At 33.7% G+C, this 72,089-nt stretch overlaps 4 protein-coding genes across 4 annotated transcripts in view; all 4 read right to left on the bottom strand.

Annotated features, from left to right (window-relative positions):
• Positions 1-19,305: 19,305 nt before the first annotated feature.
• Positions 19,306-30,652, bottom strand: LOC113771441 (pyrophosphate--fructose 6-phosphate 1-phosphotransferase subunit beta-like). The gene is made up of 17 exons (XM_027316020.1): positions 30,644-30,652; positions 28,379-28,610; positions 27,475-27,639; positions 27,216-27,337; positions 26,837-26,890; positions 26,628-26,734; positions 26,441-26,546; positions 26,120-26,183; positions 23,151-23,239; positions 21,621-21,752; positions 21,230-21,400; positions 21,027-21,142; positions 20,769-20,880; positions 20,512-20,596; positions 20,071-20,115; positions 19,865-19,933; positions 19,306-19,382 (listed from the first exon to the last, which is right to left on the bottom strand). The coding sequence occupies exons 1-17, from the start codon at positions 30,650-30,652 to the stop codon at positions 19,306-19,308; spliced, it is 1,755 nt and encodes a 584-aa protein (XP_027171821.1).
• A 1,922-nt stretch (positions 30,653-32,574) lies between these two features.
• LOC113770691 (protein NRT1/ PTR FAMILY 6.4) lies at positions 32,575-37,565 on the bottom strand. The gene is made up of 5 exons (XM_027315239.1): positions 37,478-37,565; positions 37,217-37,337; positions 36,808-37,025; positions 34,109-34,650; positions 32,575-33,791 (listed from the first exon to the last, which is right to left on the bottom strand). Exons 1-5 carry the CDS (start codon positions 37,478-37,480, stop codon positions 32,900-32,902), a joined length of 1,776 nt encoding a protein of 591 aa, XP_027171040.1. The 5' UTR covers positions 37,481-37,565; the 3' UTR covers positions 32,575-32,899.
• Positions 37,566-57,266: 19,701 nt separating this feature from the next.
• LOC113770491 (endoglucanase 11-like) lies at positions 57,267-64,144 on the bottom strand. The gene is made up of 5 exons (XM_027314960.1): positions 63,693-64,144; positions 63,363-63,575; positions 63,056-63,256; positions 62,643-62,897; positions 57,267-58,049 (listed from the first exon to the last, which is right to left on the bottom strand). The coding sequence occupies exons 1-5, from the start codon at positions 64,137-64,139 to the stop codon at positions 57,405-57,407; spliced, it is 1,761 nt and encodes a 586-aa protein (XP_027170761.1). The 5' UTR covers positions 64,140-64,144; the 3' UTR covers positions 57,267-57,404.
• A 7,746-nt stretch (positions 64,145-71,890) lies between these two features.
• LOC113770610 (xylulose 5-phosphate/phosphate translocator, chloroplastic) overlaps positions 71,891-72,089 on the bottom strand; it is a 1,888-nt gene continuing 1,689 nt past the window's right edge. Inside the window, exon 1 of the mRNA XM_027315123.1 lies at positions 71,891-72,089. This exon is cut by the window's right edge and continues 1,689 nt beyond it. The gene's annotated coding sequence lies outside the window, so the exon portion shown is untranslated.

The raw sequence follows: 72,089 nt of genomic DNA, 5'->3' as shown, positions 1-72,089 counted from the left end.
ATGAACTACTGCCATGAGCACTAACATATGCAAATAATCAAGACCGAATAGCATTTGACCAAGAAAGTCTTATGAAGACTTGTTCTTTACATTCGTGGAACCCACGAATTCATGGTCTGAGTTGACCAAACCTGTGAAGATAACATGATTGATACAAGAAGCATTCAGGTGGACTACAAGAACTCACGTGGCCAGAAAAGTGATGGCCATTCAAGTGCGTGTTAGCTAATACCAAACAAACCAAAGCTTTGTTACCATGGGGCCCGAAGTCATAAGAAGGCAACATATCAATTATGACCAGACAATTCATCACGGATGCTGGATTCATATTGTGATTTGGCCAGACCCACGAAACCAGAAACTAAAAACATTAACAAGTAAAAAAACTTTACCGATAACATAACTAAAGCACTGGATTCTATGTGCCGCTTCGGTTCATGTTTCAACACAAATTAAAAAATATGCATACATCCACAGCCGAATTCAAGAGGCACATATATGTGTGTGTAACCATATGTATATATATTAACATAAATTATGAAATCCAAATTATTTCCTAATAATCAACCATATAGGCTCTGATACCACTTGTTAGGGTGGTTATCTAAATTTAACCATTGGTGAAAACCATCACCTATTGAACCCAAGATCTATATGGCGATTATTAAGAAATAAATTAACAAGAAAATTGCGGAAGCGTACCTGAATCCATATTGATAAACTTGATACTTGAATCCCTAGAGATTTGGGGTGGCCTTCCAGGTCAACAGGTATTCACCGATCCTTTGAGAGAGGCCTTTAGTTTCTCTCTGGTATCTTTCCTGACGATGGGATATCAGGGAAGGGTATTTTGTGGTATTACGAAATACGACAACTAAAATGATGCCTGTGACCTGGGGACCATAACCCTATTTATAGGTAACATTCCTGTTACCTTTGGAGCCCTATTTCAGCCCATCATTGAAATAGGAGCCCATAAGTTTCTACACATAAAAGGGCCCACATCCTACTAGATACATTAAATCCAAACTATATTTGATCACTTTAATTGGGTTTAACCTTAATTGACAGTTTGCAATACATAATTATTCACATATAAGTCCAATGTTGGATTAAGGATCCAACATAAACATCATAAAATAATATTTTTCACCATTAGATGGCAGATTTATGGGTCCGCATAAATCAGAGTGAACCAACTCCAATAAGTCCTTTGCTCTCCACGATTTTTCTTTTGGAAAGCTATGCCAATGTTATTTGCCAACAACACACTTTTCACAAACTTCTGAAGGAATTGTGATTTGAGGTAGATCAGCTACATTTTTTTTTGCTGCAATGTCTTTAATTCACCAAAATTCAGGTGTCCATAATGAAAATAACATAACTATGCGACATCTTTCGATTTTGCACAGAAACATGAATAAGTCGAGTTCTGCAAATAGAGTGGGAACGTATGACTTCCCGTCATCTTAATTTGAGCAATTAAGCCAACTTTGCATCTCGAAGCCAACATACACCATCTTTAATAGAAATCTCGTACCCTTTTCTAGCAACTAATTCATACTAAGCAAATTTGTCTTTAAGTCTGGAACAAAGAAGATATCAGTGATAGTGTGAGTAGAAGAATTTTCTTTAGTTTGGATAGTTACCTTCCTTTTTTTATAACGAAAATTGTAGAGTTATCACCAAATTTGACAGTATTACGGAATGACTTGTCCAACTCAGAGAATATTTTCTTATCTCCACACATGTGATTGCTGCAACCGGTGTCTAAATATCACCTATTTTGTTGAGTTTCTTCACTCATATGATACACTATCAAAAGAGACACTTTTTCTTCTTTTTCTGCAAAATTAGTCCTTTCTTCATTTTGTCTATTTAAATTAGTTCGACATTCGAATTGATAATGGCCACTTATGACATTTGTAGCATTAACATTGGACTTGTCTACTGACTTTGGCCTTTGAGTTGTTGATGGATGGCCTCCTCGTCCTCTTCTTCTTCTTTGAAATTAATTTTCTTGGTGCTGGTATTGTTGTTGTTGGTTGTCACGGCCATTGTTTCATCTACCTTGCCTCCTCTCCATATTGAGTGACTTTCTGTTGAAACTTTCAATGCTTGCTCCTCTTTCTCTTGTTGGTTAATTTTTTGCTCATGAACCAACAAAGAGCTCTGCAACTCATCAATTGAAAGTGCATCAATATCTTTCGATTTCTCTATAAAGCATACAACAAAATTAAATTTTGTTGTCATTGATCTAAGAATCTTTTCGACAATGGTGACATCTTTCAAATTCTCTCCATGGATTCTTATCTTGTTAGCGATTGCCATCATTCTTGCAAAATAATTTGTGACCAACTCGCTTGACATAATGCGTAAAGTCTCAAATTTGGTCCGAAAAGCTTGAAGCTACACCGGGTTTGCCTTTGCATTTCCTTGATACTTCTTTTTCATGGAGTCCCAAATCTATTTGGAGGTATCTTTGCTAAGAATTATCTCCAAAATGGCTCGATCAATAGTTTGAAAAAGGTAATTTTTGGCTTTAAGATCTTTCAGTTTCAATGCTTCCAACTCCATTTTTTGCATCTCTGATAATACTACTCTGGCTGTTGGCTCTGCTACTCCAGATTTGACAACCTGCCAATACTCCTTGGATCTCAAGAATTCTCCACTAGCAAGCTTCAATGATCATAATGATCATCAAAGCGAGGAATTGCTAGTTGCACAAAATTATCGGTGGCCATCGTAATTTGCCAACACAATTTTCACAACTCACTTTTGTTTTCACTCATGAACCTGGTTTTGATGCCGCTGTTACAATTATTGAAAAAAATCATAAGAGAAGCCAAGGACAAAAGTTTATTTCTTTGTAAAGACTGACTTAACTCATAACCTGAAATTGCTCTATTTATAGAGCTCAAAACAACTCCACTAACTATCTCACTAACTCCACTAGCTACTCCACTAATTCTACTAAGTCCATTAATTAGGTAGAACAAAATAAACAAACGTGATTAATTAACGACAGTAAATATTTCTAACAACCATGACATGGCCTGGTGCATTGACTACAACCCATAACATTCTTGCAATAAAGTTTGTAGCTTCAGGTGTTTTAATGTTTGCATACTACAACCATTCGTTCATGAAACCAGGCCTTAAATTCCCTTTTCCAGCCACCTATCTATCTGATTTCGAGCAAGCCAGTATAGACAAAGATACACGAGTTGATTATCAAGAAGAAAGTTATCTTGCAGCGGATGGGCTACCAAATAGTTATTGTGACAGCGTCTTGCTCCTGAAAAGCTCAAGAGCACTCGAAAGGAAATATATAGATTATCTATCCAATTTATGAAATTGAAAGTTGTGCCTGTAGGTATGATGTTTGAGGAAACTATTCATGATGATCGAGATGATAGCGATAACGAGTTAATCTAATGGCTAGGGACAAAAGCGAGCTGTCCAACGTTTTCGTTCCACTGAGTATTTCTTGAGTTGAAGCTTAGCAATGCCAATTTCATATGGGATGTAAGATTTTCTTTGGATGAGAAAAATAGGCTTGAACAAGCTTTTCCTAAAGGTTCTTGGAGAGAATGGGAGATAGGGGAAGAATTGTGGAAGGATAGGCCCCACAGGCAAAAGTATTGGCACATCAAAGTATTGGAGGTTTTGTTTGTCATTGTGGTTGGAATTTGATTTTGGAAAGTGTATAGTTTGGTGTTCCAATTATAGCCATACCAATGCATATTGATATGCCATTGAATAGTGGAGACTAGTGTAGGCTTGGAGGTTGTGAGGGATGAGAATGACAACTCAAGATGCCAAGGTAATCCAAGATGCGGTGGTGAAGAAGATGGGGGAAAATGAGAGATACGAGTGAAAATGTAAAATTGAAGGAAACTCGGGAGTTTGATGAAAGCATGGAAGTGCTAAGTCAGCTTGTGAAGAAAAATAGTAGTCATCCTTCGAATTAATTTGGCTACATTTCTAGAATTATTTGAACTACTCTATAGACGTGCTTCGATGATAGATATAGTTTGATGGCCAACCTTCTTGATTTTAAGAATTCTTCCATTTGTATCTATCACTTGGACATACTATGATTTTTCAGTTACTTTCAGTCACTTAGACATATCATGTTGCTCGAGCTTCTTTTTTCTTTCTTTCTTTCTTTTTTTAATTTTCCTTGGGGGAGTGGGAAAAAAATTTAAAGCTAAGAACTATGATTGATCATTCCTAACTCTGTGAATTTGTGCTACATTTGTTTGCTATACAGTTTCATCTTGTGACAAATGCATATAATTTGCTTCAAATTCTTTTTCTTATAGATACTATGGTAATTTATTGGAGCTATAGTGATCTGTCAAGAGCTCTGTTTGGATTAGTGAGTATTTTCAAATATAAGTTTTTCATAGACAACAATATACTCCCAAAACACCCCTAAAAGTATTTTAAATAATCTCAAATACACCTAACAAAAATACAAAAAAAAAACATAAATCTTATTTCCTCTTGCTTCTTCCAACCACCACCTAGCACATGCCACTGCTCGCGACCGCCACCATCCCTCCCCTCCTCCCTTTACCATCGTCACTATCATTTCTTCCCCCTTCCTCCTCTTCTCTCCTTCTCCTTCCTCCCCCAACCCTTTTTCCTTTTTCCTCCCTCTTCCTTGTCTTTTTTTTCCCTGCAACCTCCCTCCCATCCCTTCTTCCTCCTTTGAGGGGTGACAAGGGGAAAAGGGAGGAGGAGAAAGGACATGAGGGGGAGAAAGAGAAAGTGGGAGAAGGGAGGAAGAAGGAGATAGGAGAAGAAGATGAGTGAGGATAAGGAAGGAGAATGGAGGGGGACGAAGAGAAAGAGGAAAGAGAGAAGGGAATGGAGAGTGGTGATGGAAGGTAGTTATGGTAAAAATTTTAAAAAATACCTCAATAAAATTTTAAATTTTAAAACACCTTCAAAATACATTTTCAACGAATGTTTTTTAAATACAACATTATAGTAGAATTTTTTAAAAAAAAAACATTTCTAAGAGCACCTAATCCACATAGACCCAAGATTTTAGTGATATAAACGATATTCAAAGTGGAGAACATCAACTCACACCTCCCAAAAAAGAAAAAAGACAATCTTTTTTGTTAGTAATATTTCTTTTGTTTTGTCTATAAGAAAGTTTTTGAATAATTCAACTGGAAATTGTTGATAGGAAGTGTGAACTAAGATTAAACCAATATTATTTGGTTTTTGGTCTTTCAAAGTTCCCATGTAAGTTTCTGTAAATGGAAAAAATTAGATTTTGTCCACATAACAACGTTATTACAAGGAAAAGAATAGATCGATTTCAGCATTCTACTTTTCTTTCTTGCCAAAAGGATATATAGGTCCCGTTTGGGGTTACAGTATTTTTGATAAAAAAAAAAGTAGTTTTAAGTACTAAAAGTACTTTAAAAGTATTTTGTGAATATCATTCCATAAAATTAGGAGTAGTGTTTTTGATGTTAAAAGCACTTTTAGAAAAAAAAAATCAAATTTAATGCTTTTAGAGTAGCTATTGTGATTTAAAAAATAAAACATCAAATTTAATTGTCTTATCCTATATTATGAACTAAATAAAGAGATAAACACTTTTAAAAATTTTTAAATTATACATTATCCAATATAATAAGTATTTATTGAATTATGTCTCCAAATAATATATTTAAAAGTACTTAAACAATTGATAAGTACTTTTATTAAAACCTCTATTAGAAAAGTACTTTTCAATATGCTACCGCAACTCGAAATAGTTAGTGTTGACATGGTGTCACAAAGAGGGAAAAAGAAAACGCCATACCAAATATATATGTGTGTGTGTGTATAGGAAATAGGGCCTCACAAGTTTCATTTTGCACAAGTTGATGTAAATTAACAATATATTCTCAATATTAACAATGTATTCTCAATTTACATCAAATTGTCCTTAATTTACACTAAATGATAGTAATCAATTTATATCAAAGTGTATCTAATTTACACCAAATAATAACAAATTAATATGCACTAAACTGGACTTGATTTACATCAAATTAGACGTGATTCACACCGAAATCCTATTAATTCACACCATAGGTCAACTTGTACAAAATTGTACGAAATATATATTTGGTCTAAGGGGGAGGCCCAAGGTCTTATTACATACTGACTAGTCTAGGCATAGCAACGCCTACAAGATATACTCAAACCTATTGTTTGCTTATAGAGGCATTTTGGACTGATGAGCTATCATGGCTATCTCAACATTTTCAGTGACAGTTTTTTGACTAATCAGATATGGAAGCTGGCTTTTAGGCCGGTGGTTTTCTGCCTTGAAGGGAACGTAATATGAGGATTTTTTGGTGGAAAAGTGGAGTTGTTGTGAAGTGGGGGCTGTTAAATTATCAAGTGGTTCACTTGTTTAATTAAATGAGTTGAGCTCAAATTTAAAATGAGGATTTTTCAGCAAAGGAGTGGAGCTTCTGAACTCTTAATTCATGAAGTCATTGACAACATTCTAGCTAGAGAAAAGTTCCACGTGCTAAAGCAAATTTGGATCTTTGTATTGAGTGGGGCTTTCCAATACAAGTTTTCATTTCTTGAATTTTGTGTAAAGTTTAGTTTGTAACAAGCATATAGCATAGCATAGTATTAGAACCAGTTACCAGTTGTAATGAGTTTTGTAATCCTTTTTAGTAAGTGGGAAGTTTTAGATTCGCCTCTCAGTTATCTCTCTCTCACCATGCCACCAAAACCCATCCTTTCCCTTCTCCCAAAATGAGTTTCGTAATTTTATTAAGTGTAAGTGGAAGGATTTGAACCTGAAATCTCTCACTTACACTCCCTTTTCTAAAACTATCTAACCCATCTCCGCCTAATGAGTTTTGTAATTCATTAGCAGTTTTGCTGCATGTGATCTTATTTCGCTTATTCAATGGAATATTACTATTTTACTCATTGGTTGAGCTAGTTATGTGTAAGTGGGGTCAATTGATCCACTTAATTTTTATGAAACTCTATTTATAGTATATGCAATAATGTATTTTGTAGAATTGTCCTATTAAAAGATATGTATTTTGCAAAAGCATCTTATTTAAACTTGATTAAAAAAACATGATATATGTACTCTTCCAAATAATATCAAATATAACTATATGTAAGTGGATTTCATATCTAATATTATATTTTTGGACTCTCAAATTAGTACAAATAGCCTCAATTCTTAAACAGATTCAAGATAAATCTCATATTTTTTGAACTTTAAGTTTAATTTTACTTCAAATTTATGTTTATTTATTTGACCAATTGGTGAAAGATTTATAGAACTTATCTTTTGTAGCTTTATAATTTGTAATGGTCAAGTATTAATCAAATAGGATTTATCCCTTTTTACATGTAGTTAGTTAATAAAACAACATGTTATATGTAATTTTATAAATTCTACATTTTTATTAATGATTTCTATTTTATGTTGTTCAAAATGGTTTTCTTAAACAAAAAGCTCAAATCATTGGTATTTGATAAGAAAAATATTATTTGAAGATATTTTAAGAGTTCAAAAAATAAACCAAAAGGGATATCGTATATTCATATTTTTATATCTTTATAAAATTAGTCATTATCTTATTTGTTGCAATCACAATTTTAAAGAGGACTTTTTTCAGCTATGAAGTTTTTTAAAGGCAACTCTGTGAGCAATGGTCCAATGGATACAAGTGTGTGTGTCTTGATAGCAAGTTGGTATTAGTATTTCAATGAATATTCTTTGGGTACTCATTAAGAAAATCTCTATAAATATTGACTACAATAACATTACAACTAATTGTGATTCGAGAAACCAAATTGGAACAAAATGAAAAGATATCTTTAAATTGACAATAATTGATTTTTCCATGTTTTCAAAGAATTGGTACTCATATAAAACATACAAAATATGATAGTTCCTATTTCGTTAACTTGTATTGTGCCAAAATGTCAAGACGTAGAAATGAAATATGCAACGATGTCGTTTAGAACAAATTACTCAATAAATCATTGTATTGGATATAAGTAGGGTGACGTCGTTTTAACACAAATAACATAATTAGTTGGGCTTAGTTAGAGTCGGTTATTCATCCAATTTGTACAAAAATGATTGATGAGAAAGGTAGCTGAGGAATAACAGAATTCATCCCATTCATTTCATTTTTGCTCTCTCTCTCTCTCTCTCTTTCTCTCTCGCCCTCTCTCTCTGTCTCTCTCTCTGTCTCTCTCTCTTTTTTCTCTCTCTTTCTTCTTCCTCTGCCAACTCTGAACTCCCAATTTGAACTAATTTTTCCTTAAAATCCCAAATTTACAATCAAGATCCTGAAAAGTGGTACCAGAGCAAGGTTGAATCCTTGGAGAAACTCAGATTCTATGGCAAAAAACATCATATTTAAGACACCAGAGGAACGAATAAAAAAAAAAGAAATTAAGCTTTAGGAGGTAGTTGCAGGTCTGCAAGCCTCGCAAGTGCAACAATAGTAGATACGCAATGAGTTTCGTGTGGAACTAGAGGAAAGCAACAAAAGAATGGAAGGTCTTGTAGCCAAGATGAAACATGAGTTCAGTGCCTTCATGGGAGTAATGGTAGGTAGAGAAAAGAATGTTCCAGAAGAGGATCGGCAAAGAAGTGATCCAACACCACTTTTACCAACTCCACTGAATCAAAGATTGCAGAATGGATCTGAAACAATAGAGCAGCAAAAAAGGAAACAGGTAAATTCCTGATACCAAATCCCCCAAAAATTGATCTACCCTTGTTTAGTAGTGAAAATCCAAGAGAATGGATCAGAAAATGTAACAAATACTTTTTAAACTACCAAATTTTGGGAAAACTAAAAATTGGAAGTCATTGAGATGTACTTGGAAGGGAGGGTGGATATCTAGTTTCAAGGAGTTAAACTAGAAAAACCAAGGATGATTTGAGAAATGTTTGAGGAACTATTATATAAGAGGTTTGATAGTAGGAATGGCAAGAATGTTGTGGAAGAGTTCAACAAATTACAGTAGGTAGGAAAAATGGAAAAGTACCTGGAGAAATTTGAAGAGCTTAAAACTCTCATGAAGATCAGGAATTCGCACCTAGATGAAGAGTATTTTACATCTAGTTTCATCAGTGGACTAAAGGATGAAATCAAGAGAATAGTTAAGATGTTGAAGCCTACAACATTGTATGAAGCTTTTGAAATGGCTTTGTTGCAAGAAGATGCATTGAGGCTCCAATTCAGAACTTCTAAGGATGGCTAGAAAACAAATCTAGAAAATAGATTGGGGATCTCCAAGAGTGCTTCTCAACAACAGACCCACAGCTCATACTATAAAGTGCTTTCCACCAGCACATTTAAGAACACCTCATACAAAAGTAGGCCACTGTCTACTACAGATTCTGAACCCAAGAAAATCTCTGCTCAAGAGATACAGTATAGAAGGAATAATGGACTTTGTTTTAGGTGTGAATAAATGTTTGGACAAGGTCACCAGTGCAAACTTAGTCATTTAAATTTCCTAATCAATGAAAAAGATGATGATTCTAAATTTGAGGATGCGTTGGAGAAGCAAGATGAATCTACAGGGAATCCAGGGCAAGTCATGGAGATGTCCCTACACGTATTATCTGAAGCTATGAAGAGGAAAACAATAACACTAATAGGGAAGTTGGATGGAGAAGAAATGCTGATCTTGGTGGATACTAGTAGCTCAAATAGTTACATCAGCGGCAAAAAGGTTCTTACATTTAGTATTCCACATCAGCTGGTTAACTCTTTTTCTGTAATTGTTGGGAATGGAGCCTGTGTAATGAGTAAAACCATATGCCCTAAAGTAGTGTGGACCAACACAAGTTTTGTTATGACCTCAAGGTGATGCAATTAGGAGGTTGGTATATAATATTAGGGGTGGATTGGATGGCTCATTTCAGCCCCATTCCTTTTGATTTCCATCATTTGACTATTTCACAATCAAGGAGAAGTGATACACTTAAGAGGTCAAGTAGAGAACTGTGATTTAGATCTCATTAGAGGCAAGGATTTGAGAGATTTTATTGAATACAAGAAACAGTTATGTTTAGCCATGAGAATGGGGCACAACAGTCCATCAAGAGAGCATGTTGTGCCTGCAGGAGTGCAGGAAATCATTAAAGAGTTTGTAGATGTCTTTGAAAACCCTACTGGATTACCTCCAACTAGGGAGATAGACCATGAAATTCCATTGAAACCTGAGTCTTAACCTTTTAAAATGAAACCATATTGATACTCTCACTCCCAGAAAGAAGAAATTGAAAAGCAAGTGAAAGACATGTTGCAGCATGGGATAATCATTCATCACAACAGTCCATTTGCATCACCAGTATTATTAGTAGAGAAGAAAGAAGGAACATGGCATTTCTATATAGACTACATACGATTAAATGAGCTAACTATTAAGGATAGATATTCTATTCCAAATGTGGATGAATTGATTGATGAGCTGGTAGGGTCAAAGTATAAAACGAAATTGGATCTCATTTCAGGCTACCATCAGATCAGAGTCAAGCCCAAGGATACTTACAAAACTACTTTTCAGACTCATTGTGGTCATTATAAATTCTTAGTAATACCTTTTGGACTGACAAATGCACTAGTAACATTTCAGTCTCTTATGAACCAGGTATTTCAATCATACTTAAGGAAATTCATATTGGTTTTCTTTGATGACATATTGATTTACAGCCCCACATTAGAGTTACATTTACAACATTTGAAGACAGTGTTATCTATGCTGAGGAAACACAAACTGTTTGCAAAGAGGTCAAAATGTCTTTTGCCCAGCAGACTATAGATTATCTTGGTCGCACCATAACTGAAAATAGGGTATCTATGGATTAATCAAAGGTTGAAAGTATCAGGAACTGGCCAATTCCCAAGACAATAAAGGAGTTGAGAGGTTTTTTGGGACTAACAAGTTATTATAGAAGGTTTATCAAACATTATGGGATTGTTTGTAAGCCACTTACTAAGCTTCTCAAGAAGGATAATTTCTCCTAGAACACAGAAGCACAAGCAGCTTTTACTTCATTGAAAAATATCATGTGTATTGCTCCTGTCTTAAGGTTACCAAATTTCCAAAAACCTTTTACCATTGAGATGGATGCCAATGGAGAGGGAATTGGAGCAGTATTTATGCAAGATGGACATTCCATAGCTTCCCTAAGTAAGGCCTTATCAACTAAAAATTTGTGGTTGTCAACCTACGAAAAAGAATTACGGGCATTAGTGATGGCAGTGACCAAGTGGAGACGTTATTTGATAGGATATCACTTTATCATAAAAACTGATCATCAGTCCTTGAAGTATCTGTTGGACCAGAAGCTTACCACTGCATTGCAACATAAATGGTTGACTAAATTGTTGGGACTTGACTCGAGATCTAGTATAAAAAAGGCGTGAAAAACAAAGTAGCAGATGCATTGTCCAGACTACATAGGAATAATCAAGATCAGACAACTTAGCAAGGAGCATGTTTGCCACTAGGCCTTTGGCCTGGTGGACCCATCAAGACAATAAAGTCTTGGTGGTGTGGGAGATCAAGGGTTCAACCTTGCCTCCCACCAAAATTTGCCACAATATATGGTGGCCTTCATTGGTCTTCATGGAGTCTCTACTCACATTGAATCCCTCTCTCCCTCCATCCTAGATTATACTAGATTAAGTTATAGGAATTTTACCGTTGCGACAAAAAAAAAAGAAGCAAGGAGCATGTTTGGCTCTCTCCACTATTAAACCACTGTGGATGCAGGAACTGCAGGACAGCTACGATTCAGACACTCAATGCCAAGACATTATCTCTCAATTGGTGTTGGATCCTACATCACAACCACAATATGAATGGAATAATGGATTGCTTAAGTACAAAGGTAAACTCTATATGGGTTCAACCAATGGCTTAAGAGCAAAACTAATTCAAGCACTCCACCTATCTGCTATTGGAGGACACTCAGGATAGAGAGGATGTTGGCAAAGGATAAAAACTCTATTTTATTGGCCTACTATGAAATATGATGTCATACAATTTGTTCAAACCTGTGATACTTGCCAAAGGTTTAAAGCTAAGCATGTCCAATATCCCTAGTTTGTTACAACCATTGCCTGTACCTCGTCTGGTATGGACTCATTTAACTATGGACTTCGTAGAAGCTCTGCCAAACTCACAAGGCTATGACACCATAATGGTGGTGATTGATAAATTAACTAAGGTTGGTCATTTCCTGGCCCTAGCTCATCCTTTCACTGCCAAACGGGTGGCTCAACTCTTTCTGGATCATATCTTTAGACTACATGGGTTTCCTAAGTCCATAATAATTGATAAAGATAGAATCTTCACCAGCACCTTTTGGCAGGAGCTATTCAAGTTGGCAGGAACTGAGTTGAGTTATAGCTCTGCTTATCACCCTCAATCAGATGGGCAGAGTGAACGGCTTAATCATTGTGTTTAGTCATACTTAAGATGCATGACTAGGGGATTTCCACATCACTGGAGCAAATGGTTAGCATTAGCAGAGTGGTGGTCTAACTCCTCTTATCACTCTAGCTTACAATTGACGCCTTTTGAGGCCTTATATAGTTATAAACCTAGTCCTTTACATGGCTCTCATTTTGACACTATCATCCCAACAGTAGCTCAATTGCTTTAGGAGAGGCTAAGGATCTCCAATAGCATTAGAGGCCATTTGACAAAAGCACAAAATCGAATGAAATTTTTTGTTGATCAACGACGCACAGAGAGAACATTCGAAGTGGGCTACCGGGTGTTCCTAAAACTACAACCCTATAAATAGCAAACAGTTGTTATCAGGAAATGTCTCAAACTCTCTGCCAGGTTCTATGGTCCCTTTCAGATTGAAATGAAGATCGGACACTAGCCTATCGTTTAAAATTACTAGCAGGCGCCAAGATTCATCCGGTCTTTCATGCTTCGTTGCTCAAAAAGAAGATTGGACCATTACAACCAAATTCAGCTTCCTTACTTGAGTTTGATGATAGGGACTAGTGCCCTTTACAACCAAAATCCATATTAAAAGGCAGGTACTCATGCAAAATGGACAACTAGTAATTCAATAATTGATCAAGTGGAGTCAGCTGGATGATGAAGAATCATGGTGGGAGGATAGAGATTTCATACAAGCTTAGTTTCCTCAATTTCAGTCTTGAGGACAAGACTCTTGAATGCGAAAGGCAATGTCAGGATGCAGAAATGAAATATGCAATGATATCATTTAGAACAAATTATTCAGTAAATCATTGTATTGGATATAAGTAGGGTGGCGTCATTTTAACACAAAAAACATAATTAGTTGAGCTTAGTTAGATTCGGTTATTCATCCTATTTGTATAGAAATGATTGGTGAGAAAGTTAGCTGAGGAATAATAGAATTCATCCCATTCTCTCTCTCTCTCTCTTCCCTCTTTTGCTTCCTCCTCTGCCAACTCTGAACTCCCAATCCGAACTAATTTTCCCTTAAAATCCTACAGTCAAGACCCTGATACAAAATTTATCCTCCTCAATACAGGTCTTGGCTTCACTAATTTTACCTAAAAATAATACTAATAACACCATTTCATCAATCTATAGTTGCCACCGATTAACATAATTATCACAAATATTGTAAGGTCCCAAGCAACCTAAAAGAGGGTGAATTAGGTTGATAAACAACCAAACCTAGTTGCCACTGACTAACATAATTATTACAAATATTATATAGGTTTGTTTGGATATAGTATTATTTGAAATGTTATTTGAAATAATTATTGTAGCACTTTTTGTGATGTGATATATGTGAGATAAAAAGTAGTTAGGAATATAAAAAGATGAATTAGAAAATGTATTTATGATGCAAACGAAATATTATTTGGGATAATTTAGCAATCCAAACAACTCATTGTAAGGTTCAAAGCAACTTAAGAGAAGATGAATTAGGTTGATGAACAACCAAATCAAGTACGACAAATTTTCACCCAATTTAAAATTGGTCAAACTTTCCTAAGTGATCACAATTTGGACAAGTAGCAAACAATGGAGCTAGGAAAGATGAAACACTTTAATTTGTACAAATAAATATTAAAAAGAAAGCAATAAGAGTAGCAGAGGGAATTGCAAACCAACAAACTTCCAAGTTTCTTCTAAACTTGAAATTGATTCTTCCACTAATAGATTCTTCAATTGATGTGTAGCAAACCACCTAAGAGGGCTCACTTTTTACTCACCCTAACACCTTTTTATAGTTGAATCAAAGAGGTTTACAACTTCACTCAAGTTAACCGTCACTATGTTACATATAATTGAATGCCTCCAACTAATTAAGAACTATTACACTTTTCAACACCCTCACACGCAAGTATTTCCTTAAAATCACTATTGCAAAGATTGTAATCTTGTAGGCAAAAGTCTTTTTGATATTCAGATTTTGAGGTATTTATAAATAGTAAAATTTTGCCCTAAATGTTTCTTCAACGGTAAAAAATTTAGCTATTAAACTACTAGCCGCTAGAGTTGTTTGACGTTTGATCCAAAAGCTCTATCTCCGAACCATTATTTGATTCTACTTTGAAGACTCTTTGCTGAAACATAATGGTTGATATACTGTCCAAGAGATATATCTAAACACTTCACATAGAATTTAGCCAATTTGTCGGATGTCCAAAATGTAATGGCTAATGTAGTGGGGACAATTTTGCCAACATGTGAGATGTCTGATAGGCATGTTATGTGTCTGACCTATCGCCAGATCATCAGAGTTAGGATTTTCTTCATTCTTTGGACATTCGATCCTTCTAATCAGTGTCCGAAACTGCATTTGATCCTTCTAATCAGTGTCCGAAACTGCATTCGATCCTAAGCCATAAGTTGCATTCAAGCTTTTCCCTTCTTTCTTTCTTTGTTGAGTTTGGATCTATTCCTAGTAATTTTCTTATGAGAAGATATTAGTTCAAATCATCATTATGGCTTGTCAATCGCCAAAATTAAGGATTCATCAATTTAGATCTTCAAATATAAGCCTTTAGAACATCAAAATATGCATTCTAAGGGGGAGGCAGGAAGAAAAGGAGAGTTTTGCCATCATGAGAATTAATAATATATGATATTACGTTATGATATCTCGTTTCAAAGGCCCAAAAAAAAAAGAGAGAGACAGAGAAAGTTTAAATGGTTTTGTACAATGTCATTGTGGGCCTTGTGGCCATCGGTTGCCATGGATGCAAGCAATTGTCGTTTGAGTTCTCTTCTGTTTGGATAAGGAGAATTAGAGACGGCGGTAAAAAGAAGGGAAGAGATATTTATATTTTCTGTATAGGGCATAATGTTAATGCGTTTTTTCTATAAGGCACCTAAAAATAATACTAATAATAATCCTATGCACTAAAAATAATAAACTAACTAGTGTGGGCTGCAGATCTGCCGAGTTACAAGAAACGAAATAGAAAAGAAAACTTGTCTTCTTTTATCAAAGTTTCTCGTAGAGAAGGGGAAAAAAACTTTATAAGAATAAGTTTGGAGCCTTAAGAAAAACCTTTTTAATGGATAAAAGTTGAACATCTTCTCTTCATTTCTTCTCTTTGTGCTCCCCAATCCAATGTAAGTTGTAGTACCTTTGATTTAAAAAAAAAAAGCACTTTTGGGTGTTAAAAGTACTTTTGAAACATTTAATAAACGTTATTTCATAAAATTAGGAATTGAAATTTTGATGTTAAAAGTACTCTTAGTAAAAGTTCAAATTTGGTTTTTTTAGAATAGTTTTTGTGGTGAAAAAAATGAAATGTTAAATTTAATTATATTCTATATTGTGAACTAAATAAAGAGATAAATACAATTAAAAATTTTCAAATTACATATTATCCAATACAATAAACAATTATTGAATTATGTATCCAATACTTAAAAGTATTTAAATACTTAATAAATACTTTCATCAAAGTCTATTGGTGAAGTACTTTTCAAAAATTACCGCAACCCCAAATGGGCACCAAATGATAGTATCAAAGTATTGATTTCACCTACAAAAAGTTGATTTTGAAAATACAATGTACCAATGCAATAGACACAATTATGGGATCGTTGACTTTAAAAACACAACATGCTTATATGATAGACACAAACGTAGAATTTCTTTGAACTGAGGAGGTGAACCATCTTTAAACTCGTGTCTATTGTATAGTATATAGGGATAATTGCAGAAACCTCCCCTGAGATTTCTGACATTTGCACTGACCTCCCATCTAGGTTTTGAAATTGCATTCACCTCCCCTGAACAGTAACAATTCATTGCAGAAACCTCCCTGACAGCTTTTGTAGAAGTGAGATAAGAAATTTCTTCCAATTTTGCCCTCTTCTTGCTTGACAATTATTATTTGCTTGACAATTGCTTAACTAATTATCTAATTAGTTAATAGTTAAACTAATTAACTATTAACTAATTATCTGATTAATTATTAACTAATTAACTAATTAACTAATTAATTAATTAATTAATTAACTAATTTCTATTTATCTAATTAACTGCTTAACTAATTAACTAATTAACTAATTAACTAAAGCTGTTGTCTGTCCGAAACTAACAAACTATTTGCATGTTAAACTAATTAATTAATTAACTGCTTAACTAATCAACTAATTAACTAACTAACTAATTAGCAGACTATTTGCATGTTAAACTATATGCAGTATGTATTACCTATTTAAAGTGTCGGCTCTTTATGGGTATTTTACTTTCAAACATTTAATTTATGATAAAAACATCAATGTTTGTAAGTAAAATTTAAAAAGTGTTACAGTAATATTCTTACAAAAAAGGAGGGGCATAGGGCCGTAAATTAAATGTTTGAAAATAAGAATATTGATATTTTTTGTAACGCTTTTTGAATTTTACTCACAAACATTGATATTTTTATCATAAATTAAATGTTTGAAAGTAAAATACCTATAAAAAGCCGATATTTTAAATAGGTAATGCGTACTACATGTAGTTTAACATGCAAATAGTTTGTTAATTAGTTAGCTAATTAATTAGTTAATTAGTTAACCAGTTAATTAGTTAATTAGTTTAACATGCAAATAGTTTGTTAGTTTCAGACAGACAATAGCTTTAGTTAATTAGTTAATTAGATAAATAGAAATTAGTTAATTAGTTAATTAATTAATTAGATAATTAGTTAGTTAAGCAGTTAATTAGTTAATTAGTTTAACATGCAAATAGTTTGTTAGTTTTGGATAGACAACAGCTTTAGTTAATTAGTTAATTAGTTAATTAGATAAACAGAAATTAGTTAATTAGTTAATTGATTTAACATGCAAATAGTTGTTAGTTTCGGACAGACAACAGCTTTAGTTAATTAGTTAAGCAGTTAATTAGTTTAACATGCAAGTAGTTTGTTAGTTTCGGATAGACAACAACTTTAATTAATTAGTTAATTAGATAAACAAAAATTAGTTAATTAATTAATTGGATAATTAGTTAGTTAATTAGTTAAACAGTTAATTAGTTAATTAGTTTAGCATGCAAATAGTTTGTTAGTTTAGGATAGACAACAGTTTTAGCTAATTAGTTAAGCAGTTAATTAGTTAATTACTTTAACATGCAAATAGTTTGTTAGTTTCGGATAGACAACAACTTTAGTTAATTAGATAAACAAAAATTAGTTAATTAGTTAATTAATTAATTAGATAATTAGGTAGTTAATTAGTTAAGCAACTAATTAGTTAATTAGTTTAACATGCAAATAGTTTATTAGTTTCGGACAGACAACAGGTTTAGTTAATTAGTTAATTAGATAAATAGTGATTAGTTAATTAGATAAATAGAAATTAGTTAATTAGTTAATTAATTAATTAGATAATTAGTTAATTAGTTAATAGTTAATTAGATAATTGGTTAACAGTTAATTAGTTTAATTATGCAGAAATAGTTTGATTAGTTAATAACTATTAACAATTAGATAATTAGTTAATTAGTTAATAGTTAATTAGATAATTAGTTATTAATTAATTAGATTATTAATTATTTAGTTAATTAGTTAAACAATGCAGAAATAGTTAATTTAGTGTAATTTTTATTAACAAATGTTTTGTTGGGTTTGATGAAAGTACTCATCACATTCATTTGGTAAAATTAAATCATGGCAGGGGTACTTTAGTAAATTGACCCACTTTTGCCTATTAAATTGCCTCCAACTTTTGATAGGGGAGGTAAGTGCTATTTCAAAATTGATAGGGGAGGTCAATGCTATTACTATAAAAGTCAAGGGAGGTTTCTGCAATTATCCCTAGTACATATACATGGTATTCCTCCTGTTGGTGGTTTTCCTAATGTTCTTGTTTCCTGTTGGTGATATTTGGTTGCTTGTTCTTAGTTTTGGTTTTTTAATGGCTAAGCCTTCAACCAAGTCGACATTTTCTACTTTGTAGTTTGAGGGTGCAATTTGCTGATCACCTGTAAATCTGTATTGTTCTTAGCTGGAAAAAACGTCTTTTTCTCACTAGATGGTCGGTATGGATGTAGATTTCTTTCCAGTAGATTACATGGATTATAAGAACAAAGAGAAGAAGTTGGATTTGCCTAGTAATTTCTTAGTCTGAATTTTTTTCCCCAACCATGTAATATGCAAATGGAAACTCTCCAGTTACAAATTGCAATGGACAAAATTCATGGTCAGTTGCAAATTGCAACAGACAAAATTCATAGCTATATTTCCTAGAAGAAGATTTTTGTGAATGGTGATGTATAGTTTCTGGATGGAGTAGGTGAATAAAGCACTAGCATTGGTTAAGATACAATCGGGTGAAGTCTTACAAGCTTGCTATGAATGATCTCGTCTTACACCCAAACATTAGAGTACATATCATTATGTAATCTTATCACTTTTTTAGAGAACATAACACTGACTTATTCGAATGTATGGAGCCAAGCTTGTTATCAGCAGTCTAGAAAAATAGTAGCAGGCAGTGCAGCCGCTTTCGCTACCCACGACAGTGTAAAAGCTAGAAAACCACTATGGAGAGTAAAAACATTAAAGTATGCGTGAACCCTAAACAATTGATGCCAAGATTTTGGATATAAATGAATAAGTGACCGTCAAAATTGTGAAAGGGAAAAAACCTGCAAAGAATCTCCCAGCGTTGCAGTTAACAAGCTATCATAACAGATCCTATAATGTCTGACTATATTCGTCCTACTTAAAATCTATATTTGAAGAATGAGTTCAGTTCTATTGAAATGTGTAGAACCAGCTCAAGCCAATAGGGCTAAGCCTGCGCCTCAAGCTCCAACATAAGCGTGTAATTGATTTCGTTTGCTGTCTTTCCTGTAAACTGAAGTGGACCTGTATAGATGTTTAATCAGAAAGAAAAGCCTCAGATCACTTCGGGACATAGTATTTGCATGTTCATGCAGATTTCGTGCAACATTTGTACAGACAGTTGCATTCTCCTATTTTAGGTTACTGTCAGATTTCAGCAGCAAGATTGTTTTACCAATCCTGTCCACTTTTTAACGTGATTCATTGGAAGGGGTTTTCTGGGAAAAAGTAATGAAGTAGCTAACAGATGTTTTAGGAGACTACACAATCATATTGTTTCTTTTCCTCTGTCTCGGGTGCTGGAACTGCTGAGAACTATGATGCCAGCTCTAATGTTGGCACACATGGCAAGTAAATTGACTGGATTATCTCAACTAATTCAAAATGTCAAAATAACGTGCAGTGAACTTTTATGTTGATAGTAAAGCTGGCATGCTTCAAAGTATCTTTAACCTGAAAATAACCTAGTAAATGTAAAAGTATCGTAAGATTGTAAGAAGCTGTACCTGGACTGAAGTATCGATTCTTCAGGGCCCAATCATCTCGCAAGGATTCAAACTTCTTGAATGGAGCACCTGCAGGTTTGGAGTTTCATATTTAATATATGGTCATTTCAAAGATCAACTTAAAATTGAAACAAAGTCTGCAACAGTGCCGATGTCTTCAAATGTCATGCAATTAAAAGCACATGGATCAATTACTAGAAGTTTACCTTGAAGTTCCACCATCGCCTTCTTAATGACAGGTTTGAACTTCCCTGCAAAAGGAACACAATAACATCTTACGAAAATCTATGTTGAGAAGTTACCAGGTGATACATAAACTTGTATTCGATGTTAAGACGCAACAAAATTGTTCGTCAGTTTGGCATTAGTTATGTCATCCGACCGAAAAATTATCTTCATAGGATATCAACAATGCTGTCAAAGATTTCAACTGAAAGCGCTATGGATTCTACTACAGTCTCGGGCAAAAATCTTTGTAAGACATGAGCGAGCGTGAGAACATATCATTATGTAATCTTATCAACTTTTGGAGAACATAACACAAACTTGTATAAACTTCCAGGAAAGTTTTGTGAAACTCATTATTAACGTGGCCTTAATGAGAAGTGGCATTCAAAATTGCAAAAAGAAATAAAGGAAGAGTATACCATGTCTCCTTTCCACATCCATAAGAGAAGTTAGTGCTGTTCCACCAACAGTCCATTTTTCAACTGGAGCCCCTAAGTTGCCCACCTGCATATTTGACGGTGATGTTTAGACAAATTGTTTAGAAAAATTTGTTATGTGATCTTTGATTTTCAAAAAGAAATCATCAAAATAAACAAAGCGTAACACTTGAACATTCGAGAAAGTTTGTATTCATAAAACTGTAAACCAAAAAAAAGGGGGCAATTCAAACACAAACTGAGGAAATCAAGCCAGTTTTTCCAGAATGAAGAAGCACTCCGGCAGCGTAACCCAATGCATAGCAGTAATTTGTGTCAAAGTTTGAAGGTAAACCACATCTTCCCTCATAACTGCAAATCAAGGCATGTCAATGACAAATCAGTAACATTCATGAGTTTAAGGCAATATTAAAGGATGAAGTAGATGAGAAATTTCCATGTCTGTTGTCCATGAATGTTTTAAAAGAAATACAATAGCCCAAGCTATACTATGTTACCCAAAAAAATGATGCTGCCCCTTGAACTCTTTATTGTACAACCCCTTACTCCTCCTGTTCTCCAATTCAGCTTCCACCATTTGGATAAGCATCTTTTCAGTTTCAATTTTGGCAACCTAGAAATTAATGGAAACTCTTAAATCATAAATGCAAAGTGACTAGTAAAGAAACCCAGAACAGCAAAAGAGTAGAATAAAGAGTACCTGCACATTTCCATGAGGATCTCTTTCAAGTAAAAGTTGCTCTTGAATTGCTTGTGGAAGAAACTCAAATAGCTGGTGTGATTGGCTCCTGAGTTTCTTTTTCCAGTTTCCTTCTTCATCAACAACATCATGAGCTAGAATTTCATTAAGCTCTGCAATCAGCTGCTGCACCTGAGAATGCAGAATCCTGAGTCAGCAGCAGGGTACCACAATATCCAGTCTTTCTAAGATAGACAATGTAAATTAAAAGAAGAAAAAAAGGATATTAAACATTTTATAAAGATATGAGAAAATTCCAAAGCAAATAAACAGAAAAGGAAAAAAGGTAAATGAAACAATTGAAATGAAATGAAAAAAATAAGACATGAGACTTCTGTGATGTAGTTGTAACCTCTGGAATGAAATCAATAAGGCCTTCTGGTACAAGAATTACTCCATGGTTGAAGCCGAGTTCTGCACGTTTGCAGATAACATCTGTTATGTAATCAGTGACATTCTTCAGTGTTAATTTCTTGGCTGCAACCTGTAGCATTCCAGATCATTGTTTGTGACATTGTTGACAGCTATAGTACACTTAATATTCTTGACATCCAATAACGTTCTAAATTTTCAGTCATTAAATGCACTTACACTAATGTTGCAATATATTACAGCTAAATTCTCTAAACAAATGACATAAAAAGAAAATATGGACCACTTGAAATTGAAAGAAAAAGAATATATCCATAAAATATTCTTGGAATATATCTCACGAAATTTAATAGATACCATGTAGCTTTAGTTGAGGTAGAAACATGCTAATCCACCTAATTAATAGCTTAATGTAAACAAATAAAGATATATGAAGAGTCTATAACTGATTGTATATCCAGTCATTTCATAGTGTGAAAATTTGTTAGAAACTCATTAGCAAAGAGAATTTGTTAAACAACTAGTACAGATGAAATGAGCCGAAGCAAGAGACCAAGCTGCATCCTGCAGCAAGTTCACCAATGTACTTGATTGAAAGCAGCTCAGAGCACTAAAATCACTTCTTATGTGTGTAGAGAGAGAGAGAGAGAGAGAGAGCACATCTTGAGAACGATCCTAGAGGTTTTACTGACATGATTTCACATTGATTGCTATGCGTAGGTGTAACAAAGCATTTCTAGGCCAAATGAATTCGTAGTATGAGCCATTTGAGTAAGAGGCATAGCACTAAAATGGTCAAGTTAGTGACATACTCTACATGCACCTTATTTCCGAGCCAAAAAATTTTCTTGACCACATAGTCTGAAATTAATGCATACATTCCCCTATACAACTCAGAATTCATGGAGATTTTCATATTAGTGGATCCATGGCCCCTTCCTGGCCTATTTTTCTTCCCCTTTCGTTATCCATATGGAAAGAGGAAAGTGATACGCACTGCCTATTTGCTGTCCTCCAAAATGATTAGGAAGTAACAATAAGGCCAAATAGATATAAAACATCACCAATCAAATCTTCAGTATCATTAATATTTTGTCATACATCTATTCAATCAGGGCAAACATAACTAAATTTTTACTTGAAACTTGTTTCATGGGTGAAAATTGTAGTTTCTTTCCATTGATCACATAAGTTCATTGCAGTAAATTAACAGCATTGAAGTTAATTTCCAGGAATGAGCAGCCAAAGAACGATGGTTTTTGTGGAACCTTTCTTGGTTCAATTGAAATTTTTGTTCTAGTTAAAACCATGATATTCATAGTTCTGAACATTCTTGGTCAGAAAGTCATAATCCAAATGAGCTTCATGGTTTCAGTTTTTTCCTTGGGTTGCATAGATGGGTTTCCTGGCTCTATCCATTATATTTGCCCCTTTTAACTTGTACACAGTGTAGTACTAGCATTAGATCTAGATATAAACGATAAATCTGGATGACTAAGTATTTAATTACCTCTTCACCAATAATAGTAATATTTGGGTGAGTCTGCAAAGCGCATTCCAGAGCAATGTGTGAAGCAGCACGACCCATAAGTCTCACAACTACACAATACAGTCAGAAGAGGAAAAGCAATATTAGTGAGAGGTCACAATAATACCATCATCAGAACCTATTAATCTTAAACCATCTTCTGTAAGAAACAACGACATGAAATTAGCACAGGCACACTATCTTCTGAATAGTTTAATAAATGTTTTCCAAATGCACATAATAAAGCATTACTTACATGTGACTTAAAAAAATCCATATCAATAGCTGCATAAGTGTGCCTTTGTCTATCCTATATAATAATCAAGCATAAAATAATTGTAAGTGCAATTTACCCTAATGTTGACATTTGCATGATCAAGATACTCTACAGGGACAACAGGATTATTATCTAAACTTACATTGTCTTCAGCTTTATTCACTTTTGTTACACGGACAATAGGATTATTATCTAAAATGTACATTGTCTCTAGCTATATTTACTTTTGTCTTTATGGTAAAGTAGATAGATATCAGTGTCATGTTTTTGCTCGCGATCCTTTACTTTTTCTTCTTTAGAATCTAATAAGTTGTTAAAACATGGTTAACATGTGAATTTTAGTGGTTGATCAAAATATCGAAATATCCAAAGAAGGACAAGCCTGTTCAAGCAGTCGCTTGTCATCTGCAATTGTCCATGTTTCCTAGCTAAAGCAGCTGATCATAAAGAGCTCAAGAAACTAAGGATTAAAATTTCCAGAATTTACCAAAAGCTTCAGTTACGCACAGCATGGACAAGAAGACCATGCAGGAGGTAGGACAGTTCATTTGTAGTAGTCACTAGGTAATTTTGGTATCCTAGAATTTCTTGCAGCAACATTATTTTCATGTCCTGTCTTATAGTCAAATTAGAAATCTGTTTACAATTAGGACTACTATTAGTATTGTATTCTCATCTTTCCCATAAGAGAGATAAATCCTGGTCAAAGTAGGAAAGCCTGAACAAGTCTATATAATTTACATACAGTTAATAAGATATCCTAGAGCTATTAGAAGCTTTCTTAAGGTTGAGCCTAGCAATCTAGCCTTAGGTTAAAACATAAAGGTTTGTTCAACTGATTCGTAGGTAGGCAATGCCATTTCTTTTGCTTTCTTTAAAAGTTACTGCATTTTACCCTGTATTTGACCTTGGTTTCTTTTGATGTTGGTTGGACATTTTAATCTTCAAGAAATTCTTCTGGAAAAGTGTTATTCTACCAGAAGCTTTTGGATGCATTGCTAACTCATCGTTAGTCAATGAAGCAAATCCTATTGCATTGCCGAGAGAACACAGTAGGATTTAACAGGGATTAAAGCCTTAAATGAAGTAAACGAACTGTCAACTACTAAGGTATGACAGCCAAATCAACAAGATGTAACCAGCTGGATAGAGAGCATTGCTGGATCAAAGTACAGTAAGTTCTAATCATCATAAAAACTCTCAAAAAATTAGACGCAAATAATTTTCAAACGATATCGAAGTGTAGAAGTCAAACATCAACATGAAATATGAGTTCTGAAAATCTTTCTAACGGATTTGGTTTTCTTAAGTTGGTGTTTCAAACCAGGTGCTTTTTGATACATTGTCCATGGCTTCAACGAAAAATTTCTGCCTTTGATAGTCATAGACTGTTATGTGGAAATTTATTCCTTCTAACGTTATGGATAATGTTGTTGGACTGATTTCTGGATTTTGATATGTCAATTTTTCTGTCAATCATACACTTGGCGTAGTGTAACATCTGTAGAAGGTGTTATCTTTTCTTCATGCTAGTGGAACCTTAGAATCTTTGAAGGTGATAATATGGGTGTCCAAGGGTAGCAGTTTGAAGATATCTGATTTGAGAAATACAAGATTTCTGGCTCTATGAAATATCAACTGGTCATGCTGTCGAGAAGATCTCTATACACTGAAGCACATGCACATAAACTAGAGTACCATCAAGATTGGATACAATAGAGTGCCATTGTCTAACAATTCAACCATTTTTTGTTTTAGAAGAAGAAAAATTCATTCTTAGCCAAATTGTACTTGTTTTATCAGTAAATCTCATTTATCCTCAGTAGGATTTTTCCCCAAGTGAGGTGTGCTTCTCTTTGCTTTTACAGTTGTAAACATTTTTTACTCAAGCATATTTTATGAAAGGAAAAATTTGTTACTAAATTAAATAAAGGCTCAGAGAAAAGAGAGACCAAACCCAAGGGGCACAGATGCAGACAAGCAACATGAACATAATGTGCAGAGAACTCAAACATGTAATTTCATGGTATGGCAAGACATGTATGTGCATGTTTGGAAGCAATAAGATATGTAGCTTATACTAACAATCACCAATTACTCTCCTTTAGAATTTAGAATTGTAAATTAAAAAGTTGAACTGTGAAGGATGTTCAAAGCTCTGGTGCAAAATAGGTAAAATCACAAGATCAGCAATTTTATGTTATTAAAACTTTTTTACCCTTTGAAATTAGAAAAGGAGATAACTCCAAGAAAGTCCTAGGAGTTTTAATCTGGAGATAACCAAAGTTGTCGTAAAAGTTAACAGTATTCACTTTGTAGATAACAGTTAGACTTTGATGGCTTTAATAGATTCCTTTTTAAATTTCTTCCACTCTCTTCCATTGGTATGATGACATCTTTTTGTCTTTGCTATCATTCCTAATAGATGTCTTATGATATAAATTTTTATTTTCTCCAATGAAGTGTTCTCAGGCCTGCTTGTCACTAGTTAGAGAAAAGCACAACATTTTTCATTATGCCCAACAAGTGCCTGAACGTGTATTAATGCTCTTCAAAAATAACACATGATTGTCAGTACATTATTTAAAGGAGTCACATTTAATTAATGTATTTTGAACTGCTTCAGATCACAAGTTTTTGGATTGTTTTAGCTAACCACAATTAATATACTCACAATGATAGTATTTCCCTGTTGAGCGTGCATCTATCATAACATTTCCAATCATTTCTGCATATACCTGTGTACAAAAGAAAAAGAAACTGCTAAATACTAGAATTTAGTTGTCAAGCTCAATTGAGCAAAAATCAAATTGGTGTCAGAGAGCAGACAATGATCAAGTTTTACAGTAGCTGCTTTGCATGACAATGTTACTTCTTTTTGCAGAAATAAAAAATTTCCTGTCAACTAGATGATACATGCTTCTATGACAAATTTATGCTGCAGGAAATCAAGCTACATTATATAATTTGATTGAACTAATAAAAAAGGGATAACCTTGCAAGCAGTGTCAAATCCAAAACTTGTTGGAACTTCTTTGCATTTCAAGTCACCATCAATGGTCTTTGGGCATCCAATTACCCGAGTTTTCAAATTTTTGGCCCTTCAGAAGACAAATGAATTTAAAAAAAGCTATAAAGAATAAGTGGAGCTGCAAAACTCATCAAACAAGAAAATTACAAACCTGAAGTTTTCAGCAAGCAGACAAGCATTTGTGTTAGAGTCATCTCCTCCAATAACTACAAGACCGTCCAAATTAAGCTTCTGTGCTGTTTCTTCAGCTTGCTTGAACTGAAAGTTACACATAATCTGAGTTACTATAAGCCTACAACTTGCCAAGATGGTGAACCACTATATATGTGAATCGATATTTCCAAAAACAAGAAAATTAACCTGTTCAGGAGTTTCAATCTTGTCTCTCCCGCTGCAGATCATATCAAATCCACCCTGGCCAAAAACATTAGACAGAGAACTCAAAATCCAGAAGAATAGCCAAACTCCAATTCTCTTGCTTAGAAACATGTCCATTAAAATCGATTAAAATAAGGAAAAAACTTTTATGAAGACAAAAAGAACTTCAGTATGTGGCATCTGCACCAATTAGTCTTGGAGTACAGTGTGTGATTTCCAAATAGATGTCCGCGATGCGATTTTTGTAGCATATAAGTGTTAGTAGTTTCAAGAGTGATGTCAGTCTCATAAGGAGACATGAATATTAGCCTAATGACACCCCTGTCTTCAAGAAGCAGTACATCATGATAAAACATCTTACTTGATTTCTGTAAGGATAAATGAAGTCTGTTGTCAACTCCACGTATTTGCAGTTCATAATCCCTGCTGGACCACCCCTGAAACCATAAAGTGTGCTACCTTTTGTTCTTTCCTGCAAATAGTCTGCAATCATATCATGAAAAATGACTCTGAGCTGACATCCTCAATACGTAGTATCTAACCTTTTGCTGATGATGATAATGATATTACACTAGCAACAATTAATAGCTGTAACATCAATTAGAAGATAAAAGTATTACCAAAAATTCCACAAATAACATTATGTCCCCCAGGAGCCTGTCCTCCAGACAGCACTACACCAATCTTCAAGCTCTGGTTCGATGAAAGAGCCCCAGATGAATCACCAGGGACAAGCATGGCTGATGGCTGTCCAAACAAGTTTGGAAAGAGTTTTGCAATTTCATCTGCAGCATAAACAAGATAATATAATTCTTTCGTTGTCCTCGTAGCATTTTATTTTCTCAATATAAGCCCAACATTCATGAAAGCCATGGGAAACACTTGTTACATGTAAATTAAGTTAATCAATAGTCTATGTCCGATTATTTACTTCCCTATTAAAAACTCTATGGTTAAGGAATCCTTCTTTTTTGTCAATCATCTTCTTCTGATTCCCCAACTCACCATATATATTAGTATCCTGAATATCATGTAAAATAAACAACAAATCAAGACTCATATTTGTCAATTGACACTCGTGTTGTTATTATTATCTTCCACACATATATGCATATAAATCATCATGATCCCAAAAGAGTAAAGCCACTCTAGATGCCAGGTTCCCATTTGAACAATGAAATTTGTGACTGAAAAGAAACTTTCACATATTTCCACCAACCTAAAAACACAAAAACCAATGCTCACTAATCAAGAAGTCATGAAAATTCGAGTCTCCAACGCCTATTTCTTGCCATAATAATTCATTTTCCTTAAATTTTCACTATGAAATCTCATCTACATGAAAACCTCAATCCACAATCAACCAAGATACTAGAAATTTCAGACTAAGCATTTTTTTACACGATTTTTACGTACAAATCTTTCTTTCTTCTATTTTCATGCATGAAACTAATAAATCAGAATATATTATCGACATGGGTTTTGCAATTAACGTCAAGATCAACGAAAATAACAAAAACCCACCTGGATTTCCTGCGGCAGAACTCGGGGGTCCATCAACGACATTGAAAGAATCCTTGAGAACTGAAGGCAAGGGAAGGCTTACATCAAGACGGCTGGCTTGTAGCTCGCTGTAAAACGAAGCTAAACGTCCTGGATTCGACATTTTGGTGATTGTTATTGATAAGTAATCTATATATCTCTTTTTTAATGTACTTTGTGTGTGCTTTTTGTGTGTGTTCTTGGTGGTGGGATCCTGGAAGAGAGAGAGAGAGAGAGAGAGGTTGAAGTTGAAGACTGGGGAGGGTTGTGTGAAGAATTGTGAGTTTTTTTAGCAGAGAAGGCTTGGAAGTTTGAGAGTTGGTTGAATGTGGGGTTAAATTGAGGTTTGGTCCTATATTTTATGAAGTCTTCACTTCTTTGCTATATAACTTTCTATTGTTTATGAATAGGTCCTTTAGTCGAATTCTAGATTTTCCATTTTAGCAAACTTTATAAGAAAAAATTCACATCTTGTGGGTAAAAGATATTTCTTCTATAATTTAATTTCCAACAAGTATTTCAATGGTGATAAAATAGAAGATTTAGACTGATGTTTAGTATCAGAGATAGAGGAACCTACAAGATAGTGCTATTTTTCTTGGCAGGATTGAACCTACAAGATAGTGCTATTTTTCTTGGTAGGATTAATTACATTTGTACTCTTTAACTATATCCAAATTCTTTATTTGGTTCCTAAAATTCATAGTGGGTTACTTTAATTTTTATAAAACCTATCCTAGTTTCATAAAATTGATAATTCAATCCAAAAGATGAAACGGATCTTGTGTCCCACTTCTTGTTACATTCTTTGTTTCACCTTTTATTATATTGTCATTTCTGCTTTAATAATACCATACTTTAATTTTTTTTTTCTTAGGTTTCAATAACTATTAATGTGGTAATACAAAAAAAATCAATAGACTTAAAAGTAAAAATACATAGAAAAATGATATTTTTATGAATTTTCTACTGTAATTTTTATATTGTTTGTTTCAGACTGTTATATTTTATTTTTTACTATTGTTTGTTTTAGACTATTATATTTTATTTTTTTTACTATGTTAATAGTTATTTGAACTTAAGGAAGCAAATAAAATTTAAAATATGATGTTTATGAAGGGGAAATGACAATATAATAAAAAGCGAGAGAGATAGTGAAACAAAATTTGGGATAGAAGATTCATTGTGCTAGAAAACTAAAAGAGCAATGGCGACATAAGTCTGGTATGGCCGTATGGGTGCATGGGAGAAGAAAGGGAAATGTATATCTTTGAAATTGAGGATCCATTATACATTTTCGGGACAAAGTATTATTAACCCTTTTTTAATTATAATAGAAAATATAGGTTGTTAAATGAAAATTTTACAAAACAAGAAGAACATTAAAAATCCACATTCTATTTTGAGATAGCATTATGAATACACATTAATATCAAAGAAACCCTACTGCCTTATTTTACATGCTTATGTTTGGCATGTAGGTGCAAAACACAGATACTCAAAATAGGGAATTCTTCTGGCTAAAAGTTTCAAATCCTTCTCAAAATATTCTAAAAATGTTCAGAATTTACACAATTCAAAATTAGCATATTCAAAGCGAATCAGTCAATTTGAATAGAGAATCATCAAGAAACTACCAAAGATTACTTATACAAGGACAAAATTCCATTTAAAGAATACAAAGTTCAAGCTTCAGTTCGGAAAATATATTGAAGTAAATTTAAGCTACAGGATTTCTAAAAGGGTAAATTACACACAACCCCCCTATGGTTTCATCTATTACTACATGACCCTGTAATATTTTAAAATATCCACTTCACCCCCTATGATTTTATGTAAAGTGGAAACATGATGGAAAATAGTTTATGTAACGTTGTTAGTTGAAATACCAATAATACCCTTACTTAAATACTAAATTAATTGATGATTTAACCATCTTATATAAAAATATCGAGAGATTACGTGAATAAGTGTAAAAATTACAGGAGATAAAGTAGGTATTTATACAAATCATAAGGGGATTACATGAATGTCAAAATTTTATCGCATGAGCTTTTAAAGCGCGTTTGGTATAAACACCATAACTAATTGTACATTCCGTCTATTTGTCATTTTATATAAAAACTATAGGAGGGTTATGTGGCTATTTTAAAATTTTTGGGGGTCATCTGGCATTATATAAAACCACAAGGGGGTAATGAATAATTTACCCTTTCTAAAAACCATCCGCAACAAAACATTGCTTACCTTAATCATCAGATTCTCAGCCTGACAACGAAGGACGTTTCAACTTGTTTTGCAGAATACTCCTGCTGAGAAAGCTGCACAAGATGGGCTTCAAATAAAAGATCAAACATGTTTAGGGAAATGTTATTTGCACTCCTACTATTCGTTATATCATATAATCTAATAAATGAAAATTATATAATAAAAATGATAGTGGGAATGCAAATAATAAAAAAAGGGAGTGTAAATAACATTTTCCTATATTTATTGGGAACCAAAACATAAAATCAAACTAATTGACCATGAAAATTAACATAAGAATTGGAAGTTGTAATACCCATGAATTTCAAAAACATAAGAATTGAAACTAGGGATGTTAATGGTCGAGTCTTACTCAGACTCAACCGAGACCCATCATTTTTTTTTATAAATCTAGATTTAGAAATTTAAATTCAGATCCTATCTTCCTTGTTAAAGAATCATGAGTCCGAATAGGATCTGGATTCATATAATTCAGGACCAAATTCAAACCCGAACTTAGCTTTGAATCATAAGTAGTTGCTGATATTTCAAGAAAATATAGTAAGTTAATAATATTTTCATATTTTTAGTTCACATATTTCTTGCAAGAAACATTGTTGAATGTTAATTTTACTACTTGAAACTGATAATTGGATTATACATATATTATTTTTAAAATTCATTTTAATATTATTTTTAAAATTTTAGTTTATAATTGCACATTATAAAATGCCTACAAGTATCCACTTGGAACCTAACCCATAAGGGCTTGGATCCGAGTGTTTAGTTTTAAACCCATAACACTCTAGGTTTGAGTTTGGGTATAAATAAACTTAGTGGATTTGGGTTTATATCTAAGGAATCCAACTCACATTTTACCCGTTGACGTGTCTAATTAAAACAGAAACAAAAAAGCAAATAAGCAAAATTTCATTTCCAGAAAAAGAAAAAAGAAAAAAGAAGTCACATAGCAATATCTAGGGGTATAAATGGTGCTAAACAAGTCAAACATTCTTGTGTTCAAACTTATTTGATTATTTTGACGAGTTTGAAATTTCATTCGAACTTGAATTTTTTACTTCTTAAACCTAGTATAAACAAACTTTTATTGAATCGAGTTCAAATTAAATAATCATGAAAATTAACTTTATCATCTAGACTAATTAAATAAAAATTAGTGAATTTACCATTAAGTCCCTTTAAAATTTATCACGTGTAGGTTTCTCTGCTGGTTTTCAAGGAAAAAAAAAAGGAACTGGAAAAGTTGATCGGAATTACAGTTTGGGGACCATATTAGTGTGTTTTATTTATGTGAGAACGCAAATGCATCATTTCAAAGTGACGCAAAAGTTTGAACAGCAAAATGTGATGCGCATATTATGCATATTTCCCGTAAAGATGATTATATGATGCAGTTTTAGTAAATTCACTTCTTCCAGTGAGCCAAGAATATAACACTCTTGAAAGAACTATTCATTGAGATGTTTACTTAGGTGATTATGGATGATTCATCTGCTTTCCTTGAACTCTGTTCATCAGTTGAGTTACAAATAAATTTGATCATCACGCAATTGATGCAATTAACTTTTCTCTAGATACAAAAGTCCTCTTGTAGTTTCTTGATCACGGACTTCTGGTGGTCCTATTGAACTAGCCCAGCCTGATACATCAAAGTGTCTTAACCAAAGCAAAACAAGTTCGCGATTTATCTGATCCGTTGGAGTTTCGCATTGTAACTTTCGTTATTTTCTAGATCTGTTAAATCTAGTGATTTTTTAGATTAGTTGTTTTTGTGATATGTTTAATGTATTTTCTGCTATTGGTATAGATTTTACGGAATGAAATATTATATTTTATCATAAAAGAACACCTGAGTTTTCAGTGATGAGAAATGAAATATGGAGATGCTTATGGTTTACTCTGTATCTCACTTCTGCAAATTTTTACCTGTGCCTGGACATCACATGCATTTAGTCATTAGATTGCATTCTTATACATGATGTTGGCTAGTGACACTGCCTGGAATGCAAATCCCAAGAAAAGATCAGGTAGAAAGCTTTGAATAAAAATGATAATTATAACACAAGCAAGCTAAAATCATATTTTCTTTGATGAAAGTGCATTTTGCAATCCTCACTGCACTAATCCAGACTTGAAGGCTTCCAAATCTTAATCTTTTACTGGGACAAAAAGAATAATCTGCTAAGACTTTTGGCGCTAGAAAGAATACTGAACAACTTCTTCAGGACTGCAGGACTATCCCGCTACCTCCTTAGCTTCTATATCAAATTTGATCTCCTTCAAGTCCAATTTATCATCCTTCCAACATGGTAGCTCCACCAGTTGTCCATTAGAACTATTATAGTGTTGAATCTTGTATTGGTGTCTCCTGGCAACAATAAGGAAAACTAGGAAATTTATCATCCCCATCACTGCTAGCATCCAGTAGAAGTTCTCCAACTTAGCTCTGTTGAGGTTGCTCCTAAGCCAACTTCCATTTACCGTGTTTACTATGGACACAAGCAAGCTGCTAACAAAGTAGCCCATTGAAAGGGTGGCAAGAAATAGACCTGTGCTCATGGATTTCATCCTTTCTGGTGCCTCCCTGATGAAGAACTCAAGCTGACCTACATAGGCAAAAGCTTCTCCAGCACCAACAAGGAAAAACTGAGGGACAAGCCAGAATGCACTGATTATCTTGTTGTGTACAACGAAACTTTCCCTTCGTTGCTTTTCTACGATTCCTGAAACTACCATGCCAACAACTGAGAATATGAGTCCAGCTCCAACGCGCTGAAGGCTTGCGATTCCTTGAGTTTGGCCAGTGATTTTTCTCGCTAGGGGAACGAAGACCCTCTCATTTAGGGAAGTAAATAGAAGAATGCTGCTGAAGAGAAAGAAAGGCATGGATCCTGAAGGCACTTCAAAGGTACCAATTTTTCGGTTCATAAAGGTACCTTGCTCAACGCTAAAAGTATTCATCTGAGAGTACACTGTCCAGAAAAGTATACACGTACACCAAATAGGGATGAGCTTTAGTACCATTTTCACTTCTTCAACCTCAGACACTGTTGAAACTATCCAAGGGTTATTCTGGTTGTCATTGGCAATTGCAAAGTCATCAAGAATTGCAGCCTTCTCAACCCACCTGCTTGATAGAAACAGAAAATTGTTAGAATCTGTTTTACTGCAGCAGTTGATATTTCAATACAATTGAATGCTGTCTTGTTAACACTATCGATTTATTTGAGCTTTACGCGTAAACTTCCCTATCTTGTTAATCATTACAGAGTTATCAATATTCCCAAGGCAGAATGGATCTCATCAATTGTGGAAATGCACTAGGGTTCAATACTCAAGTTGTCAGCCTTGCGACTCTTCACTAGAGTAAGCAATATGTGCAGATTGAAGTCTATACTAACAAAGAATTGGTAATTACAATTCACAAATAGATGTATGATTTACCTGAACTTTTCTGTATGTGGAACTTTTGAATTGTAAAATCCATTCAACATGTTTGGTTTAGAAGGAAGAGGGAGGCTCCTCTTTTTCAAGGCCAAGAAAATCACCCTATATACAATAGTCAATGGACTTCCCTGCGGCTTCTTGTACCGATACAATGGTGTACCAGAGAGCAAAACTGTGAGTGCAATGATCATTGTACCAGCTGATATACCATATCCCCATCCTCTGCCTACATTATCTTGGATGTAAACCAGAACTGTTACAGCGAACAATGATCCCATGCTAATACAGAAGTAGAATCTGTTGAAGAAGTAGACCATGGCCTTCTCCTCTTTTGGATCTGAATTATCAAACTGATCAGACCCAAAACCTGAAACATTTGATTTGATTCCTCCACCACCCAGTGCTATAGTATAGAGAGATATGTAAAGCATTGCTAGTTGCCCACTGCTTGCCTCTATACATTGCTGTTTTCTGGGGTCACTGCAGGGTGGGGGTCTCATGCTATGGAGTGATGTGGTCAGTGTCAAAAATGTCACTCCCTGTATGAAAGATTTGATTTCTCAACAATTTGATGCATTTGTAATAATCATGAAATTAATTTATTTCTTGCCAGCAAAACCAAGAAGAATACAAAAAGTTATTGCCTTGCCTGTAATCTATGAATTATGGTTCTAATATTAACTTAGCTCTAAGATTTGCGGTGTAAATTGAGCAATGCTTCATTGGAGAATTAGGGTTAAAACGATTGTCAGAACAACTATTTCGCAAATATAGTACAAATTTGTGCAATGCATGTACCAAGAAGACAAGCATTGCATATAAACAAAAACATGTGACTTTAACATGAAAAATTGCTGTTAGACCCTGCCAAAAATGTCCTGGCCACTCTTCCCTACACAAGAACTATTCAATGAATTTTGATTCTTTCAGCTAGCTAGTGATAAAAGTTTTCATATCAATTATGGCCAAAAAGTATAATAAAAATATTTTGATTTTTGGTTATCCATGAAAATAGATCTGAGTATAACATCACCTAACCATTTTATGATATTGCAATAGTTCAGTCATAGTTTCTTGCAACAATCAACCAAAAATTTCGTGCTTCTGTGAACTCTATGGTTGTTTCCATAATTTAATACCAAAGTTCATAAGATCAAAATGAGATTATACATGTATCCCTGATTCAGAATGAACAGATTAAAGATTGATTGAGAATGGTAGTATAAGATTTTGTGTGATTGGTCTGAAGTGGACCACCGGCAGTGATGCAAGTGCTATAGGCCCTGGAGAACTTGAAATTTGTTTTATGTTCCTTCAAAGTATTTATGATTTCAACTGTACCCTTTCTGAACTTAGACTTAGCTCCCTCTAAAATTCTGTATAATTTATAATGCTATCCCCCAAATCACACGTCTTTATAAGTCTTACCCTAATCCCTGTCTTACTAAGAAATAATTTTGACTATAATTTTTGTAAGAATCAATTCTACCAAGAAGAAAAATCTCAAAAATTAGTGTGTTTTATTTTGCAGTTAAATATGGGGGGTGTTTAGGGTTATGTAGCTTATACATAATACATCATTTTTTTTTTTTTTTGTTCTTTTTGGCAAATCAGGTGAGTTGATTCTCTTTTGTTGAATACAATATCAAGTTCTGTTATGGAAAAAGCCACTTTGTGGATGCTCAATAATTATTTTAAATCTTCTATGGTGTCATAAAACCAGGACGCAAAAATCATTACTATAAATTGTCTGGTTAATTTTAAACAATTATTTTGATATCAGAATTTTGCAAATCGAAAGATTCCAATAGTTTGTAATTATTGTGAGGATATGCTTTTGACTAGCCAGTGAAATCACATAAGCCTTCATACTTAACAAGGTTTTTCAAGATAGAGAAATAAAAAAGGGGGAATATTCTTTATAATAGGATATACTTTTTAGAGTAAAAATTTCGAAGAAAATGCTCAGATAGTTTTCTGCACCAAACCAAATGAACCCTGAAGAACACTCCAAACAAAGCGATACTTGTTTTTGATATACTTTTAGAGTACTTTTTAAAATTTTTTATTGTATTTTAAAAACTAATTTTTGAAACACACTCCAAAAACAGGGAATCCAAACAAAGCGATGCTTGTTTTATACAAGGGAACCTGACGCCATAAGTGAGTTTGTCCGTCCCCCCTTCTCTTGCAGCGAAATATTGTAAATATTTATTCAATTTGTGAGGTAGCAAACCAACAAATAAATAAGTGATTCTTGAAAAAGATTGCTAAGTACTTAATGCAAAAATTTTAAGTAAAAAAAGGTTTAAAATCAGGTACTAGACAGCTTTTAGCTAAAGACGAATCTAAATTTAAAAGTCAAAATCAAATGTAAACAATTCAAGATCTAATAATGACACTCAAATAGTTTAATATTACATATTACGTCGTCGTGCCGATATATACTACTTTTTTACTAAAATTGTTTTAAATATATCTTTTTACTCTTTTTTTTTTGTTTCTAATTCTTGAGAATTCGCTTTGGCATACTAAATAATGTCAAGCTGCAAAAAATGTGACCCTTAAGTTCATTATTTGGAAGGGATCGAGTGCCTTGCTGTCACGATTCTTTTAGATGTAGCCCCTTTGTCGCTCTGACTCGACAGAAAAAAACAAAAAGAAAAAAGTTCATTATCATCAAAACAAAGGCTCACCAAGGCACAAATAGAAGCAGATATAGCAACCGTCAAGTAGCGGCCAAGTTTAGCATCTGCCAAGAACCCGCCAAGAAGGCCAAGAAGATTGAGAGAGCCCATAAAGTTGCTGACACAATTTGCAGATTTCGAAGATGAAAGATGCAAATCTCCAACCAAATATGTCACCAAGTTCACGGAAATTCCCATCACAACAATCCTTTCAGATAGCTCGCTCCCTATACCAAAAGTGTGTTCATGTTAAAATGACTCTCTATATTCTGCGAAAGACTAAACTTCCACCATGAAAAATTGAAACAAATAAAACGAGTTGATAATGGACTTAAAATATGATGGAATAAATGCGTTTATTGCAAAAAACAAAGAAAAAAAAGATGATAACTAATACGAAATTAAAATAATTAAGCACCTAAAATGCGTCCTGCAGCAAACCATCCACCAGTTCTTGTTTTATCAACTGGATTTCCTCGAAAATCAACTACTTCTCCATTATTTGCAGCATCTTTATCAGCATTGCTATCAATTAGAACCTGTTCAATACAGTTAAGAGAAAAGTAAGTAGTGAACATAATTAAGCAAAGGGATAGCTAATGGTGTAGTTAACATAGAATTCAACTAAGTAATAAAATTTGTTGCTAAGGATAGCTAAATGGTAGTATGGTACTCCTACCATTTTGTTTTTGTGGACTATGGAGAGAAAGGAAGAGAAAATGGTATCTTAACTCTTGCTTAGGTTTGAGGAATAATGGAATATATATATATGTATATATGCTGTATATATAATAATGAAAGCTGAGAATTATAGTTGGCAACTATTGTATGATATCCACATGTCCAAAGCAAAAAAAAAATGTGTGAAATTATAAGCTTTTTTGTTTGCGAATGTTTTTGGAAGTATCAGCCTGTGGTTGTGATTCTCCAATGCAATAATTAGAGCAACACAATTAGAAAATGACATCTTTTTTCTTTTCTAGAGGTGGAGATGACATTCTTACCGAAAAAGAAAAGAGGTGGATATGACACCTCTTTATCCCAATCAATTTCTTATCTCTATGCATGGGACCATTAATTATTGCACTTCACGCCGTATAAAATCAGGAGAGTTTTGGCCTTTTACCATAATTGCATATTACCTCTGCAAAGTTAATTTTGGAAGCCTTCCACATATTGTAAATTGCTGGTTAATTGCATTTTGGACTCTTGAATTGTAGACGCACTTTAGTCCTTAAACTGCAATTTAAACATTTGACTCTCTAAAGTATAAAATTTATTCTACTTTAGTACTTAAACTTTAATCTTAGACACTTTTTTACCCCTTACAGCATGAAAATCATCCCACTCAATTGTCAAAATTAATAGAATAGCAAGAAAGTGATGCCGAAAGTGGGACGAAATATTCCATTAGTTTTATTGTACTAAAGTGAAATGAATTTCATACGTTAGGGGTAAGTATCCAAAAATAAAATTTAAGGACTAAAATGAGAATGTGCCTAAATTATAAGGGTCCTATTTTACATGGTGGATTATACTTGAGATGTACCACACATAAAGTGTTAGCCCCAATAATCAAAGATAAGTAAGTTAACAGTGTAGTCAATCCTTACTTTTTTTTTTTTTTTTTTTACACTTACACATGATGCATGTATCTAGAAATGATAAGTAAAAATTTTTAAAAAAATTACATTGTGAGCATAAAAAAGTTTTAACCGATTAATCATCAGAATTGAAAGTTTTGTTAGTTGTATAATGAGGAAGAGTCTTTAATATGAAAGTCTTGTTATCTAATTCAAAATAATTATGTAGTTCTTATACCATCTGGCGTAAATTAGCACAAGTTTGGTGTAAAATTTGAGCTTGTAATTTATACTTGTATGAAATATTACAATTACACTGAAATTATACAAATTTACACCTGATGTTATTAAATTTATACAATCCGTTTGAACTAAAACTTGTAAGGCTCCAAATCCATATCGAATTATTACGAAGTCATCCAATGCGTCATACAATTGCTTCTGTAATTCCTTGGGAATTTTTGAGAGGGCAAATTAATTTGTCCCAATAGTTGGGAGTGCTTTTAAGGACAATCCTTGCAGGGGCATGTCTTCATGGTTCCACAAGATCAAAAAAGCCTTTTGGTAGGATTCTAATCAAGATATGCATAATTCTCCCTTACAAAAAAACCCCAAAGAAAAAGGGTGCTGTACCAGTGCTTCCTTCGGTGACAATGAAATGGAGATTTTAAGCAAATGAGTTGAGATTCATGACATAAAATCTATATTCACATTTCAAAGATCCTTTTCTATGCATCTATAATTAATCTAAATCGGCTTATATAATAATTTTCTACATTGTCAACACAAGAACAATAATCCTTAAAGAATCTTTGTTTTCTATTTGGAAAGAGTGTAAGAGGGACCTGTATACCAAACATTTTGCAACATTAACTTTCCAAATGGCATGCTCAAAATACCCTATTAACATCTACAGCAACTCCATTATCCCCATCCCTAATCCGAGCCCGCCACCACAAAACTCAAGAATGTGCTGATGCAGGGAACTTTGGCCTTGTTTGGCAAGCAAGTTTTTGGCCAAGTTTGTCTACTATAAGTTTTTTAACAACTTTATTATAGTAATCTCAAAAAACTTCTCAAAAATTTTAAACTATGCACTTCAAAATATCCAAAAATTTACACATTTCAAAAAATTTTTCTAGAATTTCTAAAGTAAGTTACAGTAAAGTTTTAGACAAATACCCAAAAAACTCACTTGCCAAACGGGGTCTTTGTTATCTTTTCAAGAAAGGTAATGGGACAGAATTTGCTTATAATAGAGGCTCTATTTCTTCTAGATTCAATTTATCTACCATTTATGTTAAATAGCAATCCCTTTTCAAATATGTGCTGTATTTTTGTTGATTATCTGTTTTAGTTCCATGGTGTGAATCAATTTGAGGTGTCCAAAGGAAAAACCAACGAAAATGCCGACTGCATTCATGACATTTCTCAACCGCACCTTGGTCTTTGGTGTATATACGTGAGAAACTAGAAGACGCCTCTCAAAAGCAAAAAAGATGATAATAACGCAAGTGTCCTTATCTATGTTAGGTAGAGTTGCTGGTTTTTTTTTAAAAAAAAAAAAATTTTGTGTCCGACAAGAGAGAGGTGGGACTTAAAAAATCAAAGGAAATGAACAGAATTGAACCCGGGACATCTAATTCTACAACCTCTAATTGCTGACTTGCTGACTTGTAAAGGTTTTGTTCATCTATAAAATCACTTATCGTTTCGGAAAAAAAAAAAAAAAAATTGCTGACTTGCTGGCATCTAAAAATGCATGGATGTGTCTGCAGTCAAAAAGTAATGAAAAATTTTGATCTTGCTAACTTTCAAGTGCTCTGGTATACATTTGGGAATCAGAATTTGATCATCAGGTTTTGTAATTTGGTGGATTGAGTTTGACTACTTAAAAAACGTTGAGCGGCCTTGTTTGGAAGCCAAGTTTTTTGCCAAGTTTGTCTGCTAAAAAGTTTTTAAAAACTTTAGCTACAGTAACCTCAAAAAACTTTTCAAAATTTTTAAACTATACACTTCAAAATATTCAAAAAAAAACACATTTCAAAAATTTTTTTAAAAATTTCTACAATAAGTTACAGTAAAGTTTTAGACAATCACCCAAAAAACTCACCTTCCAAACGGGGACTTCCGCTACTTTACCTTAAAATTCTCCCAAACAAAAAAGAACAGTTTATATTTTCTTTTCTTCTTCTTCTTTTTGATATATACACAAAACATTCCACTCAAATTCAACTTAAGGGGAAAAGATAATAGAAACCTTCACATTTGGAGAGAAGAATTTTCATTTTTTTTTTGCTAAACAAATAGAACCAAATTTTCTTTTTATTTTTTAACCCTCTCATTCCTTTTCTTAAAACTCCTCGAAAAACAAATTAAAAGAGCAAACGCAAGTGGAGACCTCCCCAACAAAAAAAAAAAAAAAAAAAAAAAAAAAAAAAAACAAAGCACAAACCAATGATAATAACGTAAGTGTCGCTATCTATGTTAGAAATGCTAATTTGCTGTCATCTGAAAATGCTTAGAGATCTGTAATCTGCTGTTAAAAAATAAAGAAAAAGTTGATCTAGCTAACTTGCAAGTCCTTTGGCCTACATTTGGGAGTCAGAATTTGGTAATTAGGTTTGAATCTTTCCACTCCTTTAGCTTAAAGCTCTCCCAGAGACCCAAACGCAAAAGAACAAATTCATGTTTTGTCTTTTTTCCTTTTTAATACAGATCATACCCATTCAAACTTAGTGCAAGGGAAAAAAGATAACAAAAGTCTACATATTTGAAAAGAAGAACTTTTAACCAATTTAATCCTTCCTCTTCTTTTTTTTTGTGCGAAAAACCAAACAAGATTAGAAAAACAAATTACTCTCTCTCTCTCTCTCTCTCTCTCTCTTGTAGAAAACATTTCATCCAAACTTAAAGTGCATTTGATAAAGATGAAATCTAAAATCTGAAATTTAAAATATGAATTTGTTAAGTTACTAAATTATTAAGTATTAAAATCTTAACAGTTGAGTATATTTACATTAAGTGATAAATAAATAATTTATTATTTATTTTTTAAAGTAAGTTTTGTCTAGACAATTTAAAGATACTAAATTAATTAAGATGTTCTATGTTTTGTATGAAATATGCCTGAAGATATTAAGGTGTGAAATCATTAAATTTAAATGTTGAATTGGGTAGAAACAAAAGATAATAAAACATAAACTCCCCTTTTCTTTTCATTACTTTCCTTACCTTGTTCAGTTGTTTGGCCTTATACTCAATAATAATTACCGGCTGAAAAGGGGCTAATTACTCAGAATATCGTTGAAAAAAAGGAAAAGTCGGACGTTTATGGGTCTGACAAGGGTTCACTGCAAATCTATGGCTGTCGGGCTGTGTCTGCCCGGTGTTATGAACTGAAGTGATTAATCATGCAACTGGCAGTGATTAACCATTCAATTGGAGAGGATTAAGAGATGAGGAGAAATGAGAGAGAGAGAGAGAGAGAATACGAGGGAGGGAAATTGAGAGAGAGAAGGAAACAGATTTCTGTTATTACTCTGATGCCTTGCAAAGCGATAGGCCCCGCTTTTATTACAGTTCACGTGACTCAGCCACTAACTAACTAAACTGACTTTTAAATCCCTAATTAATCAAAACGACAACGTTTGGCCCTTCCCAATTTACAAACCCTGATTCAATTACCCGCCATCCTAACAATTCCTTCCCCATGAAATCAGACTTGTCCTCAAGTCTGGAATTCAGGAAACTCATTCTCAATGAAAGTCTTGTCCTCCCAAGAAGCTTCATCATAACTCAGATGATTCCATTTGATCAGGAACTGAATGACAGGCCTTCCTTCACGCATGATTACTCTCCTTTTCAATATGGTTTCTGGTTTCAACGGACATTGATCATATTCATCCAGTTCTGGCAGGTTAGGGAAGCTGCTGTGTAGTGGCCCCAGTTTTTTCTTTAACAAAGAGACATGGAATACAGGATGTAGTCGTGCCTCTGATGGTAGTTTAAGCCTATAAGCTACCGCCCCAATCCTCTCCTCCACCTGAAATGGTCCATAGTATTTTGCTGACAACTTGAGACACTTCCTCACAGCTATAGTCTGTTGCCTATATGGTTGCAGCTTTAAGAACACCCAGTCACCCACAGAAAAGCTCCTCTCAGTCCGATGTTGATCTGCATAATGTTTCATCCTTTGTTGAGCTTTTGCTAAATATTCCTTAATGCAACTTGAGATTCTGCTTCTCTCTTGAACCATATTGGACATAGCAGGTACCACTGAATCCATATAGGGTCCTAAGGGCAATGGTATAGGTCTGTAACCAAACAGAGCTTCAAAAGGAGTCATATCCAGACTAGAATGATAAGTGGAATTATACCACCACTCTGCCAGTGATAGCCATTTACTCCACTGTGAGGGAAGTTCCCCTGTCATGCATCTCAAGTAACTCTCAACACACTGATTTAGCCTTTCACTCTGCCCATCAGTTTGTGGGTGATAAGCTGATGAATAGTTCAGTTCCACTCCCACTATTTTGAAGAGTTCCCTCCAGAACACACTAGTGAATACTTTATCCCTATCAGTGATGATAGACTCTGGCAAGCCATGTAACCTGTAAACATGGTCTAGGAAGTCCTGAGCAACACTCTTGACTGTAAAGGGATGAGTAAGCCTGATGAAGTGTTCAAACTTAGTAAACCTATCAATCACTACCAGAATAGTGTCATACCCCTGTGACTTAGGGAGTTTCTCAATAAAATCCATAGAAATATGAAGCCATGCTCGTTTAGGTACTGGAATTGGTTGTAACAGCCCAGGGTAAGGAACATGTTCAAATTTGTTCCTTTGACAGGCATCACAGTTTTGCACATAGGTTATCACTTCCTGCTTCATACCAGGCCAGTAGAATAGGGACTTGAGTTTCTGCCAACAGTTCTTCTGGCCAGAGTGCCCCCCTATAGCTGAGTCATGTAATGCCTGAATTATCTGGTTCCTGATGTTGTTGTCATTCCCTATATAGATCCTTCCTTGGTACCTCAGGATCCTATCCAACAAAGTATAGTCAGAATGTGAAATGGGGTCTAGAACCAGTTGGCTCATGACATCTTGACAATGTGAATCCCCTTCATAGCTATTTTGCAACTTCTCAATCCATCCAGGCTTGACAGATGAAATAGCTAGACAGGATCCCATCTCTTCCAAGGATGCAGATTCATGCCTCCTGGATAACGCATCTGCCACTTGGTTGTCAGTTCCTCTCTTATATTGTATCTCATAATCCAATCCCAATAGCTTAGTCATCCATTTGTGTTGAATGGCAGTGTTCAGCTTTTGATCCAAGAGGTACTTTAGTGACTGATGATCAGTCCTTATAATGAAATGACTTCCCACTAGGTAATGCCTTCACTTAGTGATAGCCATAACTAAAGCTAAGAGCTCCTTCTCATAAACTGAGAGCCCCAAATTCTTGACTGATAAGACCTTACTCAGAAAAGCAATGGGATGTCCCTCTTACATTAACACTGCCCCAATTCCTTCCCCACTAGCATCTGTCTCCACTACAAAGGGTTTCTGAAAATCTGGTAACTGAGGTACTGGAGTTGAGCACATTAACTTCTTCAATTGGTCAAAGGATTCTTGTGCCTGACTGTTCCATTTAAAGTTGTCTTTTCTTAACAGTTCTGTGAGCGGTTTACACACAAGGCCATAGTGTTTTATAAATCTCCTATAATACCCTGTGAGACCCAAGAAACCCCTCAGTTCCTTGATTGATTTAGGAACAGACCATTGGAAGATGCTACTGATTTTTGAGTAATCCATACTGACACCCTTATTGTAAGGCCCAAAGACAACCTAAGAGGGAGGGTGAATTAGGTTGATTAAAATCTTAATCAAATTTATGCAATTTTTGCTTAATAAAAATTTACCTTCTTTTCTAGTAATGATCAATCAAATAGATTAGAAGAAGAGAGCAATATTGATTCGAAAAACAAGTATAGATAAGCAATGAGAATTTTATTAAACAAAAAAAAGAATAAGATAGAATATCAAACCGATTGTCTACCAAGCTTTCCTCAAACTTGAAGACCAATCACTAGGTTGAGCAACTTCTCTTTGATGAAAGATGATCAACTAGATGTACAATGGAGGGAGCACTTCCTCCTTGCCCTAAGCCACAGTTAGTCAAGCTAAGAAGTTTTACAATCACTCAGATAACCCTCAACAAAGCTACACTAATGAAACTTTCAACCACAAGAGAAATGCTCACAAGGAATTCACACCACTTGGAGAACAAATCTAGCTTTGGAGACTATTTTCTAGCTAAAATATCTCTTGAGATCTTGTAAACAAAGTGTGCAAAAGTCCCATCTGATTCAGAATCGTTTGTATTTAAAGGGAACCAAAAATGGGCTTCATTAATACTTCCAACTGATAGAAGGCAGATGAAGAGTCAGCTAGCCGTTGGAGCTGTCGGACGTCCGACGGCTTAGTCATCGTCCGATCCCATCGTCCGAAAACCAATCAAGTTGTTGTTCGGACGTCCGATGGGATTTTATCGTCCGAGCTTCTGTGTCCGAACGTCGTCCAGAGAGTTATCAAATCTTCGTGGAATTTTTAGGACGTCCGATGAGATTGATGTGCGTCCGAAGCATGCGTCCGATCCTTCAGGATGTCCGATGCTTCCTTACGAGCGTCCGACAGAGTCTTAGCAGAGAGTCATCAACACTTTGTGGAATTTTTAGGACGTCCGACCCGATCGATGTGCGTCCGAAGAGTACGTCCGATCCATCCGGACGTCCGATGCTTTCTCACGAGCGTCCGATAGAATTTCCTTCTTGATGTTCTTCATCCTTTCGGTCGTCCGACCGATTCCTTCGGACGTCCGACATGAGTGTCCTGTTTTTGCTTCTTCTTTTGGTTGATTTTCATTTCTTGACATATTCGTACCTGATTCTTTGATAGGCAAAAAGCACTTATATTTGAAGAGAGTTAGATAAACATTTCAAAATCCTTTGTGATCATCAAAACCAAGAATAACACTTATTAGTAATGGTATGCCCCAAGTAATCCACCTTCTTCTGAGCAAATGCACACTTAGACTTTTTCACATAGAGCTGGTGCTTCCTTAATACCTCTAGTACAGTTCTTAAATGTTGTATATGAGCATCCAGTGTAGAACTATATACCAGAATATCGTCAAAAAAGACCAATACAAATCTCCTCAAGTAGGGTTGGAATACTTGGTTCATCAGTGACTGAAATGTTGCTGGTGCATTGGTGAGTCCAAAAGACATGACCAGGAACTCAAAATGTCCACAGTGAGTTTGAAAAGCTGTCTTGAAAGTGTCCTGAGACTTAACTCTGATCTGATGGTATCCGGCTGTGAGATCCAGTTTAGTTTTATAGACAGAACCAGCTAGCTCATCCAATAACTCATCTACATTAGGAATTGGGAACCTGTTCTTAATAGTCATTTCATTTAATTTCCTGTAATCCACACAGAACCACCAAGTTCCCTCCTTTTTCCTAACCAACAGCACAGGGGAAGCAAATGGACTGTTATTGTACTTGACTATCCCTGTTTGAAGCATCTCTGTCACCTGCCTTTCTAGTTCCTCCTTGTGACAGTGAGGGTACCTGTAAGGCTTCAATTTGAATGGTTGTGTCTCTGGTTTGAGAGGGATTTCATGATCTACACTTCTGCTAGGAGGTAAAGAATTTGGTTTCTGAAATACATCATCATATTCCTGCAGTAGTTTTCCTACTTCCGATGGTATAAGATCTGCCCCCTCCTCTGTGTTACTTTTACAGTTCAATGCCATGCACATTTGCCTCTTATACTCAATAAATGTCCTCAAATCCTTCCTCTGATCAGGTCCATATCACAATCCTCTGCCTGTCCATGCAAGTGAACTTCATTTCCCTGATGATGCAATGATATCCTGAGTTGTTGGAAGTCAAATGTGATAGGACTGAAGTGTGTCATCCAATCTACTCCCAATATTATATCCCATCCCCCTAGCTCCATCATCTTTAAATCGAATCTAAAACTATGTTGATTAATCTTCCAGTGCACATTAGGACAGATAGCATTGCTGGATACACTGGTTCCATTTCCCATGATGACAGAGAATGGCTGGTCCACCCATCTGTAGTCAATATCCATTCCAATGACCAACTCACTGTTGATATAACTGTCTGAGCTCCCAGTGTCCACTAAAATAAAAACTTTTTCACCATCCAGGATGCCTGTCAATGTGATTGTCTTTCTCTTCAGTGATTTAGACAAAGCATGCAGGGACAGTTCCATGGGTTGACCAGGGTTTCCTGTCTGCTCCTCCTGCTCTCCTAATGCATCTTCAAACACAGCATCTTCTTCATCATCTAGTATCATGCAGTTTACATGCCCCAACCTACATTGGTGACCTATGGTGTATTTCTCCCCACACTTGAAGCACAGTCCTTTATTTCTTCTGTATTGCAGCTCTTGTGCTGAGATCTTCCTGAATTCTTTAGTGTCCTCCTGCGGTTTGGTGCTGAACCTAGGATTTTTTTGGTTATTACTGACAGGGACCATATAGGTGTTGTTGCCTACAACTGATGTATTCACCCTTGACATTCCAAATCGATTTTCCACCAGCTGTTTGGAGCTCTCTTTGGAATTTTTACTCTGTTTTTTGACTGAGTACTCTTGCCACTGAGACAACTCAAAAGCTTCAATTAAGGTAGTAGGTTTCAGCATTCTAATCATAGGTTTGATTTCCTCTTTCAAGCCACTGATGAAGCTAGAAATAAAGTAGTTTTCATCCAGATTTTGATTCTTAGTCAACATCAATGGTTTCAATTCCTCAAATCTTTCCTGATATTCTTCCACACTGCCCTCTTGATGTAGTTTGTTAAATTCTTCCACAACATCCTTGCAAATGCTGTCAATGAACCTTTTGCATAGCAGATCTCCAAATTCTACCCAACCTAATCCAGGTTTCTCAATTTTTACCCCCTGGAACCACCTATCAGCTTTGTCTTCTAAGTACATCTCTATTACTTCAACCTTCTGATTTTCCGGAATTTGATAGTTCATAAAGTATTTATCACATTTGCGCAACCACTCCCTAGGATTTTCTCCAGTAAACAGCTGCAAATCTATCTTAGGAGGATTTGGGAGCTGATACTTACCCCAATCTCTTCTGAAGTGTTGTTGATGTTCTCCTTCATGTTGTAGTCTCTGATTAGCTGGAGGTGTAGGTAGGATTGGCGACTGATCCACCATAATTCTTCCTTCTTTGTCCGCAATCTTGTCCTGTACAGAAGTCATTTTGGATAGAAGCGCGTTGAACTTCTGATCCAAGGATTTGTTGAAATTCTGTTCCATTCCTGTCAACAAATTCTCCATTCGTTTATTATTCTCTTCCAGTTCTTTTTTCAGATTGTTCTTCAATTGTTGTTGTTCGGATTGATGTGACAGCAAGGATTCCATCAGTTCTTGAAGCTTGCCTTCTTGCCTCTTCACTTGTTCTTCCAGAGTCCTGAATCTAGTGCCTTCTGCCATGGATTCGTTCACACTCCGAGGATCCAAAGCTCTGATTACCAATTGTTATGAACTGAAGTGATTAATCATGCAATTGGCAGTGATTAACCATTCAATTGGAGAGGATTAAGAGATGAGGAGAAATGAGAGAGAGAGAGAGAATACGAGGGAGGGAAGTTGAGAGAGAGAAGGAAACAGATTTCTGTTATTACTCTGATGCCTTGCAAAGCGATGGGCCCCGCTTTTATTACAGTTCACGTGACTCAGCCACTAACTAACTAAACTGACTTTTAAATCCCTAATTAATCAAAACGACAACGTTTGGCCCTTCCCAATTTACAAACCCTAATTCAATTACCCGCCATCCTAACACCCGGCAGCAAAAAATACGAATCTTTTTTTTTAAACTCTGACATCACTACAGCCCGGCAACGGAATTTTTTTTTTTTTTTATAAAGTTGCTGGCTACCGGGGCATGGTCAGCCCGGCAGCCGACAGAATAAACATTTGCAGCTTTGAAAGGGTTGCATGTTCTCTCGCTTTTCAAGGGAAAGCCCTTTCTTCACGTAGACAAGAATAAAACATTATTAAAACATTTGTCTACGTGAAAAAAAATTGCATGTTCTCTCGCTTCATTTGTAGCTTTCAATCAAAGGGAATAAAAACATGCAGCCACGTGAGAAAGGGTTTTCCATTGTAAATAAATTTTCCCCTCCCTTTGATTACCATTACTAAAACATTTATTCAATTTGCATCTAAATTTATTAAATAGGGAATAAAATCAAAAAAGGCTTTTTTTTCACCTTAATCATTCTCCTTCATAAAGCTGCGCTTAAATAAGGGTAATCTTCTACACGTAAATCATAACATAATAATCAAATAAACTTTTTTTTTGTTGCCATCCTACGTAAGATCATTTTTTCCTTAATTTTTTATTATAGAAAGTTATGTCCATTTTGGTGGACCTTTTCTTGTTTGATTTATAAGTCATTAATGATATATTTATTTGTTTCCTTAATAATAACTAATTTTCAATATACATGTATATATTGTATTTTTGGTAGGATTTTTTTTTGTCTTTGTTAGTATTGGTACAATAATGCATGAATAGTACTTGTTTGTTTTTTAGTTTAAATTATTTGTTAAAATTATTATGTAATTTTTAATGTACAATATAATTTTATAAATATAAATTTATTGTGCAATATAAAAACAAAATAGGCAAAAAAATGAAAAGAATAAATAATGAAAAACAAATAATTTAATTAACAAATAATTTTTCAATAATTTGAGAACTGCATCTTATTGTAAAATGAATGAGATTTTTTGTTTAAACCGGCCTTTTTTTAGTTTAATATCCTATAGAAGTAATTATTGATTTAACAAATCTGCTTTTCATCTTTTTCTGCTGTTCCAATTTTGAAACGTAATTTAATTAACTTAAAAGACTGTCGGATTTAGTACGTCAAGCGGCATAAGTTTTTAATAAAAAAAGGGTGAAATTGTTGTATTGAAAAATGGGTGAAATTTTCAACATTATTTAGTGAATTTTGTACATGTCAAAAGAAATATTGTGGTAGATTTTATTTTTTAATTGAGTTTCATATTTGAAATGATTGAGGCGTAAATATAAAAGAAAGGGTGGGGATACCAAATATGATTAAAATAAAGGAACATGTGCAATTTTGGTCCCCCAACGTTTGGTCTATGAGTTAAACTAATCTGTGATATTTTGACCAAAATAATTATGATTGCAAATTTTTTATTTTAGCCAAATTTAGGACAACTAATACAAAACTATATTTGAAAATTTTTTTAAAATAAATTGAACTGGCTGTCGGGCAGCTCGGTTTAAAAGACATCTATTTATTATGTCTCATTATTTCCAAACTTAGGTTGATTTTATTCAATTAAATTTGGAAATGCAAATATGAAAAAAAGGAAACAAGTACTATTCAGGCATTATTGTACCAATACTAACAAAGAAAAAAAAATCCTTCCAAAAATATAATATATACATGTATATTGAAAATTAGTTATTATTAAGGAAACAAATAAATATATCAAATGACTTATAAATCAAACAAGAAAAGGTCCACCAAAATGGACATAACTTTCTATAATAAAAAATTAAGAAAAAAATGATCTTACGTAGGATGGCAACAAAAAAAAAGTTTATTTGATTATTATGTTATGATTTACGTGTAGAAGATTACCCTTATTTAAGCGCAGCTTTATGAAGGAGAATGATTAAGGTGAAAAAAAAAGCCTTTTTTGATTTTATTCCCTATTTAATAAATTTAGATGCAAATTGAATAAATGTTTTAGTAATGGTAATCAAAGGGAGGGGAAAATTTATTTACAATGGAAAACCCTTTCTCACGTGGCTGCATGTTTTTATTCCCTTTGATTGAAAGCTACAAATGAAGCGAGAGAACATGCAAATTTTTTTCACGTAGGCAAATGTTTGAATAATGTTTTATTCTTGTCTACGTGAAGAAAGGGCTTTCCCTTGTAAAGCGAGAGAACATGCAACCCTTTCAAAGCTGCAAATGTTTATTCTGTCGGCTGTCGGGCTGATCAGGCCCGGTAGCCAGCAACTTTATAAAAAAAAAAAAAAAATCCGTTGCCTGGCAGACACAGCCCGGTAGCCATAAATTTGTAGTGCATCCTTGTCAGACTCATAAACATCCGACTTTTCCTTTTTTCAACAATATTATGAGTAATTAGCCCTGAAAAGGAAAGTGATTTTGTGCATGTGAAAATAGACCACGCGATAACATAACTAGTCCGAACCACGCTGTCAAAAACATAACAGGAATAAAGTCAAAATTGTTCAAAAACTTATCAACTTCAAAAGAATTAAGTGGTCCAAACTTAAAAGCTTTGCAATGTGAATGTTAGAAATGATCTTTAGATTCTCAAGGACTAAAGGAATTGTCAAGGTTTTGAATAAAGGAATTGTCAAGGTTTTGAATAAACTAACAGCCAAATCTTGTTTTGGTCTCAGAATTGTGGAATCTAAAGAATATTTCCAGTTGTTTCAAAGAAAAAAAAGTTTATCTATCACTACACAGCTTTGAAATTTAATTAACTTCAGTTCTTCCATTTCGTCTATCGCGCCACAAGTTGAGATTTAAATTTGGTTTAATTTTCATGGTAAGAATATATATATATATATATATATATATATATATATGTATGTATGTATAATTTAACTGGGATCTAAAGTATTGGCACTTCAATTTTCTACAGATCGTAAACTAATAAAACTAGCTTAATTAATTTTATAATTAGCATATTTGTCAAGTAAATTATGAATGGTTGCTCGGTTAGGCTTACGTATACTTCCAATTGACGTTACAAAGTATTAAATTTTGTAACAATTTTGAATTACAATTATGCGTAATACTATGAGATTGTAACAATTTTGAATAATCTTACCGGCCAAATCTTGTTTGGGTCTTAATGCGACTAATCGACACTTCAAAAGGAAGTTCTCTATTCTCACTACTCTACCTAAATGGGTATATGTTTGTTCACAAGTGGCTGCTAGTCTAGGCTAAAACCAATAATTGCTTTTCAACTAATATTTGTATGATAAATGCTTCTCCTTATTTAGAAAAGAAATTGTCCTTAAAAGCGAAAACGAAAATTCCATTATCAAATTGGAAGTTGGGGAAAAAAATTAAATAGTGCATTTATAATTGACTTCGTTAATTAGAAAATTTTGATGAACTTCCTATTATTCAATATTTTTCTGTACTACAAAAGCCAAAAAAAAATGAAAAGTGCCATAATTGCTTGTTGTCCAAAGTTTGTAGTCTAAGATTTTATGCAACGTTATGTATCCATTCGATCCGAGCTCTATTATTTTATCAAAGAAGTGCATAACAGCATTATAACTGGAGCACAAAGTATGATGTGTGATTTTTTTTTTTTAAATGGCAAACTCCGTATAAGGGGAAGGGATTTCAACCCAAATTTTATTAATGAAATAAGAGAGACTACAAAAAGGGGGCATGAACCTTACCTCTAAGAAATTACATGAGTTATTGGGGAATGGGTTGGGTGGTTCAATAGAGGAAGTATAAGTGAGAAGTTTTGAGTTTGAACCTTGTCACTTGCACTAAATATATATATATTTATTTATTTATTTATTTATATTTTTAAATAATAAAGTGATAAACTTTTCGGAGGGAGGGATGGGTTCTGTGGTTTTGAGGAAAGGAATGTAAATCAGAGGTTCCGGATTCGAATTTTCTCACTTACACTAAAAAAAAAATGTTTCATATAAAGTATGATGTGTAATTAAATAAAAGGTAAAAAAGCGAAACAATAACACTTCTAATGTAAGTAAATAATTTCCATTAAGATGGAGAGTTGAAGAGATATATAATAAGGCTCAATTGTAAGGACCTAAATCTTGCAAGCCACAAAGCATATATAGTTAATTTTGAGATGTTTAATATCTTCTACTATTTGTTTCTCTAGTATGAAGCTCTTAAAGGAACTTGTAGCTCATTCAACCAAGCAAAAGCTCCAACCAATGGTACTGTATTATATGTACAAGCCTCAGTCTTCTACTGATCAAGACAAAATTCTTGTTCCGTATCATAGTAGACTAATAAAACTGGTTAATCAATTTCATTATTAGCTTACTTGTCAAGTTATTATGAACGGTGATTAGCTGGATAATTGCATGGCTTCTTGCAAGTTGAAAGGCATACGGGATCATTTTTTTTTATATAACAAAATATATTTCATTAATGGATTGTTGGAAATCGTCCAACACGATTGATATACATCGTTGCCCTGATGGCAGATAAAACATGCACTAAAATTATAGATCTAAGAAATTAAGAACAAATCTAAAAAGTACCATCAATTTTAAAATTATTTTCTCATAGAATAAATCGTTGTAGCCCACTCTGTATAAATTGCAATCGTCAAATCTGTTAATCAACAGTTGTAAGATCTAATAAAGATGATGAGATCGCCCGACATAGACCCAAATATAAAATAAATTCAAATCTAACAACCAGATCTGAAGTAAATTCAAATTTAAACAACAAAATAAGGAAAAATAACACAAAATCTCACTAGGAACTCCTAAGAGAACAAAAATTCTCACTAGAAACCCTAAGAGAAACAGATATCTCCCGCTAAGAAAATTTAGGAGAAACTTTATTAGGAAAATAATAAAAACAAAACTTATGGGAAGGAGACCATGGTGGTCTCCCTCCCTAAAAGAAAGGGATTTAGAGAAAATGAATAGTAGAGAGAAGTCAAAGAAGATGAGCAGCAGAGAGAAGTTTTTTATCATTCTTAATTTAGTCGAATCTTTGTTTTTTTGGTTTGGCTGTCTCTTGGTCTAATTCCAAATTGAATTCGATAGCTTCCTTTCGTTTTCAGAGCTGAAAAGTTCTAGCTGTAATGGTAGTACTTTTTGTTTCCTCTCCTTCTTTTTGGTCGGTTGCTCTCAGTCTGCTTCCTAATGAGAATGAATAATTTCCTTTTGTTTCATGTACTGTAAAATTCTGGCTAAGCACTAATGTGTTGCTTCTACATTAAATTGAAGATATCTGTGGAAATATCACTCTTCAAAAATTTGAAGAATTGTAATTTTTTTAAGAGACATGTCTTAGTGTTTATATTATTCATGAGTTTTGAGTTAATAAATTATCTAGTAATACATTATAATGCAAGAGAATTTTAAAAACTAATTCAAAATTTTTAATTTTAAAAATACCCTCCGTAACAGAAAACTTTTATCCCCACAAAAAATGGAAGAGAATTTTATTTCATAGTCTTAAATTTAGATAGGACTAATTCCACTTTACACCCCGAACTTATATCACTTTCTGACTTTCTACTCTAAATTTCAATTTTAGATACTTTACACTTTAAACTCTCAAATTTGGACATTTTACATTCTAAACTCTCAAATTTATCCCATTCAAGTCCAATCAATGACAATGTTAGTAAAATTAATGAGATAAAAAAGACATGCAAAATAATGACAAATGTGTCATCTTATTCTAATTGCAATTGCTTGGCTCCTTTTGACCCTTTTTAACAAATTATCATTGATTTTAATGGTCTCAATCACTAATATTATTAGCAAAATTAATGAGATAAAAGATAGTGTAAATCAATGAAAATATATTATTTTGTTCTAACTGCGATACCTTGACTCCTTTTGACCACTTTTAGGAAATTATCAATAGTTTATAGGATCTTCCATGTGGTTATTTTGCTAATGGTGTCATTAATTGGATTTAAATGTGATAAACTTAAGAGTTTACGACGTAAAGTATTCAAAATTGAAAGTTTACGGTGTAAAGTGCCTAAAATTAAACTTTACCGTGTAAAGTAAATAAGTGGTATAAGTTTGGGAGTGTAAAGTGGAGTTTATCCATTTAGATAGGAATAAAGTTTGCCCCACTTAAAATAAATATTCATTAAGGGTGTCACTCGATCCACTAATAGATGTTAAGCATCTTTCCTTTGTTTTCTTTGGTGAACACTAAAACAAAGAAAGTTAAAATGATGCCTGTTGTCTTTATTCTTAGAAAGTTCCCTTCTGAAAAGACTTTGAGAAGAGGCAAGTTTAATTAAAGTTGTATGAGATTGTAACAATTTTGATTAATCACACCCCAAAATCTTGTTTAGGTCTATTGTGAATTACCAACACTTCAAAGAATTTCCCTATTCTCATGCCTCCACCTTAATGGGATATGTTTGTTCATGAGTCGCTGCCCGGTCTAAGCTAGAGACATGTAACTTTGTTTTGGGCACTCCTAGTTCATAGTGAATCTAAAATGAACAGTTTCTTTCGACTAATATTTCTATGGTAAATGCTTATCCTTATCTAGAAAAGAAATTGTCCTTGAAAGGTAAAACGAAAATTCCTTTACCAAATTGGAAGTTGGGGGAAAAAATTAAATATTGCGTTATTAATTTACTTCAGTCATTGGAGAATTTTGATGAACTTCCCACTATTCAATGATGATAACGTAAGTGTCACTATCTATGTTAGAGGTGCTAATTTGCTGTCATCTGGAAATGCGTGGATCTTGTTTGCCGTCCAAAAAAAAAAAAAGAAAAAATTGATCTAGCTAACTTGCAAGTCATTTGGTCGATATTTGGGAGTCAGAATTTAATCATTAGGTTTCAATCTTCCCACTCCATTAGCTTAAAGCTCCCCCCAAACACCCAAACAACAAAGAGCACTCATATTTTGTCCTTTTTTTTTTTTGGAAAATTCGTCAATTTAGTCCCTAAAGTTTTACATTAAAACTCAATTGATTACAAAAAAAACTATAAAAGGCAAAATTGATTTTAACATAAAAGTTCAGGGACCATATTGGGGAATTTCCCTTTTTTTCATACAAAGCATTCCCATTCAAACTTATTGTAAGGAAAAAAGATAATAAAAGTCTACATATATGGAAAGAAAATTTTCTAACCATTTAATCCTCCTTAGGGTGCATTTGATATAATTGAAATCTAAAATTTGAATTTAAAATCTGAATTTGTTAAAGTACTACATTTTTAAATATTGAAATCTTAATGTTCGAACATATTTTGTATTAAGTGATAAGTGAATAACTTATCACTTTTTTTTGAAATAAGTTTTGTCTAGACAATTCAGAGTCAATTAATTAATTAAGATGTTATATTTTTTCATTATCAAACATGTTTGAATATATTAAGATTTGAACCCGTTAAATTTAAATATCGAATAGGATAAGAAAACAGATAGGGTGGATTCAAAAGGTATCTCAATATTTTTTAAGATAAAACTTATCCTCCCCTATCTTTTCATTACTTTCACCACCTTGTTCAATTGTTTGGCCTTATGTTTAAAAATTACCAGCTGAAAAGCAAAATGATTTTGACGCACTTGAAAGTAGACCATGACATGACATAACTAGTCCGAATCGTGCTGTCAAAAACATAAAAGCAATCAAGTCAAAACTGCTCAAAAACTTATCAACTCCTAAAGAATTAAGTGGTCCAAACCAAAAGGCTCTGCAAATTTTATAAATGATCTTTGGAATAACCGAACAGCCGAATCCTATTTTGGTCTCAGAATGACTGAGCAAGAGAGGCAAAAAAATTTTCGGTACTGCTCTCTTATATAAATAGAAAAATGTATTCCCCGAGAAGATTACTTATTAAACCCATATTTAATAATCTTTTTAAACTAATGATATTTGCTTGCGTTTAGAATGTGGGATCTAAAGAATATTTGAAATTTTTTTACGTAAACTAAAAAAAAAAAAAAAAAACTTCAGTTCTTCCATTTTGACTATCGTGCCACAACTTAAGATTTAAAATTAGTTTAATTTTCATGTTAAGAAGGTTTACTTACATCAATTTTTGGTTCGAGCTACTTAAGATCTAAAGTATTGGCAAGCACTTCAATTTTCTACAGATGGTAAACTGATAAAACTAGCTTAATTAATTTTATAATTAGCTTATTTGTCAAGTAAATTATGAATGGTTGCATGGTTAGGTTTTACGTATACTTTCAATTTTGAATTTCAACTATGCGTAACACTAAGAGATTGTAACAATTTTGAATAATCTCACCAGCCAAAACTTGTTTGGGTTTTGATGCCACTAACCAACATTTAAAAAGTTCTCTATTCTCCCGACTCTACCTTATTGGGTTTTTTTTATTGAGAAAAAAGAAAAAAAAATTTATTTACAAAACTTGTTGAAAATCGTAAAGCACTATTTGCTTGACATAAGTAGGTGGCGAGTTCTAAAGAAATTCAATTGAACTGCTAGACTTAGCATGAAATGCCAAGGCATGTACAATTTTATTTGATTCCCTTGGCGCTGTCTCAAAGATACATTACCTTACTAGGTATATGTTTGTTCACAAGCTGCTGCTAATCTAATAAGCTAAATACTTATAACTTTGTTTTGGGCAATCCTAGTTTATAGATAATCTAAAATCAAAAATTGCTTTTCAACTAATATTTCTTTGGTAAATGCTTCTCCTTATTTAGAAAAGAAATTGTCATTGAAAGGGAAAATGAAAATTTGGTTATCAAATTGGAAGTTGGGGTAAATTTAAATATTGCATTCATAATTTACTACATTCATTGGAGAATTTTGATGAACTCCCTACTATTGATCAATATTTTTCCCTGCCACAAAAGCCAAAAAAGAAAATGAAAAATGCTGTAATTGCTTGTAGTCCTAAAATTTGCAGTCTATGACTTTATGAAATGTATTTTATCAACAGGTGCTTAACAGCATTACAACTGGAGAACAAATTATGTGTAATCTAAAAATATAATTAGTAAAAAAAAACTAAGTAATAACACTTCTAATGTAAGTAAATAATTTCCATTAAGATGGACAGTTGAAGAGATATACAACAAGGCTCAATTGTAAGGGACCTAAATCTTGCAAGCCACAAAGCATATATAGTTAATTATGAGATGTTTAATACCTTCTACTATTTGTTTCTCTAGTATGAAGCTCTTAAAGGAACTTGTAGCTCATTCAACCTAGCAAAAACTCCAACCAATGGTGCTGTATTATATGTACAAGCCTCTGTCTGCATATAATTTCCCCTCTCATCACTAAAATTGTCTTGGCAATCAGGACCTCCAACTAATGCCCCAACTATGACATTGGGATTTGGTTTAGGATTGCTATACCAATTATCATACCCTTGGGTGCACCCAATAAACCCTTTATTCTCTTTATAAGACACAATTGAGGCCCCTCTATGGTGCACCCTAGTTGGAAACCTAAGGCCATAGCCCACAAGATAGCTCATGTTTTGTGGATTGGACCCCAAAATGTAGTCCACTTGGGATTTGGCAAGGTTGATAAGTTCTTGATGCCCTACAAGTCCTCCATGACACTTAACTTTTCGATGGGATTTTTGGAGAAAATCTGAGTAGATTGTTAGTAGAAATGCTGCTGATGAAACATATTGCATGTTGTTCCATTGCCTGATGTATAAGAGCCCTGCTGGAGTTCTGTCAATGTTGTTTTTGCTGCCATTGTTCTTGCTTACACATGAGCAGATGTAGTACTCAGCTTTTGATCTATATTGCTCAAGAATGTGAGTGTACTGCGGCCTGTGCTTTTCTTCATGGAGTAACTGCAGATAAAGAGTCTTGGATCACTTGACTTCTGACACATGCTCCTTTTATAGCTAGAAACATGTCTTTTTCAGGCATATTTACAACTTTACAGCAACATTTTAGCTACTTTTTTCCCCCCTCAATTCATGCATAAGAGTGTTCAAACCAAAGAAATAATATTAGAAAGGTAACAAAAAAGTAAAAAGTAAATCTTTTTTTTTAATTTTTTTTTTTTGGAAATTGTACAGGAGAGGTGGAAGGAAGAATAATAGTCATGAGAAAATAATCTTAGAAGAGAAAAGTAATCTTAACCATGGATTACATCAGGTTTTAAAATGAAAAGATTAATCAAGAATTTTTGGCTGTCCCTAAATTCTACTTGTATATATACTCAATTGGCAAATTAGAGGATTTAGTCCTTCAAGGCCCTTGCACTTGGACTTTTCATAACTTGATGTATTATCAAATTTAATATAATTCCATTCCACATTTGCTCTTCCAATCTAATTAATGCTACACTAACATGGATACACTAATGAACTATTGCATACATGTGAATGTTACATATATTTCCCATATTGTATATAAATACACTTTAAGTACTCATCAAAGTTAATATATGTGAAACAAATAAACTCAATATTACAGAAATATGTTATGCAATACGAAACAGATTGGAGACAATTCAATTCTCAATTTAATATTTTATAACCTCAATTGAATTGTAGACAAGGGGTGTAGAGGTGGCTAGATAGCCCTTTTTTCAATGTCGACTATTGAGTACGGTAGCAGCTGTTGCTAGTGCTATGCTTGGATATACTAAAGGAAGGTTCTTTTTTTTTTTTTTTTGTTAATTGTCATCCCTACTCCTACTCCTACTCTATCTACGGAGGAGGCTCAACTAAGCTTATGGGAATCGATGGGGATAGAATCACTACCGGACCAGACGGGTGCGTTGTGCACCCGTCTGGATTTGAAGCAGAGCCACAAGAGTGGCATTTTGGTGGGAGGCAAGAGTTCTCCCACCCCACCAAAGCCTTAAGGGCTTGGTGGTGGCCACCAGCCCAAGAGCTGGTGGTTTACTAAAGGAAGGTTCAAATGAGCCCATTGTGGCCACCCTGCTACCTGTTTGGAATCAAGAATCCAAATTTGGATCCTTGAACGTGCTAACAAACGTGCTCTGTCCCCGTCTGTTAAGTCGTGTCACTGATACCCAATGGCATGGCATGTGCGGAGTCAGTTTTTAGTTGAATTTCAACCTAAAATGCTTACTCCCTCCGTCAAATTATTAATGTTATGCTTTTACTTTATTGATTTTTTAAAAGAAGAACTATCATTTCAAATTTAATACATACTTTTTAATCTTACCATTTAAATAAGTAACTTTATAAAATCCCAATGCATATTTAATAAAAAAAATATTTTGATTCCAAAAGATACTTGTAAATTCATCAATGTCATCTCATCTAAACATAATGATTATTATGTTTTTATAAAAAGTTAAATTCTCAAAAATTGACTCTAATATTGGGACTGAGGGAGTACTTAGCATGTGAGTGTGTTTGGATATCACATTATTTACACAAATTTTACTTGTTTGTATTATAAACATTTTTTTTATTGTCTTTTTATCTCATATATATCACATTAAACAACTGTTGTAGTGTTTTCATTTTAAAAAAAATTATTCCAAATAATCTTCTATCCAAATACATATAAGTAACAAAAAAGATTGTTTAAGGTTATAAATGAGTTTATATCATTTTTTACATTGGCTATTGAATGATAAAATGATAAAAAAAAAAAAAAGAGGTAAAATGATATGAAGTAAGAAGTCCTAGTTGCCATATTTTCTTTATCGGTCAATTTGTCATTGGCCCAATAGTTTGATTATGGGCCTAGATGACAAATTTAACATGGACATGATGTAATCTCGTTTTAATTCATTGTAAAATCCTATATATCACTATTTAAAAACTTGAGGGGTAAAATTGATCTTACCTTCAAGCATTAGTAACCAAAACAAAAATGTAAAGTCAAAACTTTTAACCGTTGTTAAACTAGTTTCGACCATTAAAACATCTTCATCAATTGTCATTGGTGGCCAAATTGACCTAATTTTTTTCGCCAAAAATTTTGAGACTTGTTTAACTATTCTCCCAAATATTGATAGGATTTGCACTTCTAGTTCTCCCCAAAATTTTATCTACTAAACTGGATCACCAACTTTAGTAAATAAAAAGAAAAAGAGGATCAACAGTGATTTTCTCTTCTTTATTTTTATCAAATATTAACAATTTACACTTATACCTACTCCTACTCCTAATCCTATACCACGGCTAAAGAGATAGGTCCAACTGAATTATTGAAAATCGAAAGAGACTAAATCATCTTCGAACGAGATAGGTGCCCTTTAGTACCCGCTCAATTTGGAGAAGCCATGTAGAATAGCAATTTGGATAGAGTGTTATTTGAAATAATTACTGTAGCACTTTTTGTGATGTGATATATGTGAGATAAAAAGTTGGTTGGGAATATAAAAATGTGAGTTGAAAAATGTGTTTATAATGCAAGCGAAATATTATTTAAAATAATAATGGTATCCAAACAAACCTGTTAACATTTTCTATGGCACGAAGAACTTAAATGCCTTTGTGATGACCAACAATTCAAGAGACCGTTGGTTACCAATGTGATTCTCCACTTACCCTTTTAATGAGTCAAACTCGTGACTGAAGTGTTTTATAAACTGGGCAATGCTTGGTTGTCAAGGATCACCTACTTTAGCTGTTTCCCTCTCATTGAATTTTTGTCCTCCAATTGATATTCTATACCATCACAATTAAAAGGACACTTGGCACCTCTTAAAAGTGCTGCCATGCAAAGACATCAGCAGCACGTGGCTTTGTTCTCCAAGATATACAGCCCTGTCTTTCACCAGTAGTCACTAACTAGCTGCCTTAATTAACGCTTACCTAATGAGACATAGCTCCATCAACTTTATGGAAAAAGTAAAAGTGCCATGTAAAAGTGAACATATGGTTTCTCATAGTTGAATCAATGGAAAAAGCAAAAGAAATCAAACGGAAACAAAGTGAAATCCAAAACTCTATAGGATATTTGACACAAGATTGAAGGTCTTTACAGTGAAAATCTAAAAAGTAATTGACATGTAGGAGGGAGCAAGCTAGATCACCCCAGAGTATTTGAAGTTTGAAAATGACATGTTGTGGGCAAAATAAGAGGGTACGAGAATCTGTGAAGGAGAACAAGTCACATTGAAGTTATTGAAAAAGACATCATTGGATATATGTTTTTTTTATCTATTGTCACCGTCCACACTTACTTCTACTTTTATTCTAATCTATACTAGACGGGTGATCCAACAAAGTTACGAAAAATTGACGGAAACTGAATTGCTATAGGACCATACAGGTGCACTAAGTACTCATATGAATCTAAGAGAAATCATATTAAGTGACAACTTTAAGGGGAGGTAAAATTTAAACCCTTGATCTCCCATCCCACAAGACACGTAATGGCCAACTATTCTAGAAGTAGTTGATTAAAACATCATTGGATATTTTGGTGGTACGTTCATGAAATGCGCAACATTGTAATCCATCAATCATATCTTGTAGTTAAAAATATGAATTCTACAATTTCTTAAGGGGTTTAAAGTTTACTTTTTGTTTGAAAATCAACTATAAGTCAATTTAAATTTCAAATATAACAATTTATTCTGAGTCACCAAATAATGTAAATTTTTTCGTTAACGTGTTTTAGAATGCCTAAAATATGTACCTTTGAAACATCACCGATCTGCACTTGGCCAATTAGGCTATCGATTTTAGCGTATTAGTATCTTATACTATCAATATATCTAACATTCTTGAAATCAATTAAAATTCAATAAGCTTTTTTTTCACTTTTTAATGAAAAAGACTATAGTAATTACAGGGGTATTTATGTTCATCTAAAGTAATTCAGGGGTATTTATGTCTTTTAGTTAAAATCTATACGAAAATTCGACCAATTTGAGCAATCTAATGCTATATGCTGATAGTATAATGTAGTTAAATACTGCAATTGATAGTTTGTAGTGTAAATTACAAAGCAATAATAGTATAGGGGTGCAATACAATTACACGTGTAAAATATCATAGCAAATGTATAAGGATTAATTTTTCCTACACTTATATAGTATTAGATAAATGACAATCATGTAAAATTTAAATTTGAAATTTAACTTTTACATATTCTTTCCGTTCCATTTATTTAGTCATGTTTGGGGAATCCAACTTTTTAATAATAGTGGTTTGATTGTGATTTTTGTGTTTTTCTTTCTAATTTTACCCCACAAATTCAAATTTTAAATTTGAATGGTAACGTGCATATGACTAGAAAAAAAGTTATATTAAAAAGAGAGACTAAAAAGTGCTTTGACTCAAGGGTGACAATTGTTTTGAGATATTCCAAAATGGAAAATATGACACTTTCAATGGGATGGAAAGAGTATATGTCATGAATTTAACGGTGATAATGCATTAACTATCAGTATATATAAGATTTACTCAATGTATAAGCTATAGGAGTAGAAGGGATTTTACCTTTGAGGCAATAATTTGAAGACCAGCATACTTAACATCCCAACTGAATTCAGTAATAGCCCAGCCAATGCCACCAAAACAATGAGCCTTGTCAATAACATACTTCAAATAATCTTCATTGTCGGTGGCTTTGTATAGCCACAAGGCTGCCCACAATAACTCATCCATGAACCCACTCACTGATTCATAATAGTCCTTCACCACTCCCACACTTGTATCGTATTTTCCCCTGTACTTGTCACCAAATTCAAACAACTGCAAAAACAACATCCATTTCAACCAAAAAAGTAAAAAAAAAAAAAAATCAATCAAAATTACTTCCAAAAACTATCTAAATTAAGAGCATATTAACTAAATTATCTAGTACTTTTTCCAAAAATTATCTCGATTTAACGAAAACGCAAAATTGTTACCTCTTGAGCATGCTGCAATAGTAGGTGAGAATAATGTGAGTTGATTTTCCTAAACACAATTGATGCTGCAGCCATTGCAGCTGCCGTCTCTCCGGCGAGATCCGACCCGGGATTTTTCTCGTCGATCTTGTACCCTCGTCGGGACGTCGTCATGTCTTCCGGCCGTTGCCAGCAGTAATGATCAGTATCTCCATCTCCAACCTGAGAATTTAAGTACTTAAAACTGTTACCCATTCTGCATTTGCATGATCATACATAAATTTTGGTACAACCACATTTTAAAAAATAAAAGTAAAAATTTCAGTACCTCAGCCCATAGTACATTAGGTCTAGTGTGTGCCTTGCTGAAATAATCAGCACCCCATTTGATTGCCTCAAGAGCATGCTCCATTTCTCCAGCCATTTCAATTTGTTGCCCAAATTCAATAACACCCCATGACAACATTGTCACTGTGAATGCCATTGGCAATCCAAACTTGACATGGTCACCTGCATCATAGTAGCCTCCAACTAAGTCCACCTACAAACACACATGTAAAAACATACTAAAAATCTGTATTCAAACAACATAAATGATGAACCAAAATTCAAATTCTTGAAGAAAAATACAACTGAAACTGAACATTGTGAGTAATACCCCTTGTTCTAATCCATCTGTTAGGCCAGAATGGTGACGCCAAGAGACTCTTTGGTTGTATGGTAAGCGACCGGACCTCTGTGCTTCAAAGTACAGAAGGGATTTTGAAAGTGCATCTGCATAATCAAATGCTTGAGATGGGATGCTAAAAATGGTAAAAAGCATGAGCAAAACAGAGCAATGCAGGGGGAATCTTGGTAGTTTTAGCATTCTGCAATGTTGATAGCTCTTCTTCATCTTCATCTCCTTTACCCTTCTTCTCCAAAAGGGATTTTCAGGAGGTGATGAAGAATATATTTTAAACAGCAACAGCAGCAGCAGCAGCAATGGTAGAGAAGGCTTTTTAAAGGGCTCTTTACAAACACACACAGTCACGCACTGGTCATACCCATACGCATGTATTTTGGTGTCCATGCCATGGTCCACAACACAAGGGATTGCTGCCATTTTGAAATGGAAAAGGTGTTGTGGAAAATTCCCTCTTACTTTTTTCACTCTTCTCTGTAGAATAATTTCAGGCCTAGATTCAGGGATGTGCCTTGGGATTGCCTTTTCATAGTTACCTTCTCTTTTGTGATCTCCCTTGCCCCTAAGATTTTGAAATGTTTAATATAATTGCTTGATCTTTGGACTACAATTTCCGATTTCAAACCAAATAAACCTCATAACCGTTATGCAAACAGATTTAGGGCCTCTTAAATCAAGATTAAGCTGCATAAGATTTACTTTAAAAAAAAAAAAAAAAAGACAGTTAGTAGCCAAAATCTGCATCACATCAGTCGCAATTCAATTTGGACCGCTAATTGTTTTCCATAATTATATGTAACTGTCCAGAATATCTGCCCTGTGCATACAGTGTCACATGTTGCTTTCCAAGAACTATGAATAGCTACCATTCTAGTTCCAAGTGTTAATTCAGCTCTTTCCCCTAAATTATCAAGCAATTTTATCTACAACATTTATGACTATTACTAGTTTATGACAAATGGCTTACATTTGATAGACCTATACAATAACCTGTTTAAGAATTAATGTTCTTAGACTAAATTCTTTCATTTGTTGACGTTTATAAGTACTTCCTCTATCCCACTTTATTAGTAGTCTTGATTTTTTCTCTCATGCAGTTTAAAAAAATTAATTAATATTTTTGGAAGAGTAAATTTAGTCTCTCTTTTTCTTGAATTACCTTTACATCAATATTATATGACTAATTAATTATCACAAAAATCAAGACCATGAATACAATAATATTTGATGAATAGGCTTAGAATGGTACCATGATGTGATTTTGGATGTGCTAGTACATTTGACTAAATTAAGTATCATACTTACCACAATTAAATTAGATTGTTATATTAATTGATAACAAAGTAAATTAAATAAGGATATTTTAAAGAAATTAAAATTTAACTATACTTTTTAATTAGAAAGTGAACTAGATAATTTAGAATAGATGAAAAGGGAAAACAAGTCCAGCAAAGTAGATGGGGGGAGTAGTAAATAGTTTTCTAATAAAAAAAGAACAAGTAAATTTTCTATGAACATGGAATGTCATCTAAACTTGTCATAGTAAATAAATTAAATAATATTTAGGAGTTTTACCAACAAAAACCAACAATGAATTTTAAGGAGAAAGTGTAAATCAATAGCATTAGCACAAATTTATCTTAAAAGGGAAAAAGAAAAGACAACTACAAGGTTGCCGACACAAGCATTTTCTATTTCCTTTTCATTTGCTATTTCCGTTTTTCTTTTTTCCTTTTCATTAGGTCTTGATGGAAGGGGAGACAACTTCAATAAATGATTCTGCTGGCTTCTAAATATTTGTCGTCAATGTTCTTAAATTCCATTGCATAAGTATATCAGGGAAACAGTTAAACTAACAAGTAACAACTAAGCCCAAAATTTTGGAAGTTGTTACAACTTATAAACAAACCACCAGTCTTTGGGTTGGTGGCCACCATCAAATCATTAAGGCTTGGTGGGGTAGGAGGCAAAGCCACAATATGTGGCTCTCCACAAATCCAGACGTGTGTATAGTGCATCCGTCTGATCCAATGGTAATTCAGTCCCGATCGACTCCTCCATAGGCCCAGTTGAGTCCCCTCTAGAATAGATTAGAGTAGGAGTAAGTGTAGAGTAGACTATTATCGATTGTCGAAAAAAAACAAAGAAAAAAAAGTTGCAACTTATAAACTAAAACAGTCGAATTTGAGAAGAGTATTTGATTGTATACCCTTTTTTTCTTTTTGTTTTTGAAAGTTCCTATAAGGCAACTAGCTCAGTTGGTAAAAATTTAAAACTATTAAGTTAGGTTGAGATTTTTAATTCTAGTTCGACCCTCACGTTTACTGTTATACATTTCTATGTTACATTATGTTATATAGTTTCTTAAAATGGCAAGTGTCGTATCAAGCGAAATATTTTAAAATTTGGAATTTTGTCCATTATTATATGGGACGTGTCAATCAGATAGCTAGTGTAACACGTAAAGTTATAACAAAGAATCTTTTGGCTTCGAGTTCTCTTGTCACATTGCTCAAAACATCTACTGATTGGCAAACTAAATTAGTGCTGCTGTTTATGCACAAACAGGCAAAATCCCACTTGACTAGAATTTCAGTTATAATGAAATCAAATTTAGTGTAAAACCTGTTTAATTTTAGTTTCTAGTAGAGAAAATGAGCTGACCAGTATGATCATAAAGGTTTTATCTCCAGTGTTCTGACTTCTGAGCCATCACGTTGCAGGTTTTCTCCCTGAAAACTGCAGGAAGCAGCTTCCAAAATTCTACCCTTGAAATGATTTAGTGCAGGAGCCCCATTTACAATCCTGCCCCCCTACTCTACCCAACCCCACCCAACCGATCCCTCCCAAGGAATGCCTAGTTGAAGCATTAGAAATCAGTACATACATATGAAATTACAGTAAAATGCAATTATGGTGCCTAGACTTTGACTCTTAACCAATTCTAGTACACGAACTTTGGAGGAAAACAAGGGATAATTGCATAAACCTCCCCTGAGGTTTCTGACACTTGCACTGACCTCCCCTCTAGGTTTAGAAATGGCATTCAGCACCCCTGAACAGGAACAATTCGTTGCAGCAACCTCCCCTGAGGCTTGATGTCCCATTAAAAAATTATTTGTAGAAGTGAGATAAGAAATTTCTTCCAATTTTGCCCTGATCTTGCTTGACAATTAGTATTAACAAGGGAGGGGCATAGGCATTAAGGATCAAGCAAGTTCAGGGGGTATAAATGCAACATATTTTTCATTCCAATATCTAGCTTGGTTTGACGAGTGTTTCGGAATTAAATGCAATTAAATTTCAAATTTACCTCTGATATAACAATTCTTATAAAACTAAAGAATTACACATACGACAAATTAACATCTCCATAATTGTAACTACAATAGTTATTAACTTTTTTTGATAAAATATAAGAAAATCATAAACCATAACAAAAATTAATACTAGAAAATAATATAGTGGCTGTATTAATAAGGAGTAAATTCCAAAAAGAGGGAGTTTTTAAACTAACTCTCTAAAGGGTGGCGATTTTTGAGTCTCTTTCCAAAGGAAGAAAAACACATCGAAGGAATGCGTTCTTCCAAATAAAAATGCAACTTTCAAATACGTTATTTTTTAATTTTCATAAATTTGTTTAAATATGAAAAATTGGTTAAATAACACATAACATACCAACTCTTTATCGGAAACTGGTAGGTTTTGTAGCATGTTTTATACCAGCTCTTTATAGAAAACATACCAGCTCTTTATGGAAAAAATTGGTTAAATAGCGCCCAAAGGAAAACTAATATGTTTTGTATTTAACATAAATTAAATATGTGAAAGTTAAAAAAAAAATTGCCCATAACATACCAGCTCTTTATGGGAAACTGGCAGGTTTTATATTTAATGCGCTATTTAACCAATTTCGTTGGCTTGTGGAGCTAATTAACCAATTAGCGCATTAACTAATTAGTTAATTAGATAAACAAAAATTAGTTAATTAGTTAATTAATTAGATAATTAGTTAGTTAATTAATTAATATGACAATTAGTTAGTTAATTAGTTAAGCAGTTAATTAGTTAATTAGTTTAACATGCAAATAGTTTGTTAGTTTCGGACAGACAATAGCTTTAGTTAATTAGTTAATTAGATAATTAGTTTAACTATGCAGAAATAGTTTGATTAGTTAATTAGTTAATTAGATAATTACATAAATAGAAATTAGTTAATTAGTTAATTAGATAATTAGTTAGTTAATTAGTTAAGCAGTTAATTAGTTTATTAGTTTAACATGCAAATAGTTTGTTAGTTTCGGACAGACAATAGCTTTAGTTAATTAGTTAATTAGATAAATAGAAATTAGTTAATTAGATAATTAGTTAATAGTTAATTAGTTAATTAGTTTAACTATGCAAAAATAGTTTGATTAGTTAATTAGATAAATAGAAATTAGTTAATTAGTTAATTAGATAATTAGTTAATTAGTTAATTAATTTAACTATGCAGAAATAGTTTGATTAGTTTAATTTGTTTAACAAATTAAACGTTGGTTTTGATGAAAGTACTCAAAGCTTTCATCTGGTAAAGTCACATACAATTGGGGGTACTCTAGTAAATTTACACACTTTTACCTTTTAAATTGGCTCCAACCTTTTCTAGGGGAGGTTAATGCTATTTCAAAATTGATAGGGGAGGTCAGTGCAAATGTCAAAAATCTCAAGGGAAGTTTCTGCAATTTTCCCGGAAAACAAATCTGGTACTCAACATTATATAAGCACATTTAATACGTTTGATGGATTTTTTTTCAAATTTCTACTAGAAGAAGTCATGTGTTGTTATGTGCCTGGCAACGAAATTATAAAAAAATTCAAAAAAATAAAAAATAATTTGCCAACCTATGAATGTGTAATACATTTGATGTATACATAAAATACATTTGATGAATTTTTTCAAATTTCTATTAGAAGAAGTCATGTGTTGATGGATTAATAGAATGTGTATTACTCATTTAAAAAGAAAATAAATTAACCTAAGAAAATACCATATCTGACTAATCATTTTTCCTCAAAACTCCCCTTACCTCAAATCTCTACTCTTCCCTTCTCTTCTCCATACCTTTCGATTGTAGAAAGAAAAAAAAAACTTTAAAACCCTTATTTCAGTTGAGCGTTCATAAATTCAACCGTGAAATTGTAAGAAAAAATTTGTGAAATTTAGATACATATGAAGAGTTTGAAGTAACAATTTGAAGATTCTTCAATTAGGTATAAACATGAATTTTTTATTTTTTATTTTTACAATTTTGTTACAGGGCACTTGACAGCATGTGACATTTTCCAGTGTGATATAAAAAAATCCGTCAAATATACCACATATGTTTAAATATTGTAACATTAGGCACCAAATTTGTTTTCGTCTAAAATTTAAAAACCACAATCGCTCAACGATCAAAGTTTAGGCACCAAAATTGCATTTTACTCGAAATTACAATAAAGAGTTTCAGTTTTAGATACACAGTTGGGTAATCAATCGAGTGGACTGATGAATCTCAAGGAACAAGAATGAGCTCTCTCCCATAACTAGTTCAAGCAGGTATCCAGTATTTGCAGTTTGATACTTTTAACTGACAAAAGGCAAATTGCCTCGAAGACCTAATTCGACTCTTTAGCTCTCGTTTGCCTCTTGTAAAGGGGGCAGTAACAACTACATTTTTTTGGAAGTAAACAATAATCAGAGTTTTGAAAAGGGAAAAAGAAATGGCGAAAGAAGTTGGCTATACCATCATGTTGGTATTTTAGCATGACGGAGGGCCTAAAACAGAGCTCCAACATGAACTCATCTGCCTTGTCATAAACTTGCATGAAAACCTTAACAAGTAGCTTCAAGTATCCCATCAGAAGGGAAAAACCTAACAGAATATGTTTTTCTACAACCACAACCAGAAATCAAGCTGTACTGAAGTTTTAACGATGGAAAATATTGCCAACAAGACTAGCAGGTATAGACAAATGCAGAATCCCTTATGTGGACAACAATCATTTACAAAGAAACCCTTAAGAATAACAATATGTGTTTGACATTCCAGCTTTCTCCAGAGGCAGATGAAACCACACATATCATTTATCCAAGACAGAATTCTTTCAGGTTAAGACCTGGTATAAACGGCAATTACAGATGAAAATCAATCACTGCCTAGGATGCATGCAACAACACCAAACAGTAGTATTCAAGCTTAAGCCAATATATATGTGCACCTTCTCTTGTCTCTCCCTGCTTTTGTAGAGATGACAAACCAGAGAGAAAACCGCACTAGGTAGAAGAAAAAAACATCTGGCTTGGTAATTACCAAAACCCACAAATATCGAAACCCAAAGACACCCCATTTTTTAGGCAATATCAATCAGTTACAGTTTTGGTCTTCTAAGCTGTCACTGATGTATTATCTAAGAGCAATCATTTAACAGATCTTCAGGAATTTAAACCATAACTAGAATTCTAGAATTCCAAGATCAATTCAAGTAAAAATTATTTTGTATATCCAATTCTTCTTGTCTAGAAAGTTACATCATGCGTATAGGGATATTTGAATCATAACTCAATGAACTAGAGTTAGGGGCTTGCGTGGAATTTTAACACACAACTGCAGTAAAGACCTTGCCTATCAAGCTCTAGCTTAGCAAACATAGGATTCATGAAACTTAAGCTAACAACTTGAGCTGAAACCAAAATCCAGCTGATTTTAAACAATGTTTCCAATCAAGACTGATCAAGTCAAGATTTGCTTCATTATATTCTACCCCAGATGAAGCAATTAAGCAACACAAATACCAACGTGAACTTAACAGAATGTGGCATGTTAACATTACTACAAAACTAATGTGCAACAAAACAAAGCTGTTCTTAGCAGCAAACCAAAAGCTTGAAGGCTGAATTATGCTATACATTCACCATGAAATTTAACAAATAGGATGCTGCTGAAGGCAAGAATAATAAGAGTGATAACTAGATTCTGAAGCTATACCTGTTAGTTGATGCAAAGGAGAACCATTCTATTTTTGGTCCTTTTATCATGTGTCCTTTTATTTAGTACTTCTCAATGTCTAACTAATTGGTGATAGATAATCAAACAGAAGGGGTACTAGCTCTCGCAATATCTAATTAATCTGAGGAACCCCAAACAGAAAGTGAAAAGTATTGAAGTTGACTATAGTCTACCAATTTTTCACGGGGTAATGCCTCAGTATTTTGATTGCTCACAATTAAACAAACCATTAGGTGTATATCCTGAATCCTGACTTCAATAGCCATATATCTCTGTTGTCAATAGCTAATCCCAAGTTTCTGACCTGATCAATCAATCACGTGCCAATGCATATCTCTAGAAGTTCAGTCAAAGAGCTTCAGTTATCAAATGGAGAACATTACGATCCTTATTACTTAAACAACATTGACCCAAAAAAAAAAAGAAAAAAAGCTAAATGGTTTAAATTCTTATGTATGTTATACACAGTCAATCATGTCCCAAAAATCCAGTCACTTACTCCCATTTACAACTGTTAAAAAAGAAGAAAACAGAGATGACAAAGGGGGCAAGGCCAAACAAAAGGAATTCAGTCCTGAAATACTTTCATCCACAAAAGGGCCTATATAGAGAAAACATAGGAGATGATAGATCAAGAAACAGTATGCAAGCTCATAACCACCTAAGGCAAGTACATATTTCTGCAGCCTCGCAAACATTGTAGCTCCAATTTAAACAAAAATATTAAATTAACACATTGCAGGCAATCTGGATACTATTGACAGACAAAAAGAAACTAAGGTGATTATCAAGTAACATTACTGTTCTTTTGCTGCAAGGGATGATGGACAAATGCTCCGTTCAGCAAACTGCTTAGCAGAACTTGTAATATAAGCATTTGAAAAGGCCAAGTATCAGATGATTCAGACTTCGGAATGCGGGAATCATCTGATTTAATACCTAATCCATGAAAGAATTGTTGCCACAGAAATCCTTTTCTCTAAGGAGAGGAAATTGAAGCTATAATGCATCATCAATGACAAATATAGGATATCCTTTCCGACCGTTCAAGTACAAGAAACAATTAGCATTCAAGTATTACTAATGTGTTTCTTAAGCTCAGCAGTAAAAGCACTGAAAGATGAACCGGGGGCAGCAAAATGATAGCAAACAGCTAGAGATATAAAGTCTTCCCTTGCTTGTCATAAAAAATTTACCCCAGATAGCATAAACCCAAAGGCAAAACTAATTCAACAAGGAAGAGAGGAATCCAAAGAGCAATGATAACAGACAGTTTCCACTGTCGGTAGAAGTTACCTGCTGAGATGTTCCTAGAAAACACACAACATACCAACACCTA

Source organism: Coffea eugenioides, chromosome 5 (genome assembly GCF_003713205.1).
Source record: "Coffea eugenioides isolate CCC68of chromosome 5, Ceug_1.0, whole genome shotgun sequence".
Classification (NCBI taxonomy): Eukaryota; Viridiplantae; Streptophyta; class Magnoliopsida; order Gentianales; family Rubiaceae; genus Coffea; species Coffea eugenioides.
The sequence above is the reverse complement of the archived record's forward strand: the minus strand, read 5'-3'. Positions and strand labels throughout refer to the sequence as shown.

Bases quoted from the DNA above. Each gene is read 5' to 3' on its own strand.
- LOC113771441 (XM_027316020.1), bottom strand. The intron at 26,547-26,627 runs GTTTGTAATTTT...TGTCTTCTGAAG, and splicing joins CTGCTTGCTGAAAACTTCAG to GGCCAAAAATTTGAAAACTC. The intron at 26,184-26,440 runs GTTATCCCTTTT...TTTTGTACACAG, and splicing joins GATTTGACACTGCTTGCAAG to GTATATGCAGAAATGATTGG.
- LOC113770691 (XM_027315239.1), bottom strand. The intron at 37,026-37,216 runs GTGCTTAATTAT...CTTTTGGTATAG, and splicing joins TGCTGCAGGACGCATTTTAG to GGAGCGAGCTATCTGAAAGG. The intron at 33,792-34,108 runs GTAAATCATACA...TCTATCAAGCAG, and splicing joins CCACATACAGAAAAGTTCAG to GTGGGTTGAGAAGGCTGCAA.
- LOC113770491 (XM_027314960.1), bottom strand. From the start codon at position 64,139: ATGGCAGCAATCCCTTGTGTTGTGGACCATGGCATGGACACCAAAATA. The intron at 63,257-63,362 runs GTACTGAAATTT...TTAAATTCTCAG, and splicing joins CTAATGTACTATGGGCTGAG to GTTGGAGATGGAGATACTGA. The intron at 62,898-63,055 runs GTAACAATTTTG...TTGTTTTTGCAG, and splicing joins TATTGCAGCATGCTCAAGAG to TTGTTTGAATTTGGTGACAA.